The sequence below is a fragment of the Salvelinus fontinalis genome, chromosome 6 (assembly GCF_029448725.1).
Source record: "Salvelinus fontinalis isolate EN_2023a chromosome 6, ASM2944872v1, whole genome shotgun sequence".
Lineage (NCBI taxonomy): Eukaryota > Metazoa > Chordata > Actinopteri > Salmoniformes > Salmonidae > Salvelinus > Salvelinus fontinalis.
In genome coordinates, this window is record NC_074670.1 from 20,010,615 (window position 1) to 20,082,244 (window position 71,630).

The window sequence follows — 71,630 nt, forward strand, 5'->3', positions numbered from 1 at the left end:
GCAGCGTCCTAATTAGAATTACACAACGCAGAACGAACCACGCTACACACACATAAAACTTGAATAAGCCATACATGCACATCAATAAAATAATCGAAGATAACACACAATAAAGTCTGGGACTTATTTCCATTGTGGTCCTCTTGAGACAAGATGGCTAGACGATCGAACACAGTATGGCAGTGAAATAATAAAACAAGAACAGAGAAGAAGAACATCTATCTCATCATTCCAGTTACATCATAGGGGTTATTCATATGGGCACAGAAGACATCAAACATATTTTACTTGATTTTTAAAGCTGCCCAGAGAGGATGTTGTTTTTATGGGCAGAGGCAACTCATTCCATTCTGAGGCTCCAGTTAACAAGAAAGTACATTTCCCAGCATTACTCCTGAACCTGTATAAGCACACATCAGCAACACCTGACCTGGTGCTGTGATTGTGTGCATCCCTAACACGAGGAAAGTGATCACTTAGATATCTGGGCACAGGACCATAAATACTCCTGTACACCAAACCTAGTCTAATCTGGGACACCGTAGCCTCAACAGGCAGCCAGTTTTGTTCCTGAAAGCAGCTCCTGCCTATGTGAGTATGTGGACTCACCTTCAATACTAACCTGATCAGCTTATGCTGGGCTATCTGGAGCTTCCCCTTCATAAATTTAGATAAGCCCCCAATCCAGGAAGTACTAGCATAGTCAAAATGGCATTAAATGAGGGCAGTAGTCCTTATCAAGCAGCTTGGACTTTCTAGCCAAAAACTTAGTCCTGGCATTAACCTTCCCTAGCACTTTATTGGCCATGCTCACACCTCCCAAGCTTCCATCAAGGATACATCCCAAGTAGCTAACAGAGGTTTTAGTAGTCAGCACCTCACCCCCTAACTCCACTCTGATTTCAGACAACCTACACAATTTAAGTCTGGATCCGAAAATAATTGCTTCAGTATTTCCTAAGTGCAGAGATGGCTTATTATCTCCAAGCCATTTGCTAATGTTAGTAAGCTCTGTGCTAAGTATGCTCTCCAACATAGTTTTACTTTTGTGAGACACCAGCAGTGTAGAATCATCCGCATAAAGAAAAAGAGGGCAAGAACAAGCATCTTTCATATCGTTAATATACAATAAAAACAGCAGAGGCCCAAGCACGCTCCCCTGCGGAATGCCACAACTCATTGGTTTTGCTTGAGACAGTGAACCATTAACCTCTACTACTTGCTCTCTTCCTGATAAATAGGACTTTACCCAGCCTAGAGGGATACCGCTTAACCCCAGTGCCTCGAGTTTGGAGATTAGGAGACAGTGGTAAACTGCATCAAAGGCCTTCTGTAGGTTAAGCAGTACCATTCCACACAGATTTCCCTCATCAATCTCTTTCCTGATGAAGTCAGTCAAGTAAAGTAGACATGAATCAGTGGAGTATGTTTTTCTAAAACCCGACTGAAAATCATAAATTAGACCCTGTTTGTTAACATATTCATACATTTGCTCATGTACAACTCTCTCCAGGATCTTTAATGTTACACAGAGAATAGATACAGGCCTATAATTCCCAGGGTCAGACTTTATCCCCTTCTTATACAGAGGTATAACTTTAGCTTGTTTCATGTCCCTGGGAAAGGTACCTTGTTCAAGAGAGAGATTAACAATATGCGTCATACAAGGGCCAATTTGCTCAGCAGAAAACGTTATATGTATTCCATTCCAGCATTACAATGAGCCCGTCCTCCAATAGTTCCTCCCACCAGCTTCCTCTGGTGTGTAGCCCTTAAAAGTCACGAGAGCCCTTTGACGTCTGTCCCAATTTCCTGAAGGTGTCTCCTCACATCCGGGGTTTCTGTTATGAATGTGTGTGTGTGCACAGTGTACAGTATGTGAGTGGTGGTATTTGTGTTTTTATTATCTAAACCAGTTGCAGTTCTGGCTCCAAAACAACACCCCATTGGTTGTCTGGCCATTGTTTGTTTACCAGTAGGAGAGGAGGACAAAGAAGGAAACCGTGGCTGGTCTACACTTTGGGGATTGGCTTCATGTGGCATCCATAAAACATGTTTGAGGAGTGTGCCTTGACTAGCCATTGAGACTAATGGTATTTGACTTATTTATCAAGTAAGATCTGGACCCAAGATAATTCAGCTAAACATATTTATTATTGTATATATTTGTCTTCTCTGTCAACGCTAGTTCATATTCCTTTTCACCTAAAAGGATAGTGGTTTTGGTAGCTAGCTGCATTGCCAAATGTCACTGTACTTCTCTGAATCAAGGGATGAACATGACAAGAAGGAGGAGTGAGAAAAGAAGAGAGGAGAGGAGGGAATAAAGATAATCACAGCTGGGATCGCCACTTTTACCCTGTTGTGTGCCAACTTTCATAAAGAGCACGCTCCCCTATAATGAGAGAAAATGAGAGGCTGTTGATAATCGCTGTGATGGGTGGCCCTGATGGAAGGGCTGGGTCTCCAATGGCTGAGTGGACCACGGTCTGGAGCCTGCGATTGATTCACTATCAGCATCGAGGTGCTGGGAAGGGCTGGCTGGCACTGGGGCCCCATGGCTGATATGATGATATGGCTTCAGAGGTGTGGCGGCCTGGTTGAGAACACTGGAGTGATACTGAGCTCCTACTGGGTGGCGGGCCAGATAAAAGGAGGGTGACGATGCTGTTGGAGTGTGTGTGTGTGTGTGTGTGTGTGTGTGTGTGTGTGTGTGTGTGTGTGTGTGTGTGTGTGTGTGTGTGTGTGTGTGTGTGTGTGTGTGTGTGTGTGTGTGTGTGTGTGTGTGTGTGTGTGTGTGTGTGTGTGTGTGTGTGTGTGTGTGTGAAGCTCAGATGTTGGTTGCTAACTGTGATTACATCACCTACCACATTTTTGTAGATAGCTGTCATGCCAGAGTGACAGGCCAATGCTTTAACCTATATGAGTATGTGAGTGTGCACCTTAAATAGACATGTCTTGTACCAAGACGGAGAGCACGTAGGTGTCCTGCTTGGCTTGAAACTGAACTGTGTTTCATAGGATTCTGTGGAAAAATACTTAATTTGCGTCCCAAATGACCTTCATGCTCATTTTACGATAAACACCATGCCCTAGTTTCCAGGATGTTCACAATCAAAGGGGAAGATGCGGTGCAAGATTTATACTGGAAATGTGTGTACATAATCTCCTTTTAACTCTACATTTGAAGTGAATGATCCCACTGGGCACAGACATCAGTTCAAAGTCTAGTTTTAATTTACATTTGTTTGATTTGTTAACTAACGTGAATTCAACGTGAAATCAGCAAGCAATGTCACCATGTCATTGGATTTAAGTTAAAAGTTAGGTGAAAAAAATCTGAAATGCCCTCACATTGATGGCTTTTTATTTGGAAATTTAGTCGGTTTTTAAACAAATAAAAAAAATATTTAAATGTTTTTACTTCGTCATGAGTAAAAAAATATATTCTTGTAATTTTTCTGTATTGAAGGATGGGCGTCCATAGATTATACGCCACTATCAGTTGTTTGACATTCCATCAATTGTTTAACTCAGCTGTTCTGGCAGAGGACCTGGTTAACGAAGCACAGTATCTCATTGACTGGGTATGCCCCCGGAGAATATACCCTGTTAAAGACAGGTTGTCTGTCGAAATGTTGGATATTAGGTTATTAAATTATTACATCTGAGCTCCGAGAGTGTGCGGCTCTCCGTTAATTTTTCATATGTCCCTCTGAGAAACCTTATTGTTTCGCTCCCTAAAAATAGTATAAAATACGGCCTATGGTCAATTTATCACGTCTCATACTGCACCTCTCAGCTATGTCAGAATTACTGTAGTGTGAAACGAATGGTTTGTAGCGCACAAGTAACAGTTTATTTTGGAGTTGAATAATTAAATAAGTGCTCTCCATAAAATAAGTGCAATTATGTACAATCCCTGCATCTTGAATATTTTTATTCTGAGACATTATTTGTCCATTCATGGCACACTGTCATTTCAGCTACTTTGATTGTATTGTTTCCTCTTCTTAACCTAGTGTTATTTATGCTGAGAACATAAATTATCAACATTTTACATGAGCTTTCCAGAGAAATTGGAAACAAAGTGTGACATTTTCTACAAACAGCAATTATGGGAACAGAAAAATGTAGTCAAGAAACGAAAAGGATTTACTAAATCAAGAATACATGTTTTATTTGCATAGCTTCATTTCATCTCATTTTGAATTCAGATTAACTTTCTCCTTAACTAAAACTGATGGAGTCGAGTGATAAAAATATCTTCCATCTCGTCCCTGGGGGAGTGGAGAGTGCGGAGTTCCTTTTATACGGTGTTTTGGAGGGGAGGCAGGGGCCTGCGGTGGCGCCTGATAGGGTAGGGAAGGCTACTTTCGAGCATTCATTTTCCCCGGTGGATGATCTGAATCAAAAATGTTAAGGGGTGTGGATAGGCAGCAGGGGAGGGGGGCGTGCAGAGATTTAAGAGATTGTGGGGTAACTGTGTCTCCCTGGTTCTCACCTCTTGCCTATAAAGGCATGAAACACATGTTTCCACCACTGTTGTATTTGGCGCGCACTTGCATGCAGCAGGTGTCAAGGACTACATCGATCCATTCATTGAGGACAGTGACAACGTTGAGGTAGAAATGGCTGAATCGATGCTCATCTTGAGAATGTGTTCCATAATGCTGGTCCTTGGCTTTTCAGGTAAGAATACAAGATCCTAAACACTTCTTCAAGGTTTGAATATTTCTATAAATAATCATATTAATTAGGCCTACTTTTATATTTGTTGGGAGTGGGACTATTTTTTGTTTTTAATTGTATTTATTCAATATTTATTTGTTTATTAGTTGTCTATACGGATTTGCCTACAGTTTAAATAATGTAGACATATATAGACAACAAATGTTACTGTTGGAGTTCATTTCTTTGAATATGTGGTATTTATACTTCAGTGTAATGACTTTTCATTAAAACCCTTGGCAGCAATTGAATTTATCCATATCCAATATATTAATATATAGATATAAAAAAAAATGTATATCAGAGCTGGTATAGCCTATATCTGATGATTGTATCACTGCTACAAATGTAGGATTTTAATTTTGTAACGGCTGTCCTCCTCCTCAACTGAGGAGGAGTAGTAACAAGGATCGGAGGACCAATGCACAGCGTTGTATGTGTCCATAATATATTTTAATGATACAAACTAACACAGAACCAAAACAATAAACGATACGTGAAATACAAACCGAAACAGTTCCGTGTGGGACAAACACTGACACGGAAAATAACCACCCACGAAACCCAGGTGGAAAAAGGCTACCTAAGTATGATTCTCAATCAGAGACAACTAACGACACCTGCCTCTGATTGAGAATCATACCAGGCCAAATGAAAAAACCAACATAGAAAAATGAACATAGATAACCCACCCAACTCACGCCCTGACCATACTAAAACAAAGAAATAACAAAAGAACTAAGGTCAGAACGTAATAAATTTGATCAACCTGTTGCAGGAGAACTTTCCTCTGATGTAGGACATTTAAAACTTGGTGTGTTTAAAAAGGCTTCTGAAGTTTGTAATTTCCACTTTGAAATTTCAGACTTGATTTTCCCTTAAGATACATTTATCAACCCCTACAAAAATGTAAATTCATTATAATCCACATAATAATGCACATTTCCTGTTGCTGCAGGATTATTTTCCTGCTGTATCAAACTGGCTCAAATTAAAATCTCCTCACAGGGAACATGGTTCACACTTTGTGTTCTGTCATGAGATGCACTGAACTTGATTGTCTTACTTGTCATTGACATGTTTTTTAATCTTACCTAAGGGATTCCGAGCTAACTGAAGTGAACATTTTCCTTGCCAATTTTCCCTACATGTACAATATATAGTTCTTTCAACACATTCCTCATGAATGTGGTGCTACAACTATACAGCATCCCGAATGCTAGGACATCGGAGAGAATACCGAGTTTGGTTATCTCATATGTTAAAAAAATTGATTTTTATTCTCTCTCTTTATTCTATCTCTACTGAGTTTCATCAGTGTCAGGTGTACCCAGAGCAATGTCCAAGCTCATCTGTTCCAGAGGCTGAATTGTAATAGGAGATGCTTTCTGAATCCACCCCAGCCCATAATGTGGCAGTAATCTTTAAAATGCCAAAAAAGAGATGCCAACTAACTACTTTTATTATAATTCCACCACATCTAAACTCGTCCTAATTAACCCAGCCATGATTGTTAAGGCTATATCTTCCCTCTGCTGTAATTTGGTTTTGGCTCCAAGAGCCCCCTGACCTTGTTTTCCACTCAAATTGGTTATAGGAGAAAGGAAAGCACAAGGTTGGAAATCTATCCAACCATTTCACTTTTCAGTGGCCAACAGACAAAGGACAGAAATAAAGTAAGCTATGAGCTGAAGGAGATGTGGCCATATAAGAGAATTGGGGCGCAGACATAGAGCCTGTCTCATCCACAGCCACAGAGCTATTCTCAGCCACAGCCATGTAGCCTGTCTCAGCCTCAATACAGGAAGGAATAGCGTCCTGCTCAGGAAGTCCACCACTGCCAAGTTCCTTGCTTGTCTTTTCCTGGTCGCCTGTCAGCGTGCTGCAATTAGTTCCTAGGAGCCTATTTATAGGCCTAACTTACTATCTCCAGTAAAACAGTAGGACAATACGGTACACACATGCTCTGTCTGATGGCAATCTGCAGGGCTTCAGCGTTGACAGGAGCAATTGAGACCTCTCTCCTTCTGCAGGTTTCCCAGGTCAAATCAATCAACTGATCTCTCTTGTAAATGTATAGTGTTGATGAGTGCATCGTCACAGTCTAGTAGAGATACAGTGTAGAACATACACGACAGGTGTGATTTGGTGGTATTTGATTAATCACACTAATGTATTCTTAGTCAATTCGATAGGCAGGCCCAAATGTTTGGCTCTAGGTTCTCCATTTCAATAGTTATTCCAGAATATAGAAGTTTCAAGTGGTGTTACTGTTAGGTGTCTGAAAGGTTGTTCTAATATTGCTCTTATTCCTCACTGTGTCAGAAGCCAAAATGGAAATCATCACCAGCAAACCAGATGTGTTGCTGGGTGAGAATGCCATGCTCCTCTGCAAAGGTTGGTACAATGTTCTGGCATTTCCATAAGAGCAGCATCTTACCATGGTTGAACAAATACAATATAAGGCAGAAAATGTAAAGGGTAGAGTGTCTTCTGCATATTGAAGTACACTGGCATATGCAGTTTATGAATATATGATACACACAATTACACATAACCCCTCTTAGCTGGTGGGGAAGGAGACATCACCTGGCAGAAAGATGGAGAGGATGCTGAAGATGACCAGGTTGAGAAAGTGGATGAGACATCGTCAAAACTGTTAATCAGGAATGCCAAGATAGAGGATACAGGACGGTACACATGCCTCTGTGAATTTGAGACAGGCCACAGAGAGGATGTATCTTATACCATCTTTGTCTACGGTAAGATGTTTAAAGTAAAACTTTTCACCTGGCTAATATAACCAAGAGTCAGTGTTGAAGGGTATTTCTCGTATTGTTTGAGTATTGAGCTAATTAGTGTTGTCTTGCAAGATCAAAGATGCCACATAGCTCATATCCCTGTCACACACACACACACGTTTGTTTAAGTATCCTTGTTTTCTCTGACCCCTAACCTTAACCCCAACCCCAACCTTAACACCAAACTCTCAACTCAATTCCTAACCCTAAACCCTAACCCTAATTCTAACCCTCACCCTAAACCTGACCCCTAAGCCTAAAATAGCCTTTTTCCTTGTGGGGAACGGTGAAATGTTCCTTAATCCTAACCTTAACCCCAAACCTCAAACCCCCAACCCAACTCCTAACCCTAACCCATAACCCTTTTCCATAACCCTAAACCCTAAGCCTGAAATATCCATTTTCCTTGTGGGGACCGGTGAAATTATCCTTGAGGATAGGAAAACCAAACACACACACAGAATGACACTTTCGCACTCTCCATCCCTCTCTCAACTCACCCAGAGCCGCCATCCTTCGGGCAAACACCAGCCTATCATGAGTTCCTGGAGGGTCAAGATGTGGTCATCACCTGCATGGTCACTGGCAAGCCGGTGGTGGAAGTCAACTGGGAGAGGGACCATCAGAAATTGCACTCTGACGGTAGGAGGGGTACCCTCGCTTCTGATTGTTCATGTGATATAGTCTCTTAGCTTCCTAGCTCCTCACACTAACTGCTGCCTGCCTGTGACCAATGGAGAGGTGGCGATGGTGGACAGGCTGTTGAGGGGCAGAAGGGGTCACGTAGCTCATAGACTAATCCGATTTGCCGTCAAATTGAGGGATGTTTTCCGGACTCTTCCCCGGGAAATATCTGATTCAATCTGTTTTCTTTTTCCAGAGGGACAAAACACACTGAAAATAACCGTCAGACAATCCCTGACCCTGTTTCATGTGAACGTCACCATTGACAACTTTAGAGAGCGTGATTGCTTTTTGAAGATTGGTTATATTGATGATTAAGCAGACAGAACATGTTCCTGATGCTGATCTTTCTTTTCCCTGTTGCCGTCTTTTGCTCCCAGCAGGTCGGATCACAAGACTGAAAGACAACTCTCTACAGATCAACAACATCAACAGGAACGATCGCGGATCATATATCTGTGAGGCTAAAATCAAGGACCGGCCCATTTTCAAAAAGCACGTCATCTCCATCTTCGTCAATGGTGGGGTTACTCAGAGTAAAGGAGGGAATAAAGGATATTTTAGGATCTTTATTTTGTATAAACTCTGTATAGACCAGTGGATGTGTGTTGTTGTTGACTAAAATAAATCATGTCTCCTCTGACCCTCCTGCCGTAGTTCCTCCCACAGTGAAGATCCATGAGGAGGTGAAGAGAGTCACGGCTGGACCAGAGACCAATGTCTCCCTCAGCTGCCTGGTCGAGGGAGTCCCCCAACCAAACATCATCTGGACAATGTGAGTGAGTGTGTGTGTGTGTGTGTGTGTGTGTGTGTGTGTGTGTGTGTGTGTGTGTGTGTGTGTGTGTGTGTGTGTGTGTGTGGGGGGGGGGGGGGGGGGGGGGGGGGGGGGTGCTTCCTCGCACTGATGTGCATGTGTGAAAAGCCAGAGTATCCTGCTCGAAACAGTTTTGCAGTAACACAGAGAGTGTTACGTACGCCTCTTGGAGGAGGGAACGCAACACCCTGCTACACTCAACTCCCCGTGGGGTGAAAGAGGTATGTGATTGTAGATGCGGGTAAGGATGACAGAGCCAGAGAATATTACCGTTTACAGGGAATTTATTTCCTTAACACGGTAATGTGGGGAAAAGGGGCTGGATGGAACCAAAGCTAAGAAAGTGAAAGTTAAAGAATCACCTCTCCTACCTTACCTGCCTACCTACTACTTACCTAACCTTTTAGCACCTCCTAGCGCACTAACCAAAATACAGGGGGTGGTCCGCCCAGGTCTTGCCTAGTGTGCATAGACAGTAAATACTACAGGTTATGTATGTCCGCAGGCCTCTTGCCTAAGCACTCCCAAGATGCCTTCCCCTTCCCCCCTGGGAACAAATAAAACAGAATAAGTAGTTGGTAATTAGTTGGTAAGTTGGTATTAGAAAACAGCTGTTTCAACTGTGGAGAGGGAGGGTTCAGAGCTCCAATCAACGATGGGGACGACCAATCAGCTGCTTAGAATCCAGGAAGCCATTTCCTGAAATACACACATACAAACACATACAAACCCAAAACACAGAAACTGGGGAATGTAACAGTGAGCGAGAGCGAGCAAGAGAGAGCGAGAGAGAGCGAGAGAGAGCGAGAGAGAGAAAAACTAGTGTGTATTGGAAAGTGTATGTTTGGGTGAAGGCCTCTAGTGTGTCTATATTTATGTGGTCATTTATGTCTCAGTGCACCGCTAATATGGCGTGCCATCCTGTCTGTGTGGTGGTTGACTGTGTGTCTCACTTCCTGTCAGCTTCCTTATCAGCAGTGTGCTAATGTTCTGTAGCACTAGGCCTCACTTCTGTCTGTCTGTCTGTTGGCGTTTCCCTCCTCAGCCCAGACTCTTCAGATGAGTCCCGCTACAAGTACAACTCAGACAAGAGCGAGCTGATTATCTCGTCCGTAGTCAGGAGCGACTATGGAGAGTACATCTGCACGGCCAAGAATAAGATCGCAGAGAGCAGTGCCATGATCATGCTGGATGTCTCAGGTGTGGTTTGTTAGAGAACATCAGGAAACACACTCCTCCTGGAAACAAACAGCTTTAGCTTCATAAGACCAAGCTTTCTCCAAAATAACAGTATTTGAATACTTCCTTCCAGATGTTTATGTTCCTGATATACAGAGATATCATGGAGAATTTGATTCTGTGTAAGCAGCCATTTTCTGTCAGACAGTCTAGTGAGCCTGAGCCAACAGCAGCTGTTTCGGATAACAAACCATTTGATCCCATTCAAACCCATTACCCGTGTAACATTTTCAACCAGGGAAAAGTAGAAGTTTGTGTCTCCCATCAGAGAATTTAAAAAATGTAATCTTCAGGTGTTTTCAGAAAGATTCATGAACAGAATGGGTACCTTTGAGGAAAATGGGGCAGGTTCATGCTTTTTCAATTTTAGCCAAGTTGAAGGTTTATTATTATTTTTTCAATTCTAGGTCTGGGGAGGGCCATGTAATTGGTAATTGATGAAATTCCAATATTTTTAGTGTTTTAAAATTAGTTGCTTAGAAGGCTATATATCGATGTGTGCCTGATGCCGCCCCTCATCTCTGATTCTCCACTGGTCACACAATATCAGGTGTGCCTATAGGCTGTTTAGTGTGGTCTCAATCAAATGATCCATAGCCTATAGGCTATAGGCTATGAAATGCATGCTTGCAGAAGCACAGAGCAAAGTTATATTTGTAAGATAGCTGCTGGGATGGTGTAAATTAAACTAGGCTGCATTACACACTGTAATGGATTTTCCAACCCTGAGCTCTGGCCTGCTCTGCTCTTGCTGATCAAAACCTTTTTTGTGTGCTGCCTAACCAATGGCTGTGCTGTATAGGCCTAAGGTGGCAGTTCAGGGGGAGAGTCAAAGTCTTTTTCCAAAAATCATTTTTGAGTAGGCCTTGCGTGCAGTCCAGCCTATAGACTACGTCAAAATAAGCCATATTTGAGTAACTTACGTTGTGGTGCTAAAACTTGATGCAGGAGCTGCGGTACAATCGGAAATTGACAGCTCATGGTGCTGAAAGTAGGCAAATTCAAGTAGTCACGGTCTTCATTTTAATTAGACTTTACTAACAACAAGAGGGCTTTGTGTTGGAGCATATTTCTTCCTATTTAAGAAATAAGAGGTAGACTTACCTGTTTGAAAGACAGAATAGGCTGTTATATCCATAGATGTGTCAGTCAATTCCTCCATCCACCATGTACTCTTTAAACAGCCTACCTCCATGTCAGTGTAGGGCTGTTAAGTTAAAACCAAGATTCAAATTGAGGGGGTATGAGAGAGTATGCCATAAGCCTACCTTTTATTTTTTTAAATGGCAAAAATCACAGGCCCACCACTTGTTAGCTTAAGATTTTGAAGAAAATGAAACAGATCCTATTATGTAAAATGATCTACACTAAATGTACAAAACACCTGCTTTTTTGATGACATAGACTGACCAGGTTAATCCAGCTGAACACTATGATCCCTTATTGATGTCACCTGTTATTCAATCAGTGTAGATGAAGGGGAGAAGACAGGTTAAAGAAGGATTTTTAAGCCTTGAGACAATTGAGACATGGATTATGTGTACCATTCAGAACTTTAATGGGCAAGACAAAAGATTTAAGTGCCTTTGAACGGGGTATTGTAGTAGGTGCCAGGTGCACCGGTATGAGTCTGTCAAGGACTGCAATGCTGCTGGGTTTTTCACGCTCAACAGTTTCCCATGTGTATCAAGAATGGTCCACCAACCAAATGACATCCAGCCAACTTGACACAACTGTGGGAAGCATTGGAGTTCGACACCTTGTAGTCCATGCCCCGAAGAATTAAGGACAAAAGGTGGTGCAACTCAGTATTAGGAAAGCGTTATAACAACGCAATGGTCCGTGATGCTTTATGCTAGAAACAAGCTGTGCAATACCTGGGAAAGACGTGACCCAGATGCATGTAGGGATATCATTGTTTAGTTTCTTTGATATTCAGAGGCTGAGCTACAACCTTCTATAGCCAAGGACAAAAACCTGACTTTGCTTGGGAAGTAATCTAAATGCAACATGTAAAGTGTTGGTTCCATTTTTCATTAGCTGAAATAGAAGATCCCAGAAATGTTCCATTCACACAGAAAGCTTATTTCTCTTAAATGTTGTGCACAAATTTGTTTGCATCCCTGTTAATGAGCATTTCTCCTTTAACAAAATAATCCATCCACTTGACAGGTGTGGCATATCAAGAAGCTGATTAAACAGCATAATCATTAAACAGGTGCAACTTGTGCTGGGGACAATAAAGACAACTCTAAAATGTGCAGTTGCCACCAGAGACTCTGGGTTCGCGCCCAGGCTCTGTCGCAGCCGGCCGCGACCGGGAGGTCCGTGGGGCAACGCATTGGCCTAGCATCGTCCGGATTGGGGAGGGTTTGGCCGGTAGGGATATCCTTGTCTCATCGCGCACCAGCGACTCCTGTGGCGGGCTGGGCGCAGTGCGCGCTAACCGAGGGGGCCAGGTGCACGGTGTTTCCTCCGACACATTGGTGCGGCTGGTTTCCGGGTTGGAGGCGCACTGTGTTAAGAAGCAGTGTGGCTTGGTTGGGTTGTGCTTCGGAGGATGCATGGCTTTCGACCTTCGTCTCTCCCGAGCCCGTACGGGAGTTGTAGCGATGAGACAAAATAGTAATTACTAGCGATTGGATACCATGAAAATTGGGGAGAAAAGGGGGTATTTTTTTTTAAAGAAAAAATAAAATGTGCAGTTTTGTCACACAACACAATGCCACAGATGTTTCAAGTTTTGAGGGAGTGTACAATTGGCATGCTGACTGCAGGAATGTCCAACAGAGCTGTTGCTAGAGAATTGAATGTTCAGTTCTCTACCATAAGCCGCCTCCAATGTCATTTTAAAGAATTTGGCAGTACATCCAACCGGCCTCACAACCGCACACCATGTGTAACCACGCCAGCCCAGGACCTCCACATCCGGCTTCTTCACCTGCGAGATAGTCTGAGGAGGTAAAGGGTTGGTGCTGAGGAGTATTTCTGTCTTTAATAAAGCCATTTTGTGGGGATAAACTAATTCTGATTTAGTGGGCCTAGCTCCCCAGTGGGTGGACCTGGCTCCCAAGTGGGTGGGCCTATTCCCTCCCAGGCCAACCCATGGCTGCTCCCCTGCCAAGTCATGTGAAATCCATAGATTAGGGCCTAATTAATTTCCTTTTATGAACTGTAACTCAGTAAAATTGTTGCATGTTGCGATTATATTTTTGTTCACATACTTCTATCACTATCAATTTATTAATCTATTCACGTTTTGTGCCATAGAAGATGTTTAAACCCGGACAGCTTTTAGGGAAACACTTCTGTTCTCTCGTTGGGTTAAGCCATGTAAGAAGAGTAACCAGCAGTTAAAGCTTACATTTTTCTGTGTCGGTAGGCCTACTCTGTCTGTGCTGCAAAAGTAGGCCTAACTTCAAGATTCCTCATGACGTAGAGGATTTAATTATTTGCAAACAGGGACAGTTTCATTTAAACAAGACACACTGATTTGGCATTAGAGAAATATGATAAGATGAACACATAGGGACAACTCTCTGTCCATTCTTAGCCTGTCATTTTGGTAGTTTGTGTGTTATTAAAAAATATACTACTAATATGTAAAATTACTTAGAATTGCATGAAAGGTTTATAGAAGGCTATTTTGTTCTCGGACCTGCAAATATGATTATAGATTTATTTAATGCTTTTACTATAAAGGAAATCTTTCCACTTTTACTCTTGTCCACGGTGGTCTGTGAACCCACAAACTTCTGGCCATGGCCACAGCCCTGTGCGCGATCAAAATTAATGTGCTGCCATGTATTGCTTACAGGACAAATAACAGTTTCTAAAACTTCATATCTAAGGCTCTGGTCTGTCCAAGAAATGAGGGTAGATGGAAGACATGTTCTCTGCTATCCACTTTATGTTTTTATTATTATTTTGGGTATAGGGGAGGGTCACTTGTTTGTTTTTCAAGCGTTCAGGTCGGGTTTAGGTAAAACATTCCAAGACAGTCGTGAAGAGGGCACGACAACCCCCCCCCCCCCCCCCCAGGAGATTGAAAAGATTTGGCATGGGTCCCCAGATCCTCAAAAGGTATCAAGGCACAAGGCGAGACCGAGATGCAGACACAGGAGGAAGATGGTTAGAGTCTTACAATGTTTAATAATCCAAAGGGGTAGGCAAGAGAATGGTCTTGGACAGGAAAAAACGTCAAAACCAGATCAGAGTCCAGTGGTACAGAGTGGCAGACAGGCTCGTGGTCAAGGTAGGCAGAATGGTCAGGCAGGCGGGTGCAGAGTCCAGAAACAGGCAAGGGTCAAAACCGGGAGGACTAGAAAAAGGGGAATAGCAAAGGAGTATGGGAAAAACACACTGGTTGACTTGACTAAACATACAAGATGAACTGGCACAGAGAGACAGGAAAAACAGGGATAAATACACTGGGGAAAATAAGCGACACCTGGAGGGGGTGAAGACAATCACAAGGACAGGTGAAACAGATCAGGGCGTGAAAGTACCCCCCCCGGACAGCAGTGGAACTCAGGACTCTGGAGATGGGAAAAGGACCAATGAACCAGGGAGACAGCTTGCGAAACTCTACCCGAAGGAGCAGATCCCGAGTGGAAAGCCATACCCTCTGCGGTAGTAGGGAGCTGGGGCCCGGCGACGGTCCACTTGTCAATACCTGGAGATGGTCTTGACAATAGCCGCCCTGGCTCTTCTCCAGGTACGTCGACAGCGGTGGACAAACATCTGGGCTGATAGCCCATGGAGCACTCGAAAGGGGAGAGTCCCGTGGCAGAACTGGGAAGAGTGTTCCGGGCATACTCCACCCAGATGGGTTAGGCGAGACCCAGATGCATGTGAGCATTTGGGGCATGTGACAAAGACAATTTGATTTGAAATGTATTTGCTTAAGGGAGGCCCATCCATTTTCATTTCAGAGAGGTCCGTTTTTCTCCATGTAACCCTTATTATAAATAACTTTCACTCCCTAACCAGATACAATGCCAATATCTTGCTGGCTTAACCATACATAATACCAATATCTTGCTGGTCTTCGAAGCCATTTGAACACACAACTCACAATCATTTTTCCTATTTAACAGAAGATGCACATATAATGTTAATAATTTACACATTTTTATCTATTATAATTTGTTTATTGTTACACAAAGCACTCAGTTTGTCCTGTCTCATGTTCTGTACGTGTTTACAGAGCATCCTGTAGCAGTGCTGAGCCAGGAGAAGATGAAGGTGGAGCCAGGCCAGACTCTCTCAGTGTCCTGTAACGTCTCAGGACACCCTATGCCCGCGCTGCAGTGGGTCAGGAAGACCAACAATGACCACCTGCTAACAGTGGTAAGACAGATCATACATTCACACAGTGGCATTAATTTCAAAAAATATTGGGGGAGAATCAGGCAGAGAATTTTATTGTTATATTTCTCTCCTCTGAGTTCCTGTCTGGTTGTGTTTGTGTGGATACAGGACACTGGTGGAGGTCGAGTGAGAATAGAGGATGGCTATGTCCTGGTAGTTGACAATGTGACGCCCTCAGATGGAGGGCTGTACAGCTGCATTGCTATCAGTCCTGCTGGCAACGCCTCCACAGACTTCAGCCTGCAGAGTAAGGCCACTCTTGACCTTCCTACTCTGTTATGATAATACTTAGCGATAACACAACATTCCACTGGACACAGACGTCAGCTCAACGTGAATTCAACGTGAAATCATCCAAAAATGTCACCAAGTCATTGGATTTAGGTTAAAAGTCTGGTAAAAAAAATATGAAATTCACTTAAATTGATACATTTTTTCAAATCCAATCAGTTTCCCACGTTGATTCAATGTCATCGCATACATTTTTGGGGGTTTAAATGACATGGAAATAACGTTGATTCAATCGGTTTTTACCTTTCTATAAAGGGACAAGCAGCCACAAACCACTATAAAATTCTAAAACAACTGAAAACATTGGGAGATTTTAGCTGAAGTGTAGGTACTCTATTTACATTTGCAGTGTTCACCGTTTTTTGTTTCTAACGGCAATGTTCTTATTCTTTCATGTCTGACATGCTCATTCCCTCTTCACCTCCATCCTTTCTTCCTATTTCCCTCTCCTTCCTCCCTCTCGTTCTCCATCTTTCTCTCATTTCTCCTCCCCCAGCCTGGCCAGGTAAAGCATCACAGGTAAGTGGCACCCCAGGGCCCACGTCGGTCCACTTCACCCTGGGGGCTTCCCTGGTGGACGGGGGCTCTCCCATCACCCACTTCACCCTCCAGTGGAAGACAGGACATGAGAACAATTGGCAGGAGAGAGTCATCCAGTCCACAGGTAAAAACCTGGCTCTCAGTGACCAATCTATTTCATGAAATACTGTAGATGATGTTTGAGACAGTTAAGATGAAGCCAATGAATACACTGAGAACTAGAAGTCTTATCTGAACACCGATTTCCCTAAAACCAGGGGAGGCCTCTGATGACCATTTTAGTGATATGACTAGTTATGAGTAGTTTTATTAGTTGAAGTATATATATATATATATATATATATATATATATATATATATATATATATATATATATATATATATATAAATAAAAGTGATATGTGTGTGTTCATGCACTCTGTTGTTTGTGTGCAGACCCCCTGGTGATCACAGATCTGATTCCCTACACCTCCTACTCTGTCCGGTTTGCCCCTCGGAACCACCTGGGTCAGGGTGGCTTCTCAGACGAGCTCACCGTCCGCACACAGGGCATACGTGAGTGTCACCCTCCTCTTCCTCCTCTCTCCCAATCTCATCATATCTAGGCAAATGCAGTATAATTATTATTAAATGTCACCAACTATCATTGTTCAAACTTGTGTTAACAAGCTATATCCATATTGCCTACTGTTTTGAGTGTCTGTCTATATTGGCTGGAAGAAATGTTCATCTGCCATCATTCAATCATTCCACTGTCACATGATCATCCACATGACATCCTCACCTGCTCGCTGACGGCTATTCATGCTCCATTATTTCCCCGCTCCTGATGACATCATCCCATTCCATCGGCATTCGGCCCCGCAGGAGGTAAAGTACTGGCACGTGTCGAGAAACTCTGAAAAGTCAGTTTTTCATAGATAACCAGCCTCTCTAACATGACAGTAGATTTTACTACAACAGTTTCACACACTGTTTAGTTATAAGCTGGCTGATGCATGAACACCCCTGACCTCTGTACCTACTGTACCAACACACTGCCTCTCCCTCCCTCCCTCCCTCCTTCCCTCCCTCCCTCCATCCCCAGGGGAACCAGACAGCCCGGTCCTGGTGGCCAGCAAGGGGAAGGTTGAGGGCAATATGTTCTCAATCCCTTTAACACAGTTGGACAGCGGAGGCTCCCCCATTATCCACTACATTGTCCGTTACAGAGTGGTGAGTATGCATGCGTTTTTGTTCTTCAGTGAAGACAAAAGATCAAGACATTACAGAGTGTGCAAGACATTACACCCCCCCCCCCCCCTCTCTTTCTCTTAGAATAAGGTGGACGAGGACTGGAGGGTGAAGGACCTGCCGTCCAACTCGACAGTGATCAACCTCCATGACCTGCAGTATAAATCAGACTACCACATGGAGGTGCTAGCCGTCAACTCCTACGGCTCCTCCAGCCCAGCCAAGCTGAACTTCAACGTCCCACAGCCTGGTAAGCTGCTACAACATACTGTAGTAGTGAATTAAAGCTTGAGACCTTCCGAGAGGTGGGACAAATTCTGGATTTAGCTGAGTAGCGTGGTGCTGCCACCACCTTTTGATTAACCGGTTTGTCTGAGTGAAGGATACACCAGAACTCAACAACAATATAGCAAACAATTATATACTTTATTAAACATTTAATTTCATAAGACAGCGTGGATTACCTCAGAGACGCCCTACTATACTTCTGCTGTCTATGCAACTGAGCCTGAGTAAGAAGAAGACTGTGGTGTAAGGCACACATAGGCTATGAGCTTAATTACACACTAGGAGGTGACACTGCACACAAAGGTGGGAACATGCAGTTACACGGCAAACTGGATATCAAATACTCTTAAAGCATGCGACTTCACTGCAGCCATGTGCATGGACCAATACAAACAGCCAAAAGACCCACATGATAGTGATGAAGGCACATATTGTTATGCTGGTGAATGAGGACCCAAAAGCGACGTAATAGAAACAGAGTCTTTATTCCAGTCTTAAACAAACAATGATTCTCCTGGATATTATCAAAGGTAAATCCAAAACAGGAAACTGAAATCCTCTCGTCAGCAGAGAGGAACGACTGGAGACGCGACCACAGACTGCAGGTCGCTTCAGGAAGGCACAGACCGTAGCTGACATAGACACCTGCTCACACGCAGCATCTGAAGAAGGCAAAAACACGACAGGGTGGAACAAGGACACAGAACAGCAAACATCAAACAAGAATCCGACAAGGACAGAAGCGGAAAACAGAGGGAGAAATAGGGACTCTAATCAGAGGGCAAAATAGGGGACAGGTGTGAAAGAGTAAATGAGGTCGTTAGGAGAATGAGAAACAGCTGGGAGCAGGAACGGAACGATAGAGAGAGAGAGCGGAAGAGGGAGAGAGGGAGGAGGAGAGAGAGGGATAGAAAGAGGGAAAGAACCTAATAAGACCAGCAGAGGGAAGCACAGGGACAAGACATGATGATCAAAGACAAAACATGACACATATAGGACCCAGCCCTCTTAAGCTACAATAACTGTTCTGTCCTCCCATCATAACCCACACTGTAATTTAAAAAGTTACTCCTAACAACTAAACACATTTAGTAGGACTCGGCCAAATGAATAGGACACGGACATGACACTAAACATTTAAAACATTTAAAAACATTTAGCTTGTCTAGCTGACGAGACGCTCCCGTGGGGTCTGAGCGTGTGCACCCTTTCTGCACTCTCACCTTATAATAGTTTTTCCAGAGTCCCGGGCAGAGCTGGTAAACAGGCACAGGTGCTAGCATTTAGTTCATTATTTGATGATGTCATTCCTTATGAGCTGTTTCACAGCTTTACCACAGTCACATTCTGGAAAACAGACCATTGCCCAATAGAGAGGAAAATACCTCTGAAATAAAACAGTTACAGAACAGAGCAGCCAGCGCAGGATAAATTGTTTTACTGAGTTTAAATATGATTATCTCTCCCTCTCTCTGTCTCTCTCTCCTTCTCTCCCTCCCTTTCATCCCCTCCCTTCTTCCCCTTCCGTAGCCAAGATGAACAAGGGTGGGATGGGGAAAGGGGCTGTGGCAGGCATTGTCATGCTCCTCTTTTTGGTGCTACTGATTGCTGTGGACGCCACCTGTTGCTATACCAACCGCTGCGGCATGCTGATGTTCCTGGCTGTCAAGCTGTTTGGGCAGAAGGTCCCTGGGAAGAAGACTGTGGAGGAGGGTGACGGCACCTGTAATGGGTAACGCTATTCTCTAGCCTACTGTTTGCCTGTTCCTCAATGTAACATATTCAGAGGGTTGTAGTGTGGTTATGTGTGTTTCTCTATATGAATCCTCCTGAGCCTCAGTTTATGTGTGTCCTTCAATGCAGAGACTTGAAGTTGAATAGGCTTGGCATACCGAGGGATAGCATCCCAAAACTGCAGACACAAAATGGAGCAAATCATGGGTTGCAGGCGGAGGTCACGTGCGACAAAGCACCCCTCACCAAATTCGAGTAGGTGGCCGATGACGATGTCAGAGGAGTGGACACAGCCCACCATCACCCTAAACGGGCTGTGATCCATAAAAAATGGCAAAAAGAGGCACCTCCACACTTACAAGTCAGCAAGTGTGTTTGATCACTGACTAATTAAATTATAACTAATATACCCATGTGCAAAGTGACACCCTTAGCCATTTTTTAATACCCATTTTAATTGTTAGGTAGCCACCACCCACTTGCCACTGCTAGAGTCTTTCATGACTTGAGCTGACGAACACGGGAATACCCTCTCAGAATGAATAGGCTTATTAGTCTTATTTTCCTTTATTTGCATGTGCATATTTAGTTACTGAGCTAATGACTCATTAAATATTTCCATGGCTAGTTGTATTGAGTTGTGTTTTATTTCTAACCTGACCTATGATTTCTTATCAGGAAAATGTCCCCCATTGGAGATCCTGCCACAGAGGCCTGAGTTACTGAACAGGAAGTGACATCCTAGTATCTGAAGAATGGAACCTGTAAATGCCAAAGTAGAAAGGAGGAAGTATTGTGAGTTGGGGGTCTTAGTTAAATGTTTTTGGAGAGTTCCCAGGACAGTCCAAGTTGAGAAAGAATAAGGATTCGGAAAGTTATCTGTGAACTGTAATGTCTAACATCAACAGACGGTGGTAATTTCATCCAGCACTGTGTAATCTCAATCTCAAGTGTTACATTTCCTTGCTTTTATATTTCAGTACATTCTTGTTATATTTCAGTACATTAAGGCTGCTGTAATTTGTCAGGGAGACCTTCGTAGTTCATTAATTTAATCATAACTCATTATTTATTGAAGTTTATATTCACTTTAATCTGCAAACAATCTGTAAGTGACATATCATTATTTAATAAGGAATGTTTATCCTAACATATTAACAGTATACAGAATCTAGCATAATAACATTAACAAATAACGACCTGCCAAAATTACATCTCTTCAGGTGTTGAAATCATGAGAAATATACATAGCTCTTATATATTACAGAGCAATATGATATGCTTATTTTTTAATAATCTGTTGTTAAATGGCTTACCCTGTGTGTTCATGTAATCGTTTTATGTTTGTATTTGTATAATTAGCCACTTTTTTACTGTTTATTTTGTATATTGTACACTGTACATTGTTTGTACATACACATACAGTATAACAGCTATGTATTTTGCTAATTAAAAAATGTCACTTAACATGCTTTTTTTCATTCACTTTTCTTGAGTTTACCATACTGTAGGCCTTGAGGTCTAGATATCAAAGTTCTCTGACCACCTCACTGTGTTTGTAGTTGGCTGTAGATAACTGCATCGTCATCCTCTGCCGTGTTATTCAGCTGCCTCCTTTTAAAGGGAACAGGTTTTAGTGCAGATCTATATTTGTATTTACCTAGTAGTTATTACTATATTACAGATACTACGTAATGTAAGCCTGTTGTTGCATTGTTGGGTACATGTTTTTGCAAGTTATTATGCAATTGTTTTGATACACATTATTTTCCTTGTGGAATTTACTTTGAACATCTCACTCACTCTGTGGTTATTTACCTGTGTGAAGGAGCAGGCCTGATATTGAGCTCTGCGTAATTCATGTCATCAGGATCAGTGATCGGCTTGGCTGACCGTCTCATGTTTTCATAGATGTCCTCTGGTCTAGAAACGGTTGCTTTCTGTAACTAACAGTCAGAATACAGTCAAAATACTGAGCACTGGCCCCTGACATAGAATGACTCTCTTTCTACTCATTGGCATATTTTAATTAACTCAAAGTTCAATGGGATTGATTTAAACATTTACCATTCAACTTTCATACGAGCTGTTTTTTTAATTAAGAAAAACAGAAAAAAAAGTCAATGTGTAAGGTTTGTTTTGCAATGACAACCTAGCCCATTCGCAATGACAACCACATTTGCAATGACAACCACAGTAAGGCCACTGTTCGTACTTTACTTTCCTCTGATCACCTACCTGGGGGACTGGTTTGGTTGAAAGCTTCTTCTCTGCCGTGTTCCACTTCCGTCTGTGGAGGATAAAACAAAGAGAGAATTCAGCCATAAAGGTAAACTAAATAGCCTGTCATGCTTCTCAGTAACTTTCCACTGTGGGCCAACCAAACCAACAGTTGGTGGTTGTCGATGCCAGTATGGTATCTCTTTTGAAAGAACATTTGGAAATAAAGAAGTTGTGTAAGTCTCAGTTGTGACATAATTACGACATCAAGCCTGTAGACAGTGTATTTTCATTTGTATACACAGTTAAAGACGGAGAGGAATGGGGCAAATATAATTGTGTACATTTCTAAAGAAGATAGGGGAGAGAGGGCCCTTCGGTGCATATAATATATGTTTAGTTCTTTATAAGACATTTTCAAACCACTCACCTTTTTATGTAAATGTAGAGCACCACAATCCCTGCTGTGACAAGGAAGAGAGCCCCAAATGCTGCCAGGACCACCATTAAATAGGCTGATTCTGAAACACAAGAGGAAATACACTATTAAACCTGATCAGATCATATACTGTAACTTCATATCCCTGTCGGCATGCCTTTGTTTTTTTGAGATACACAGGGCAGATATCACAACAGCGTGACATACAAGAAGTGCAGAAGTGTTGCAGTACCTTTAACTTTCAACTCCAGTTCTGTAGAGTTCTGTGATCCGAGGGCATTCTGGGCCATACAGAAGTACAGTCCACTGTCATCAGAATCTATTTCTTTGAAGGTGTGTTCTTTCCCCATCCCTAATCTTAGTGAAGTTAGCGTTCCTGTCCTCTGAAACCAGGTGTAGGTCTCTGCTGCAGGGTTGGCGTTATTGTTGCAGGTCAGAGTCAGGCGACTGCCTTTCACTACCTCGGGGCTCGGGCTGACCTGAACAGAAACGTTCCTTGGAGCATCTGGAAGCATACGTACAGAAAACAACATTGTATTGTGTGTATTAATTTGACTGTAAAGTCACCCCCCTTGGCGTTTTTCCTATTTTGTTGCATTACAACCTGTAATTTAAATGGATTTTTATTTGGATTTCACGTAATGGACGTACACAAAATAGTCCAAATTGGTGAAGTGAAATTAAAAATATTACTTGTTTATAAAAATTAAAAAAAAATGAAAAACAGAAAAGTGGTGTGTGCATATGTATTCACCCCCTTTGCTATGAAGCCCCTAAATAAGATCTGGTGCAACCAATTACCTTCAGAAGTCACATAATTAGTTAGATAAAGTCCACCTGTGTGCAATCTAAGTGTCACATGATCTGTCACATGATCTCAGTATACAGTTGAAGTCGGAAGTTTACATACACTTAGGTTGGAGTCATTAAAACTCGTTTTTCAACCACTCCACAATTTTCTTGTTAACAAACTATCGTTTTGGCAAGTCGGTTAGGACATCTACTTTGTGCATGACACAAGTAATTTTTCCAACAATTGTTTACAGACAGATTATTTCACTTATAATTCACTGTATCATAATTCCAATGGGTCAGAAGTTTACATACAATAAGTTGACTGTGCCTTTAAACAGCTTGGAAAATTCCAGAAAATTTTGTCATGGCATTAGAAGATTCTGATAGGCTAATTGACATCATTTGAGTCAATTGGAGGTGTACCTGTGGATGTATTTCAAGGCCTACCTTCAAAATCAGAGCCTCTTTGCTTGTCATCATGGGAAAATCAAAAGAAATCAGCCAAGACCTCAGAAAAAAATTGTAGACCTCCACAAGTCTGGTTCATCCTTGTGGGCAATTTCCAAATGCCTGAAGGTACCACTTTCATCCGTACAAACAATAGTACACAAGTATAAACACCATGGGACCACGCAGCTGTTATACCGCTCAGGAAGGAGATGCGTTGTGTCTCCTAGAGACGAACGTACTTTGGTGCGAAATATGCAAATCAATCCCAGAACAACAGCAAAGGCCCTTGTGAAGATGCTGGAGGAAACAGGTACAAAAGTGTCTATATCCACAGGAAAACAAGTCCTATATTGACATACCCTGAACGGAAGGAAGGAAGAAGCCACTGCTCCAAAACCACCATAAAAAAGCCAGACTATGGTTTGCAACTGCACATGGAGAGAAAGATCGTGCTTTTTGGAAAAATGTCCTCTGGTCTGATGAAACAAAAATAGAACTGTTTGGCCATAATGACCATTGTTATGTTGGGAGGAAAAAGGTGGGGCTTGCAAGCTGAAGAACACCATCCCAACTGTGAAGCCAGGGGGTGGCAGCATCATGTTGTAGGGGAGCTTTGCTGCAGGAGGGACTGGTGCACTTCACAAAATAGATGGCATCATGAGGAAGGAAAATGATGGGAATATATTGAAGCAACATCTCAAGACATCAGTCAGGAAGTTAAAGCTTGTTCGCAAATGGGTCTTCCGAATGGACAATGACCTCAAGAATACTTCCAAAGTTGTGGCAAAATGGCTTTAAGGACAACAAAGTCAAGGTATTGGAGTGGTCATCACAAAGCCTTGACCTCAATCCTATCGAAAATGTGTGGGTAGAACTGAAAAAGCGTGTGCAAGCAAGGAGGCCTACAAACATGACTTAGTTACACCAGCTTTGTCAGGAGGAATGGGCCAAAATTCACCCAACTTATTGTGGGAAGCTTGTGGAAGGCTACCCGAAATGTTTGACCCAAGTTAAACAATTTAAAGGCCATGCTACCAAATACTAATTGAGTGTATGTAAACTTCTGACCCATTGGGAATATGATGAAAGAAATAAAAGCTGAAATAAATCATTCTCTCTACTATTATTCTGACATTTCACATTCTTAACTTCTTGCGACTATAGGGGGTGCTGTTTCAAATTAGCATAATTGTCTCTACAGATGAAACGGCTTCCTACTCAATTCTTGATCGTACAATATGCATATTATTGTTATTATTGGATAGAAAACACTATCTAGTTTCTATAGCCGTTTGAATTATGTCTCTGAGTGGAACAGAACTTTTTATACAGCGAAATCCATGACAGGTTTTGCGAAGGTCTGAGAGCGAAGCTCTGATCTCAGTTCAGTTTAAAGGGGTGTGTATATCCTATGGAACGACACGAACTGCACCCGCCTTCCCCTGGATGTCAGTAACCAATGAGAAGTGGAATGGGCTTCCTAGGTATCTCTCAGAGGTTATAAAACACCAAGGAGTCAGGTACGCCATCTTTTCGACGTTGGAACTTTACGCAGAGAGAGACCTGGGCATGCCATTTTCGAGCGCTCAGTAATGACCTTTAGATATATCAGTCTGTAATTTAATTTGATATAGGTGTTAGAAACATCATAACGAAGCTATTTGAAACCGAGTTATATCAGATTATGCGAGTATATTGCTATTTTTCGGAATTTCCACAGTATTGCGTATTGAGGATTTGGACACGTTAGCTAATGTTAGCAATTGTTAGCTATAGTTAGCTGCTATATCAGAAGTTGAATGCAACGTTTTACAACCAAGCAACGATTATTTTGGACAAAAGTACCACTTGGCCAAGATTCCGATGGAAGCTCGTCGAAAAGTAAGAGCTATTTATGATGTTATTCCATTTTTATGTGGAAAAATGTAAACTCAATAACGGTAATTGGTGACGCAGTTATTGCGGCACTAGTCTGTCTGTAACGCACACTGTATGTCTAGTAACGTTAATTTTAAAAATCTAACTTAGCGGTTGCATTAATAACTAATGCATCTTTCATTTCATGGCCAACCTGTATTTTTTTTGTCAAGTTTATGAATAGTTTTCGATAAAAATAGTTGTATTATCATGATGCTGCCGGGCAGATTGCTTGAGTAGTTGGACAGTATTTCCATTGTGTAAGCACGATTTGTGCCGCTAAATATGCACATTTTCGATCAAACTCTATATGGATTGTGTAATGTGATGTTACAGGAGTGTCATCGGAAGAATTCTGAGAAGGTTAGTGAAAGAATTAATATATTTTGGCAATGTTGACGTTATCGCTCTCTTTGGCTAGAATCTATGCTCTGGTAATGTTTGAACATGTGGTATGCTAATATAATGATTTATTGTGTTTTCGCTGTAAGACACTTAGAAAATCTGAAATATTGTCTGTATTCACAGGATCTGTGTCTTTCGATTAGTGTATGCTGTGTATTTTTACGAAATGTTTGATGATTCGTAAGTTGGTAAACACGTTGCTCTATGTAGTTATTCTAGTCCATTTGTGACGGTGGGTGCAATTGTAACCTATGACATCTACCTGAAATATGCACATTTTTCTAACAAAACCTATCCTATACCATAAATATGTTATCAGACTGTCATCTGAGGAGGTTTTTCTTGGTTAGTGGCTATCAATATCTTAGTTTAGCCGAATTGGTGATAGCTACTGGTGTTGAGAGAAAATGGTGGACAAGAAAAATGTTGATTTTTGCTAACGTGTTTAGCTAATAGATTTACATATTGTGTCTTCCCTGTAAAACATTTTAAAAATCTGAAATGGTGGCTTTATTCACAGGATCTGTATCTTTCATTAGGTGTCTTGGACTTGTGATTTAATGATATTTAGATGCTACTATTTAATTGTGACGCTATGCTAGCGATGCTAATCAGTGTGGGGGGGGGATGGGGGGTGCTCCCGGACCCGGGGTAGGTGCTCGGTAGAGGTTAATAGAAAGTGGTGATCCTAACATACGTAAGACAGGACATTTTTACTAGGATTAAATGTCAGGAATTGTGAAAAACTGATTTTAATTGTATTTGGCTAAGGTGTAATTAAACTTCAACTGTATATACTGTACAGCTGTTCTGAAAGGCCCCAGAGTCTGCAACACCACTAAGCAAGGGGCAAAACTAAGCAAGCGACACAATGAAGACCAAGGAGCTCTCCAAACTGGTCAGGGACAAAGTTGTGGAGAAGTACAGATCAGGGTTGGGTTATAAAAAGATATCTGAAACTTTGAACATCCCACGGAGCACCATTAAATCCATTATTAAAAAATGGAAAGAATATGGCACCACAATAAACCTGCTAAGAGAGGGCCACCCACCAAAACTCACAGACCAGGCAAGGAGGGCATTAATAACAGAGGCAAAAAAGCGACCAAAGATAACCCTGAATGAGCTGCAAAGCTCCACTGCGGAGATTGAAGTATGTGTCCATAGGACCACTTTAAGCCATACACTCCACAGAGCTGGGCTTTACGGAAGAGTGTCCAGAAAAGATAGGTGGCAGCATTTTCACGTTTGGATGAAAAGCATACCCAAATTCAACTGCCAGCTACTCATCCCCAGAAGATAAAATATGCATATTGTTAGTAGATTTGGATAGAAAACATTCTGAAGTTTCTAAAACTGTTTGAATCATGTCTGTGGGTATAACAGAACTTATTTAGCAGGCAAAACCCCGAGGACAAACCATTCAGATTTTGTTTTGTTTCGAGGTCACTCTCTTTTCAATGGATTTTTATTGGGAATACAGATTTCTAATTGACCTTCTTGCAGTTCCTACCGCTTCCACTGGATGTCAATAGTCTGTAGAAATTAGTTGAGGGCTTTTCCTTTGTGTAATGAAGAAGTACGGCCATTTTGAATCAGGGTCACTTGAAGTGTCCTGTTAGATAGATGCGCGTGACCAGAAAGCATGCTACAGATTGTTTTAATCCTGTATTAAACACAGATCACCCCATCTTCAATTTTATTGATTAGTTACGTTAAAAAATACCTAAAGTTGTATTACAAAACTAGTTTGAAATGTTTTGGCAAAGTTTACAGGTAACTTTTGAGATATTTTGTAGTCATGTTTCACGAGTTGGAACCAGTGTTTTTCTGGATCAAACACGCCAAATAAATTGACATTTTGGATATATACCGACGGAATTAATCGAACAAAAGGACCATTTGTGATGTTTATGGGACATATTGGAGTGCCAACAACAGAAGCTCGTCAAAGGTAAGGCATTAATTATATTTTTATTTCTGCGTTTTGTGTCGCGCCTGCAGGGTTGAAATATGCTTATCTCTCTTTGTTTACAATGGTGCTAACTCAGATAATAGCATCTTTTGCTTTCACCGAAAAGTCTATTTGAATTCTGACATGTTGGCTGGATTCACAACCAGTGTAGCTTTAATTTGGTATCTTCCATGTGTGATTTAATGAAAGTTTGATTTTTATAGTAATTTTTATAGTAATTAATTTGAATTTGGCGCTCTGCATTTTCTCTGGCTTTTTGCCAAGTGAGACAGTAGCGTCCCGCCTAAACTCCGATTTTTGGATATAAATACGAACTTCACAGAACAAAAAATACATCTATTGTGTAACATGAAGTCCTATGAGTGTCATCTGATGAAGATCATCAAAGGTTAGTGATTAATTTTATCTCTATTTCTGCTTTTTGTTACTCCTCTCTTTGGCTGGAAAAATGGCTGTGTTTTTCTGTGGCTATATACTGACCTAACAATCGTTTGGTGTGCTTTCCCCGTAAATCCTTTTTGAAATCAGACATGTTGGCTGGATTCACAACAAGTGAAGCTTTAATTTGGTGTCTTTCATGTGTGATTTCATGAAAGTTTGCTTTTTATAGTAATATATTTGAATTTGGCGCTCTGCATTTTTACTGGCTTTTGGCCAAGTGGGAAGTTAGCATCCCACATATCCCAGAGAAGTTAAAGAGAAAAATAAGCAAACATGGTTGGTGTTCACCAAAAGGCATGTGGGAGACTCCCCAAACAAGAAGGTACTATGGTCAGATGAGACTAAAATTGAGCTTTTTGGCCATCAAGGAAAACGCTATGTTTGGCGCAAACTCAACACCTCTCATCACCCCAAGAATACCATCCCCATGGTGGTGGCAGCATCATACTGTGGGGATGTTTTTCAGTGGCAGGGTCTGGGAAACTGGACAGAATTGAAAGAATGACGGATGGCGCTAAATACAGGGAAATTCTTGAGGGAAACTTGTTTCAGTCTTCCCGAGATTTGAGACTGGGACGGAGGTTCACCTTCCAACAGTACAATGACGCTAAGCATACTGCTAAAGTAACACTCAAGTGATTTAAGGGGAAACATTTAAATGTCTTGGAATGGCCTAGTCAAAGCCCAGACCTCAATCGAATTGAAAATCTATGGTATGACTTAAAGATTTCTGTACACCAGCGGAACCCATCCAACTTGAAGGAGCTGGAGCAGTTTTGCCTTGAAGAATGGGCAAAAATCCCAGTGGCTAGATGTGCCACGCTTATGGAGACATACCCCAAGAGACTTGCAGCTGTAATTGCTGCAAAAGGTGACTCTACAAAGTATTGACTTGTTTGTTTCACAAAAAAGTGGTAGGCATGTTGTCAAAGTGGTAGGCATGTTGTGTAAATCAAATGATACAAACCCCCCAAAAATCTATTTTTATTCCAAGTTGTAAGGCAGCAAAATAGGAAAAATGCCAATTGGGGTGAATACTTTTGCAAGCCACTGTTTGTTTGTAGTACTGCATTTATACATTAATACAGACAATGAATCAACAAATCCATCTCAGATGTACATTGGCCACTGAGAAGAGAAAACAACAACTTGAAGATAGCTGACTACTGAAAAATATTGCTGACTTACATCTCACATCCAGCAGTATTGGTGTAGACATGCCTTGCCCCAGACCACAGGAGTAGCTCCCAGTGTCATTAGGGGAAAGTGGACCTAGGGGATACTGCCCATCGGGGACACCAGATACACCAGGAAGTGGGCAGCCATCTTTAAACCAGAGGAACTCCATTTGAGGAAGGTTACAGGTGGAGGTGCAGGCCAAGGTGACGTGGTCTCTCTCCTTAACGGGACCATTTTCATTTAACTTTAGGGATAAGACTGACATAAAGAAGATACATGTACGTATAACCAAATATAAGACATGTTGAAGGGTTAATGACTGACCATCCTAGGTTATGTAATACCTTAATTGTTTAGTGTGATGACATGTACACAAATCTAGATTTACCTGATATTGTTAGGTCCACACCCAATGGTCCTGTATATCCCTGAGGGGCCTGCTTACGTTTATTTGCCTCAAATCTGAAGAAGAATCTGCCACTGTCATCTTCAGTCACATTGTTGAGTTTCAGTGTGCAGTTATTGCCGTGGTCATAAAACTCTGTTCTTCCACTGTATCTTGTTTTATTAGTCAGTCCAGATGTGTTAAACACTACATCTCCTTGCTGTGAGCCGTCTAGTTTTGTATTGCCTCTCGGAGTGAACCATATCTTTCTTCCAACGTTCGTCGCAGCTGGGTAGCTGTATATACAGGCAAATACCACTGATGAGCCTTTTGATGCACAGATAACGGTAGTCCTGTCCCTGTCACGGTACCAAACAGACCAGGTCTGGGCCAGTGTGCCTGAAAACAGCGATTGAAAGATCAATACATTGATTTATTCATTTTCCACTGATGGATATAATTAACTGAAACAAAGATAAAACGTACCTGGCAGGGAGAGTAGAGTTAACAGAGATAACTGTAGAATGTATTGACAGTGCATAGCGGCTTTAGCCCTGTAGGAAAGAGAGTTGTATTCCAGAAAATATATAATCAATACAATCTTTGATCCAAGAACGTAGTACAAACTGCTCTGCTGTGTGTTATCTGACCAGCAGTGGCCAGACAAATTATTTTTATTGAAGACTGGGGGGTTGTGGAGAAGTACTAATGTCAACATAAAACATCTATTTCGCTGAAATTACTGTCATACTTCTGCTTTTTGGAGAGAAAAAAATTCCAACAGTCACAACAATACCACAGCCAAACCACCAAACTGATTTGTGTTATTTTGCAATAACACCCACTGGGCAAAAACTGGTTGAATCAGCATTGTTTCCATGTCATTTCAATGTTATGACATTGAGTCAACGTGAAAAACTTATCTGATTTGCAAAAAGTCATCAATGTAAGGGCATTGTCTTTATTTCGCCAAACTTTTAACCTAAATTCTATGACACGGTGAAATGTGTTGTTGATTTAACGATCAATTCACAATAGTTGACAACTCAATACCTCACATGTAATAATTCAAAACAAAATGTTGAACTGACATCTGTTCCCACTGGGCAGAGGCAGTATATAATATGGCATGGCATATACGTCAAGATTAATATACTCAACAGTTTTGTTTGAATTATTTACTTGAGAAGTTTTGAGTTATCTGATTAAATCAAAACTTTTAAAGGTGTAAAGGATAGACAGAGATACACGCATACAGAGATGATCTGAGTTTTAGTAATACACAATTCTGGGATTATATTTGGATTATAATGAATACAGAGTTCAATAACCATTCCATGCATGAGTACTCATAATCCCTCACAACATTATATAGTTCAGAATATGTTATCACATACAGAAGGTAATTTTAAGGTACTTTTACAATTTTATGTCGAAATGCTCTAGCCTACAACCTGGACATGAAAGGAACGTTTTTAAAGGATATTTTGGAGCCATGAGAGTTTATTTGAAAAGAAAAATGCTCTTGCCTCCAAACTTGATATGTAAAGGTTTTCCATATTTGTTAAGGAGTTTTTCAATCAGCCACACCCTGACTCCTTGACGACACAGTGTTCACCACTGAGCACGTAACTCTTGTTGCACTGGCAGCCCTCCACACAGCAGACTTTGGAACAGATCTCGGGGACATTGGGAATGGCACAGGTAGCAGGGCAGGCAGTGCCACATAGCTCATAGTGACTGTGGTATGGGCAAGCCAGGGCTGTTCGAGTTGAGAAAAAACAAACATCACAAATGTAGTTCTAATACACTCTGCAAGTGCACAAGCGATTACATCGTGTCATTATACACATTTAAGAATGTCTGAGTCCCGAAATGTGATGTTTTGTTATAGCTGAGTACTAAGGGCATTTGGAGGCCTTTCTCCACAGCCGTGAGACTACAGCCCCAACCTGATGACATTCGGCCACGTAATTAGCCAAGGCCTCACACAACACGTCCTGTCGACCCTCATTCAGACACACATCATAGAGGCAGTCTGAGTCAAACTCCTCCACCGGCACTTTCTTATGACACTGGTGAAATGGGCCCCCTCCGTCTGTCATCAGACGTAAAGTGCCCGGTCTGTATCTGAGCACGTGGCGCAGTTGCCGTTACAGACGTGCAAGCAGAATGGGTCACAGTCGGCAATGCTCCAGGATGCCACCCACGCCGTGGTATTTACCTAAAGCACACCTGTGGGAGTGGTGAAGTCATCTGCTTTGTTACCATTGTAGATGCCACAGATGAAACGATGTTGTCGTAGTAACAGCTGCTGATGGTCACCATGAAGAAGGCGGTCCAATCAAAAGTGATCTTCAGGCCAACATCTGTCTGGATGGTCCCTTGGATACCAGACTCTGTGATTTGGATGTTGCCAGACTCCAAACTCACAGGGAGGTCAGACCTAATCAATCTGAGACAAGAGAGAGAGAAGAGGATTTAAAGAGGACTTAAAGTGGATGGAGAGCACAGAGGATTCTTACATTAAACTTCATCATGAAAAATCTGTATCAAATATAACTGGAAGCCACCCACCTCCACTGTCCCTCTTTGGCCAGTGAGAATGGTGATCCTGTGACCACTCAGGTCTATGTTGGCTGATTTGAGGAAGGAGCCTTTGGAGTTGACTCGCAGTTCGTTCTTGGTCTGGATGCTGAACTGAGGCAGGGAGGGATCTTTGCCCGTCGTATTCACCAGAATGTAGGAGCAGGTACCCATGAAGGAGAAGGGCTGGCCATCGAACGTGCTGTAGTGAGGGTCACCGAACAACCAGCAGGTGGCCTTGGACTGGGCCACACATATCGCCTTATTGTTCATCACCACAGAGTTCACTTTCTCACGGTGTCCTCACAGGGGTCTGACAACATGTGCATTAGAGATCTTAAAATATCTTTGTCACGCTCTGACCTTAGAGAGCCTTTTTATGTCTCCATTTTGGTTTGGTCAGGGTGTGATTTGGGTGGGCATTCTATGTTCTTTATTTCTAGGTTTTGTATTTATTTGTTTCTGGCCGAGTGTGGTTCCCAATCAGAGGCAGCTGTCTATCGTTGTCTCTGATTAGGGATCATACTTAGGCAGCCCTTTTCCCTCCTTCTGTGTGGGATCTTGTTCTTTGTTTGTGTGAAGGTAGTTTGCACATCGAAGCTGTTCGCTCGTTGTATTCTTTATTGTTTTGTCCTTTCTAAGTTTCACTTCATTATTAAATTATGTGGAACTCAAAGAACGCTGCGCCTTGGTCTCTTCATTCCGACGACAACCGTTACAGAAGATACCACCACAAAAAAGACCAAGCAGCATTTCTTGGAGGAGTGGACATGGGAGGAGATAATGGAAGGCAAGGGACCCTGGGCACAGGCGGGCGAATATCGCCGTCCTAAGGAGGAGCTGGAAGCAGCTAAGGCGGAACGGCGACGCTATGAGGAGTTGGCTCAACGAGGCATGCATGAGAGGCAGCCCCAGAAATGTTTTTTGGGGGGGGCACACGGGGTGATTGGCGTCAGGTTATAGACCTGAGCCAACTCCCCGTGCTTGCCGTGGGGAGAGAGTGACCGGGCAGGCACCGTGTTATGCGGTAAAGCGCACGGTGTCTCCAGTGCCCACTCATAGCCTGGTGCGCTATATTCCAGTTCCCGCATCGGCCGGGCTAGAGTGGGCATCCAGCCAGGACGGATGGTGCCGGCTCAGCGCTCCTGGCCTCCAGTGCGTCTCTTCGGCCCAGGTTATCCTGCGCCAGCTCTACACACGGTGTCCCCGGTTCGCCAGCACAGCCCAGTGCGGCCTGTTCCAGCTCCCCGCACTTGCCGGGCTACAGGGGGTATCCAGCCAGGACGAGTTGTGCTAGCTTTGCGCTCCAGACCTCCGCTGCGACTCCACGGTCCAGTGTATCCTGCACCGGCTCTGCGCAAGGTGTCTCCAATCCGCCTGCACAGCCCAGTGCATCCTGTGTCAGCGCCTTGAACGTACCGGGCTGAAGTGGGTATCCAGCCAGGACGGGTTGTGCCTGCTCCACGAACCAGGCCTCCTGTGTGTCTCTACAGTCCTTTGATGATCCATGGCACGAAGCCTCCAGTGATGATCCATGGCACGAAGCCTCCAGTGATGATCCATGGCACGAAGCCTTCAGTGAAATTCCATGGCACGAAGCCTCCAGTGATGATCCATAGCACGAAGCCTCCACTGATGATCCATGGCACGAAGCCTTCAGTGATGAGTCATGGCACGAAGCCGCCAACGACGGTCCCCAGTCCGGAGCCTCCAGCGACAGTCCCCAGTCCGGAGCCTCCAGCGACGGCCTCTAGTCCGGAGCCTCCAGCGACAGTCCCCAGTCCGGAGCCTCCAGCGACGGCCTCTAGTCCGGAGCCTCCAGCGACGGTCCCCAGTCCGGAGCCTCCAGCGACGGTCTCCAGTCCGGAGCCTCCAGCAACGGCCTCCAGTCCGGAGCCTCCAGCGACGGTCCCCATTCCGGAGCCTCCAGCGCCTCCAGCGATGCCCACCCAGACACTCCCCCATAGGTTCAGGTTTTGTGGCCGGAGTCCGCACCTTTGGGGGGGGGGGGGGGGGGGGGGTACTGTCACGCCCTGACCTTAGAGAGCCTTTTATGTCTCTATTTTGGTTTGGTCAGGGTGTGATTTTGGTGGGCATTCTATGTTCTTTATTTCTAGGTTTTGTATTTCTTTGTTTCTGGCCGAGTGTGGTTCCCAATCAGAGGCAGCTGTCTATCGTTGTCTCTGATTGGGGATCATACTTAGGCAGCCCTTTCCCTCCTTCTGTGTGGGATCTTGTTCTTTGTTTGTGTGCAGGTAGTTTGCACATCGAAGCTGTTCGGTCATTGTATTCTTAATTGTTTTGTAATTTCTAAGTTTCACTTCGTTATTAAATTATGTGGAACTCAAAGAACGCTGCGCCTTGATCTCTTCCTTAAGACGACAACCGATACAATCTTGCTCATAGTAATATCAAAATAAGAACATCAACAAGGTACATAATTCCACATCCAAATTTACGAAACACATAGCTGTTTGTTTTTTATTATTACCTTTACTGTAGCAGTCCATGACTCCATTCTTCATCCCACATGTCTTGAACTCTTTGCACTGGGAGTTCTTGCAGGTGAACACTCCTGCTGCACAGCTGCAGGTCTCAGAACACTTGCCCAGCATCACAGACTGGCCAGACTGAAAACCAGCAAGACATGTAAATGATTGTAAACAATAAATATGAACCTAGCATTGTGATATTTTATATGAATTGCATATTATACTTGCATTTAGAGTAGAACAGATATAGCCCTATAATTGTGATAATCACTTTAGGATACCATTGCATTTTTGAGATTTGAAATGGCAATTTATTTGTCAATACACAATAAACCAGTAATCACCTTGTAATAGTGTCCATCAACCACACAGCCACAGTTCTCCAGTAGGACACACTTGCCACCATCAAACACAAATCCGTTGTCACACTGGCAGCCCTCCTGGCATAGTGGGCATTTTGGAGACTCACTGAGAGAGTCACAGGTAGAAGAACAGGTGTCGGCACACAACTCATAGTGACTGTTAGCTGGACACGTCAGAGCTAGAGGACAGATGGAAATGGGAGGAGATGCATGTTATCAAAAAACTGAAATCAGCTTCAGCTTCAATAGTTTTTCAGCAGAGCATTAGGTCAGAGAAATATTGCACACTAAGATAAACCAGGATAAGGTAAATTAACTTTAAATATCAAAATTCACTCACGACAAAACTGGTCAGATCTCCAGCTGCTGACAAGTCCACCGGATACCTGACAGACAGTCACATATGTCTGTAAATGGCGGCACAGGGCATCCCCACCCTCTCCCTCAACGTGCTCTTGTGGTGGCACAACAGCATGGCATTGGGCAAATGGACCATTGTTTGACTTTATGATGATACAACCCGGCGGGGATCCACTGGTGGGAGGACACCTTCAACTTCCTGAACCACCAACCACCCTGCTGCAAAGTTCTCCACAGACGGCCACCGGTAACACCTTTGTAAGTGGATGGAAGATGTATGATGGCGCCAGCAACTGTGTCGTAGGTCACCATCAAGCCAAAGTCTGTTACCACGACGATGTTAATGTCGTTCTGGTAGGCCCTGACCTTTCCATCTCCGAGTGACAGTGGGAGATTTGCTGTTATGTCATCCACCTGTGAAAGGAAAAAAGATTGAAAACATCAGTTTTTCTAATCAAGTGTTGCTTTTTAATACTGAAATGTATAGATCAAGACAGAAAACTACCATTATTTCCCATATAACTTTGGGAGACATAGATATCTTGTATTTGTATGCCTGTATTTCAAACCTCCTGGTGACCATTGCATCATCCATCTTGGTCAACTGCTGCACTGACACAACAAATGGAGCAATCGATCCGTCTTCACCACAACCTCCAACATTTTGTACACACAGTCCCCATGTAGGCTGAAGCAGCTGCCATTGAAAAAATGGAATCTCCTTGCCCCGCTCAAATGCAGGTGCCCGTGCTCATGGGTACACAGGCCTGCACCCCGTCTTGGACCTGGCACTTCTCATTGGGACCGCAGGCAAATTTTACATTACACTCCACATCTCCATCCTTGTTACACACACAGCGCTCATTGCACTGGCCGTTGGGGAAGGACACCTGGCCCATCTGGTAGTACTGGCCTTGGTGAACGCAACCACATTCAGCCAGCAGCACACACACTCTGTCACTCAACATGAAGTCGTTGTAACAGACACAGCTCTCAGTGCACAGGGAGTTCCCACAGCTCTCAGGCTCATCGAGGCCGCTGCAGGTCTGGGGGCAGCCTGAGGCACACACCTCATAGTGGCTGTTGGCCTTACAAGAAGACGCTACAACATATTAGGTCAAACATGATAGAATTTAATGTTGGAACCAGGAGCTGTTAGCTAGACAAACCACTTCTGACTTATTGTAATGATCAATATTGTTACAGTAGTTGTTTTGAAATACACATCTGATGAGGTGTGTCTGTGCACTACTTACGACAGAAGTTGTCTGACCTCCACTGTTCCACCTTGGCAGGGGCATCCTGGCAGGCAGTGGTGTAGGTGCTGAGGGTGTTACAGAGGGCAGAGGCATGGCCACGGTACAGACACATATCAAACACACAGTCCTCATAGTACTCTCTGGGGTCCACCTTGGCGTGGCAGTCCTTGAACGGACCGTTTTTGTCTGTGATCCTGCCGCAATATTTCCCTGTTTGGTAATCAAGCATCAGGCTGTGGTCACAGGTGGGGCACTTCTTGCCGTCGCAGTCGCTTGAGCAGCCAGGGTCGTTCCCCACTTTCCAGCTGTCCCCGAATACTGTCGGGGTGTTAGCAGGGCTCTTGTCTGGTTTGAGGAGATCGTCATTCCGTTGGCCATTCCAGTTTCCGCAGAGCCCTCCGATGAGGTCTGAGTAGGAGCTGGGGAGGGTTAGGGAGACGTGGCTGTTCCAGTTGAACTTCAGTGTCAGGCCAAATTTGGTCTTCACCACCCCGAAATACCCACTGCGGAAGATGGACAGTTGACCATCTTCTACATCAAATGGCAAGTTCACATACTGGTTGTTGATCTGGGAAGAGAGAAATAAACTTGAATGAAACATGAAGGATAATACTGTCTTGATATTTCTTCTTACATTAAGTAGTATAATCATAAAAGCTCATTGACCAAGTAAACCTAGAATGCAATTATGTCATTCATTTGGAATGGATAACATTTTAAGGTAGCTTACCAATACTTTGCCAGGGTTGTCCCTACTCACAGTGATGATGTTTTTGAAGACAGTGATGGTGACTGTCTTTGTGTAAGACACTGCCGTGTTCCTCCTCCTATTCTGATTCTTTACAAGCACCTCAAAATGTGTCAGAGATCTGTCGTCTTTGCTGACCAATTTGGAGAGAACGTAAGTACACGTTCCCTGGAAGTCGAACCTCTTGCCATCAAACGTGCGGTAGTGGGGGTCGCCTGAACCTTGGCAGGTGGCTTTGCATTCAACCTTGGCTGTTCCTGGATTGCATTCACACTGCTTTGTGCATTTGTCATCTTCCCAGAACTTCATTCCTGACGGGTAGTATTGTCCTTCATAAGAGTAGCCACAGCTCTCCTTGGATATGCATTTGTCTCCACTGAGGACAAAGCCCTTGTTGCATTGACAGGTCACCACACAGGGTTCCTTGCACTTTGCTTCGGCATCTAAAACTGAACAAGAGGCAGGGCAAGATGTGCCACACGCCTTGTAGTAGTTGTTTGACGGACACTCCAGTGCTGCAAATGTGAAATTAGAAAATATATTTAAATAATACCGTAAAGTGCAATCTAAAAATCTTGATGAAATGTCTGGAAAGAAAAAAACTCATAGCATCCAATTATTGTCCTCCACTCAGGGCTAATTTTGACCCCCTCGTGCCAAGCAGGCATCATTGTGGCTTTTCATGTTCTCAGTGAGGAACTGGTAGATGCCTTTATTGATGCAGACGTCATACACACAGTTGTCCATGAACATGCCTGGGTCCAGGACCTTGTGGCAGCTTGCGAATGGGCCATCTTTTTTGGCCAAGAGACCACATAACTTCTCTCCCTTGTATTTCTGTTGGAGAGGCGGAGTGCAGCTAGGACATTCCCCTTGGCAGTCATCATGACAGATCAAGTCGATGTCTTCAGTTCTCCAGCTCTGGGCAAACTTGTTACCTTTGGGGTTAGTGAACTCGTCGTTGTGATCCCTGTTGTAGTTCCCACAGAGCCCACACATAACCTTCAGGCCAAAGTTTGTCTTCAGAACAGCATAGCTGCCACTATACACCACCGTTAGGTTTCCTCCGGCTAGGGTCACAGGCAGGTAGACATTCTCACCATTCACCTAAGAAAGATCAATAAGCATATGGAAAAAACACTCAGTTCACCTCCTGGATTGGCCAAATTTACCATGGAACTGACCCCAACTCTGATCATTTCCCTCTGGTCTCTTACTTATCTCAACCTTTCCATGTATGTGTGCTGATCACAACAGTCAGCCCATAGACCATGACAGAGAAATACCTTACCAAAGACACCCTCTTTTTCCCTACAGTATGGGGTTGTTATTGGTCAGGACAGTGAACAAGATTCAGATTTAACAACCGTGGCCATGACGTAAGAGCAGGTGCCCTGGAAGTCACGACCCTGCAACTTGCTTTGGAGATGTGGACACAAACCCCCTTTGTACATTCCTCCTTTTCTCTGCATTTGACATTCTCAAAGGGGTCTACTGGTGGAGTGGGTGGGGCAGTGCCTGAGGGAGTACAGAAGCAACGTTCAAGACTAATTCTAGTTTTCATGCAGTGCATTTGTTGTGTTGTGTTGCGTTTTGTTTTGTTTTATTGTGTTGCGTTGCATTGTGTTGTTTAATAGTTGTCCTATTTAATGAGGGGGGTGTTGAGGGGCAGTTAATAGGCCAGTTAAGTGGATGTGTCACTTAAACAGCGTACCTTTGGAACATACTCCTGTTGTAGCGTAGCCGTCTCTTGGCATGCCACCATAAACGTAAACAGCCATGACGGAGTCGCCTTTGATGGAGAAATCCTGTTGCTGCTCTCCCAATGGAATATTTGCCCACATGTACTTAGGGTCTGAGTTGAATGATGTCCATTGGAGAGATTTCACACAATTATTTTTCTCACAGACTTTAACGGTTTTGATCCCTTCCCCCTCGGAGACAATGACCAATGTGCTCTCGAATTTGCTCTGCGTGTCCACCGACCACTCGTTGGCTAGATCAGACGTTGGGAGGATGTTGGTGAGGAACGGATCGTAGGGCTTGTTGTTGCTGAAGTACATCACCATGACTTTCTTATCACTTCTGATGATCAGCGGAAATTTGGGTTGGACATCAACCACATATGCCTGCCCCGCATTCAGCTCTTTAGCAGTGGATACCTTTCCCTCAAAGATCTTCACTAGAGTGTTGTCCTCTGAGGCCACAATGTTGACAAAGTCTGTTGATTGGGTCATGTGCATGGAAGGAACCAGGTAATTGGTGGAGAGGCTCTGTACTAGTAGCAGATGTTCATAGACGTGATTGCGTGTGTCCCCAGGACCGCCACAGGGTGCTTGGTTTTGACCCTGGTCCCAATGAAAGTGGTGTACTTTTGGTAGAGTTAGACCTGGTATGGTTCCATGGTAACAATCATCGCCTTTCTTTGCTTCCAGGAATCCACACCACTGATGTCACTGATGTCAGTGGCGTGGATTCCTGGAAGCAAAGAAAAGGATGTGTTGGAGACTTGGATCATTGTGATCTTGTTGTGCTCTTTTCCATTGACGATAGACATAAGCTTGTGCATGTTGCTTGGACCCTCCTCAGGGGTGAAGACCACATAGTCAGTACCCAGCTGGTCAGTTGGAAAGACCACACTGCTGTCCCCGGTCGAGAACTTGTAGTTGAAGGCCACCACCGAGATGTCAGAGTTGGAGATGACCTGCACTGTTTTGGTGGAAGCCCCTGGACCCTCAATTTCAGCGTTACCAGGTATGGCGATCCATTTGGTGTTCTGTTTCTCTATTTTCACTGAGGTGGAGAAGCCGATTGCATTGACCTGAATTTGAACAACGGCTGGATAATCCTGTGTGGTTATGGCCAGTTGAAGACTCTGATCATCATGGTAGCTCAGCAAATAGTTAGGCATAAAGGCAGTAATGAACTCCCGCCCCACTGGGCATGATCCACTGACCACTAAAACATAAAGGAAGAAAGACAATTTTACAGATGAGCACCTGCATTCTTTTTGCAACCATTTGACTAATGTAATATCAGTATAATAATGAATCTTATACTATAGCTTAATCCAATACAATTGTCTTGCTCCGACTGCTCTTGTTGAATTCACTGACTGTCAAGTGTCAATTTAGTAAGTCACAAAATAATTTGTTTTGCTTGAATGACATGATCGTATACAAATGTTTGTATACATAACAGTACAGATGCTGTCGCTTCCCCCTGCATAGCTTTCTAACCAGTATTACATGTCTATAATATAGTGTTCCCTGCAGAACAAACAACATTAATGTACTATCTAATTAGAGGAGGCTAGACAGATTTCATTTGCCAAGCTACAGTACTGTATTTATGTTTCCCCATAATGTTAGATAATAATAAATTATCAACTTGTTAAATTCTGGTAATGATTGCATGACATGGAATATCGAAAGGTAATCTATGATTCCTACCTATGAATAGGCTGACAGCCACACAATCACGAAAGTTGGTCCTATGGCTGGAAACCAAAATGCACAGTTAACAAATTATATGGAAAATATGAAACATGGATGTAAAAACAAAATCAGTTTTGTTTTAGATTAGATTAGATTATACAGTAGCTATAATTCATTTGAAAGGCATTTACTTTAATTTATTAATATCCATCAATAAATTACATCCACCAAAAAAATGTAATACTATGCATTAATAAATAGTACATGTATCTATAAAGATAGAAAATAGTTTCTTTCAATTCACTTTCAGCTCCTTAATAATTTGGTCATCACCGTGTTTTCTAATGCAAAAAAACTGATTTGATGTCCGTACTTTACCTGTTGGTGGGAACATGAAGGATATAACAGACAGGGAGGGATGAGAGGGTGTCTTATGTTGTAAAGAGCATGGTTAAAAAATAACACATCCTTGCCAAAATATTTAATTACAGTACTTATTAAGTCAACATAGCATATATATGACTGTAATGCATATATTGACAACTTTTTGTCTGAAGTTTCCATCTAACCAAAACATTTACATAGGCTTTGTCATGTCTACTCCTATTCCTCCCCTCCGGCGTTCGAAGTCGCCAGTATACTAACCACTGGTCCTGGGATCCTTCATTACACACACCTGGCGCCATCATTATGCGCACCTGAAGGTCATATGGATACTCACCTGGACTCCATTACCTTCCTGATTACCTCCCCTGTATCTGTCACTCCCTCAGGTTCCTTCCTCAGTTGGTATTGTTCCTGTGTTCATGCCTTACTCATTTCATGTTTGTTATTTTATTAAATGTTTCAACTGCACCTGCTTCTCGACTGACAGCGTCTCCATTACAGGCTTTTTCCATATAAACAATACTATTAAAAGAAATTAGAAATAAACATCTGATTCATACAAATTTACCTCAATCTACCTCAATATATATAAAATAAAAACATTTTAATTTATATATTTAACCAGGTTTGTCACAATTAGATTTTGTAAGAGAGACCTGGTAAATAATATATGCCAAACATAACGGTAATATAGCAGCATAATGTAACTAGTGTGGGTAGTTGTTACATAGTACTATCAACTATTATACCTCTTATAAGGCATGTAAACCACGTAATTATTATATAGTTTTTAGCATCACTGTGTAGTGATGTAAATAATGATTTGTTCTTAATTGACTTAGCCGGTTAAATAAAGGTAAAATAAAATACAAATTGGGACCATATAAAATAACAATGTACTTTCAAATTATTCAAAATATCATACGTTTTTAATTTATTGTTTTATGGCATTATTTAAACATGGATTAGAAGAAGTGCTCATCACTTACACATTCATGTTTTAAGTGTATGTCAACAGAACATGGCTTAAGTGTATGTCAATAGGAGACGGCGAGGAGAGCTTACACAAACAAAGCCAACCATGGATACCATTACAGAAACATTGATCTTGAAAAAGCATATGAGAGCCACATCCCAGTTAACAAAGAAAACAATCTTTATTTACTGTCAGCTCAATCGACAATAGGGTGACAGAGGTCTGAACAAGAATTGACTATGGACCCTTATGAGGATTTTGGGGGTGTGACGAGAGGGGTGAGGTGTGGATTTATTTATCTTAAATACACTTTGTCATGGGCATGTTTGTATAGTTTAGGGGGGAGGTGAGTATGTGAAATGCATTACAGAGCTGCCAACATACTTATAACCAATGTGGCACTGCAGCTTACAAACAAAACACTTCCTCCTGTTTAGTTTCTTTGACACTTTAACATGATGAGCACAGGCGGGCCTCATCCCCATCATCAATATAAGTAAAGGGCAAATGATTAATATGCATGTATGGTTTCACAGTCTAGCTCTGAGGGTGACGTGTCAGAGGGCACCTTTTTGAACTGCTATCACTAGGGTTGTATGTCATTCTTTATCTAAGTGACTGTCACGCCCTGACCTTAGAGATCCTTTTTATGTCTCTATTTTGGTTTGGTCAGGGTGTGATTTGGGGTGGGCATTCTATGTTTTGTTCTATGTTGTCCTTTTCTATGTGTTTGGCCTGGTATGGTTCCCAATCAGAGGCAGCTGTCAATCGTTGTCTCTGATTGAGAACCATACTTAGGTATCCTGTTCCCACATGTGTTTGTGGGTAGTTGTTTACTGTTTGTGTGTCTTCACCTTACATAACTGTTTCGTTTCGTCCACTCTCTTTGTTTTTTTGTTTTGTTATTGCAGTGTTCAGTTTATTTATTAAAATTAACATGGACACTAACCACGCTGCGTTTTGGTCCGATCCTTCCTATTCCTCATCAGACGAAGAGGAGGAGCGTTACAGAACTACCCACCAAAAGAGGACCAAGCAGTGTGGAATGGACTCCTGGACATGGGAGGAAATCTTGGACGGCAAGGGACCCTGGGCACAGCCGGGAGAGTATCGCCGTCCGAAAGAGGAGTTGGAGGCAGCTAGAGCGGAGCCATGATCCCCAACATCTTGACAGAGCTTGAAGAATTTTGAAAAGAATAATGGGGAAATATTGCAGAAACCAGGTGTGCAAAACTCTTAGAGATTCACCCAAGAAGGCTCACTGCTGTAATCACTGCCAAAGGCGTTTCTTACATGTATTGACTCAGGGGGTCTGTTAGTGTTTTATTTTTCATTCATTTAAAAAAACATTTTTTTAATTTCTTCCACTTTGACATTAGAGCGTTTTGTGTAGATCGTTGACAAAGAAATTATAATGAAATCCATTTTAATCCCACTTTGTAACACAATACAATTAGAAGAAATCCAAGGGGGTGAATACTCATATTTTCCCTGTTTTCCATATCTGACTAACAAGAAGTAGTTATGTAAAAAAAACTAAGTAGGCTGGATTACATAGGCTTGCAGAGATAGTAGCAAAGTCTACTGCTAGCAGTATAATACTTTATCAAGAGGGAGTGGAAGTATTTCAGAAGGCATCAACACACACATCTAGATTTGTGACATTGAAACGCACTATAGGCCTGATGCGTGGTGCCGGAACTGGAGGTACCGGGCTGAGGGCACCCACCTCAGGGCGAGTGCGGGGAGGATGAACAGGGCTCTGGCGATGCACTGGAAGCCTGGTGCGTGGTGTAGGCACTGGTGGTACTGGGCTGGGGCGGGAAGGTGGCGCCGGATATACCGGACCGTGAAGGAGGACAGGCGCTCTTGAGCACCGAGCCTCTCCAACCTTACCAGGTTGAATGGTCCCCGTAGCCCTGCCAGTGCGGCGAGGTGGAACAACCCGCACTGGGCTATGCAGGCGAACCGGGGACACCACCTGTAAGGCTGGTGCCATGTACGAGGAGACGTACTGGAGGCCAGATACGTTGGGCCGGCTTCATGACATCCAGCTCGATGCCCAACCTAGCCCTCCCAGTGCGGCAAGGTGGAATAGCCCGCACTGGGCTAAGCACGCGTACTGGGGACACCGTGCGCTTTACCGCATAACACGGTGTCTGACCAGTACGACGCCCTCTCACTCCACGGTAAGCCCGGGGAGTTGGCCCCCCCCCCCAATAAATTTTTGGGTGAGCCTCTCGGGCTTCCAGCCTCTCTTACGTGCTGCCTCCTCAATCCACCGCTCCTGGGCTGTGGCTGCCTCCTTGTCCTCCCGAGAGCGGCGATTCTCTCCCACCTTTGCCCAGGGTCCTTTTCCGTTTATGATTTCCTCCCATGACCATTCCTCCTGGTACCGCTGCTGCTGTTGCTGCTGCCCGTTGCCACGCTGCTTGGTCCGGGTTTGGTGGGTGTTTCTGTACCGGCTTTCTTCCATAGGTGAAGGTGAGGACCAAAGTGCAGCGCGGCTAGTGTTCAACATGTTTAATACAAGAACAAGTGAAACACTACAAACAACATACAAAATAACAAATGTGCAAAACCGATACAGACCTATCTGGTGCAGAACACAAACACAGAGACAGGTAACAACCACCCACAAAATCCCAACACAAAACAAGCCTCCTATATATGAGTCTCAATCAGAGACAACGACTACCATCTGCCTCTGATTGAGAACCCACACTAGGCTGACATAGAAACAGACAAACTAGACACACAATATAGAATTCCCACCCAGCTCACGTCCTGACCAACTAAACACATACAAAACAACAGAAAACAGGTCAGGAACGTGACAACACCCACAAACCAACAGTGAAAACAGGATACCTAAATATGGTTCCCAATCAGAGACAATGAAAAACACCTGCCTCTGATTGAGAACCATATCAGGCCAAATGACAAACCTAAACATAGAAACACAGAACATAGAATATACCCACCCAGCTCACGTCCTGACCAACTAAATAAAGACTGAACAAAGGAAATAAGGTCAGGAACGTGACATTCAAGTTATATTTCAGTACTTTACGGTTGCTGTAAATTGTCAGGGAGACCTTCGTAGTTTATTCATTGAATCATAACTCATTATTTATTGAAGTCTATATTCACTTTAATTTGCAAAGAAATCTGTAAATGACATACCATTATTTGATAAGGACAGTATATCCTAACATATTAACATATTTCCACATTGAATATACAGCATAATCTCATTAAGAAATAACGACGTGTCAAAATTATATCTCTTCAAGTGTTGAAACCATGAGAAATATACACAGCTCTTTTACATTACAGAGCAATATGATATGCTTATTTTTTTTATAATCTGTTAAATGGCATACCCTGTGTGCTCATGTAATCATTTTATGTTTGTATTTGTATAATTATCCACTTTTTTACTATTTATTTATATATTGTACACTGTACATCTATATTTGTATTTACCTAGTAGTTATTACTATATTACAGATACTACATAATGTAAGCCTGTTGTTGCATTGTTGGGTACATGTTATTATGCAATTGTTTTGATACACATTATTTTCCTTGTGGAATTTACTTTGAACATCTCACTCACTCTGTGGTTATTTACCTGTGTGAAGGAGCAGGCCTTATATTGAGCTCTGCGTAATTCATGTCATCAGGATCAGTGATCGGCTTGGCTGACCGTCTCATGTTTTCATAGATGTCCTCTGATCTAGAAACGGTTGCTTTCTGTAACTAACAGTCAGAATACAGTCAAAATACTGAGCACTGGCCCCTGACATAGAATGACTCTCTTTCTACTCATTGGCATACTTTAACTAACTCAAAGTTGAATGGGATTGATTTTCACGTTTACCATTCACTTTTATATGAGCTGGGTTTAATTTTCTAAGAAAAACAGAACAATAAATGCCATGTGTAAGGTTTGTTTCACAATGACAATATAGCCCATTGCATCACTTTAAAGTGACACAAGCAGACAACCACAGTAAGGCCACTGTTAGTTCTTTACTTTCCTCTGATCACCTACCTGGGGGACTGGTTTGGTCGGAAGCTTCATCTCGGCCCTGTTCCACTTCCGTCTGTGGATGATAAAGCAAAGTGAGAATTCAGCCATAAAGGTCAACTAAATAGCCTGTCATGCTTCTCAGTAACTTTCCACTGTGGGCCAACCAAACCAACAGTTGGTGGTTGTCGATGCCAGTATGGTATCTCTTTTGAAAGAACATTTGGAAATAAAGAAGTTGTGTAAGTGTAGTGTAGTGTAAGTGTTAGTGTAGTGTTGGCTGGCTACACAGTTGTCTTTGCTATCTTTGATTTGTTTGATCTTAGCTAGCTACTTAGCTGGCTACATAGCCGTCTTTGTATCAAAGATAATTGTGTAGTTATCGAGGTTCGCTGAGGTTCGCTAGCCAGGTATTCTCGTCCTAACGTAACGTAACGTAACGTAGTCAACCCTGCTAGCTAGCCAGCTAGCCACCGATTAGCAGCACTGTAGAAACGATTACATTACAACGGAACGACTTGATTTGTGTAGTGTTAGCTAGCTACATAGTTTTCTTTGCTATCTTTGTATCTAAGATAATTGTGTAGCTTTGAGTAATTATCGGTTAGCTAGCCAGCTATTTTCGCCTGCCGCGCTGCCGTCCTCCTACCTAGCCAACACTGCTAGCTAACACTGCTAGCTAGCCAACTTCTACCGAATAGCAGCACTGTAGAAACTTACATTACAACGGAACGACTTGATTAGCGTAGTGTTAGCTAGTTGTCTTTGCTGTCCTTGTATCCATGATAATTGTGTAGTTTAGAGAAATTTAGAGAAATTGTCGAGGTCACCTAGCCAGCTTCACTTTCAACAACGCAGAAACTGCTAGCCAGGCTACTTCACCAGCCAGCAGTACTATATCATTTTAGTCAATCAGATCTTTTATTTTACTTTTATTTTTTGCAACGTAAGCTTAACTTTCTGAACATTCGAGACGTGTAGCCCACTTGTCATTCTAATCTCCTTTGCTTTAGCGTAGCCTCTTCTGTAGCCTGTCAACTATGTGTCTGTCTATCCCTGTTCTCTCCTCTCTGCACAGACCATACAAACGCTTCACACCGCGTGGCCGCGCCCACCCTAACCTGGTGGTCCCAGCCCGCACGACCCACGTGGAGTTCCAGGTCTCCGGTAGCCTCTGGAACTGCCGATCCGCGGCCAACAAGGCAGAGCTCATCTCAGCCTATGCGTCCCTCCAGTCCCTCGACTTCTTGGCACTGACGGAAACATGGCTCACCACAGATAACACTGCTACTCCTACTGCTCTCTCTTCGTCTGCCCACGTGTTCTCGCACACCCCGAGAGCTTCTGGTCAGCGGGGTGGTGGCACCGGGATCCTCATCTCTCCCAAGTGGTCATTCTCTCTTTCTCCCCTTACCCATCTGTCTATCGCCTCCTTTGAATTCCATGCTGTCACAGTTACCAGCCCTTTCAAGCTTAACATCCTCATCATTTATCGCCCTCCAGGTTCCCTTGGAGAGTTCATCAATGAGCTTGATGCCTTGATAAGCTCCTTTCCTGAGGACGGCTCACCTCTCACAGTTCTGGGTGACTTTAACCTCCCCACGTCTACCTTTGACTCATTCCTCTCTGCCTCCTTCTTTCCACTCCTCTCCTCTTTTGACCTCACCCTCTCACCTTCCCCCCCTACTCACAAGGCAGGCAATACGCTTGACCTCATCTTTACTAGATGCTGTTCTTCCACTAACCTCATTGCAACTCCCTTCCAAGTCTCCGACCACTACCTTGTATCCTTTTCCCTCTCGCTCTCATCCAACACTTCCCACACTGCCCCTACTCGGATGGTATCGCGCCGTCCCAACCTTCGCTCTCTCTCCCCCGCTACTCTCTCCTCTTCCATCCTATCATCTCTTCCCTCTGCCCAAACCTTCTCCAACCTATCTCCTGATTCTGCCTCCTCAACCCTCCTCTCCTCCCTTTCTGCATCCTTTGACTCTCTATGTCCCCTATCCTCCAGGCCGGCTCGGTCCTACCCTCCCGCTCCGTGGCTCGACGACTCAGTGCGAGCTCACAGAACAGGGCTCCGGGCAGCCGAGCGGAAATGAAGGAAAACTCGCCTCCCTGCGGACCTGGCATCCTTTCACTCCCTCCTCTCTACATTTTCCTCTTCTGTCTCTGCTGCTAAAGCCACTTTCTACCACTCTAAATTCCAAGCATCTGCCTCTAACCCTAGGAAGCTCTTTGCCACCTTCTCCTCCCTCCTGAATCCTCCTCCCCCTCCCCCCCCTCCTCCCTCTCTGCAGACGACTTCGTCAACCATTTTGAAAAGAAGGTCGACGACATCCGATCCTCGTTTGCTAAGTCAAACGACACCGCTGGTTCTGCTCACACTGCCCTACCCTGTGCTTTGACCTCTTTCTCCCCTCTCTCTCCAGATGAAATCTCGCGTCTTGTGACGGCCGGCCGCCCAACAACCTGCCCGCTTGACCCTATCCCCTCCTCTCTTCTCCAGACCATTTCCGGAGACCTTCTCCCTTACCTCACCTCGCTCATCAACTCATCCTTGACCGCTGGCTACGTCCCTTCCGTCTTCAAGAGAGCGAGAGTTGCACCCCTTCTGAAAAAACCTACACTCGATCCCTCCGATGTCAACAACTACAGACCAGTATCCCTTCTTTCTTTTCTCTCCAAAACTCTTGAACGTGCCGTCCTTGGCCAGCTCTCCTGCTATCTCTCTCAGAATGACCTTCTTGATCCAAATCAGTCAGGTTTCAAGACTAGTCACTCAACTGAGACTGCTCTTCTCTGTATCACGGAGGCGCTCCGCACTGCTAAAGCTAACTCTCTCTCCTCTGCTCTCATCCTTCTAGACCTATCGGCTGCCTTCGATACTGTGAACCATCAGATCCTCCTCTCCACCCTCTCCGAGTTGGGCATCTCCGGCGCGGCCCACGCTTGGATTGCGTCCTACCTGACAGGTCGCTCCTACCAGGTGGCGTGGCGAGAATCTGTCTCCTCACCACGCGCTCTCACCACTGGTGTCCCCCAGGGCTCTGTTCTAGGCCCTCTCCTATTCTCGCTATACACCAAGTCACTTGGCTCTGTCATAACCTCACATGGTCTCTCCTATCACTGCTATGCAGACGACACACAATTAATCTTCTCCTTTCCCCCTTCTGGTGACCAGGTGGCGAATCGCATCTCTGCATGTCTGGCAGACATATCAGTGTGGATGACGGATCACCACCTCAAGCTGAACCTCGGCAAGACGGAGCTGCTCTTCCTCCCGGGGAAGGACTGCCCGTTCCATGATCTCGCCATCACGGTTGACAACTCCATTGTGTCCTCCTCCCAGAGCGCTAAGAACCTTGGCGTGATCCTGGACAACACCCTGTCGTTCTCAACTAACATCAAGGCGGTGGCCCGTTCCTGTAGGTTCATGCTCTACAACATCCGCAGAGTACGACCCTGCCTCACACAGGAAGCGGCGCAGGTCCTAATCCAGGCACTTGTCATCTCCCGTCTGGATTACTGCAACTCGCTGTTGGCTGGGCTCCCTGCCTGTGCCATCAAACCCCTACAACTCATCCAGAACGCCGCAGCCCGTCTGGTGTTCAACCTTCCCAAGTTCTCTCACGTCACCCCGCTCCTCCGCTCTCTCCACTGGCTTCCAGTTGAAGCTCGCATCCGCTACAAGACCATGGTGCTTGCCTACGGAGCTGTGAGGGGAACGGCACCTCAGTACCTTCAGGCTCTGATCAGGCCCTACACCCAAACAAGGGCACTGCGTTCATCCACCTCTGGCCTGCTCGCCTCCCTACCACTGAGGAAGTACAGTTCCCGCTCAGCCCAGTCAAAACTGTTCGCTGCTCTGGCACCCCAATGGTTGAACAAACTCCCTCACGACGCCAGGACAGCGGAGTCAATCACCACCTTCCGGAGACACCTGAAACCCCACCTCTTCAAGGAATACCTAGGATAAAGCAATCCTTCTGCCCCCCCCCCCCTTAAAAGATTTAGATGCACTATAGTAAAGTGGCTGTTCCACTGGATGTCATTAGGTGAATGCACCAGTTTGTAAGTCGCTCTGGATAAGAGCGTCTGCTAAATGACTTAAATGTTAAATGTAATGTAAGTCTCAGTTGTGACATGATTATGACATCAAGCCTGTAGAAAGTGTATTTTCATTTGTATACACAGCTAAAGACGGAGAGGAATGGGGCAAATATAATTCTGTACATTTCTAAATAAGATAGGGGAGAGAGGGCCCTTCGGTGCATATAATATATGTTTAGTTCTTTATAAGACATTTTCAAACCACTCACCTTTTTATGTAAGTGTAGAGCACCACAATCCCTGCTGTGACAAGGAAGAGAGCCCCAAATGCTGCCAGGACCACCATTAAATAGGCAGATTCTGGAAAACAAGAGAAAGAGAAAATACACAATTAAAACTGATCAGACCATGGTTTTGAATATAAAATATTTACTCCAAAATATTCCACAGATAACATGCAACATCATATACTGTAACTTCATATCCCTGTCTGCCATTGTTTTGTTGAGATACACAGGGCAGACATCACAACAGCGTGACATACAAGAAGTGCAGAAGTGTTGCAGTACCTTTAACTTTCAACTCCAGTTCTGTAAAGTTCTGTAATCCAAGGGCATTCTGGGCCAAACAGAAGTACAGTCCACTGTCATCAGAATCTATTTCTTTGAAGGTGTGTTCTTTCCCCATCCCTAATCTTAGTGAAGTTAGCGTTCCTGTCCTCTGAAACCAGGTGTAGGTCTCTGCTGCAGGGTTGGCGTTATTGTTGCAGGTCAGAGTCAGACGACTGCCTTTCACTACCTCGGGGCTCGGGCTGACCTGAACAGAAAAGTCCGTTGGAGCATCTGGTAGCAGACGTACAGAAAACAACATTGGTCTGTGTGTATTAATTTGATTGTATGTTAGTAGTACTGCATGTATACATTAATACAGACAATGAATCAACAAATCCATCTCAGATGTACATTGGCCACTGAGAAGAGAAAACAACAACTTGAAGATAGCTGACTACTGAAAAATATTGCTGACTTACATCTCACATCCAGCAGTATTGGTGTAGACATGCCTTGCCCCAGACCACAGGAGTAGCACCCAGTGTCATTAGAGGAAAGTGGACCTAGGGGATACTGCCCACCAGGGAGTGGGTGGCCATCTTTAAACCAGGGATGCAAACTAGTCACTTTTTGGCGAAATTTGCCGTTTTGAATCCAAAATAGGTGACCTATGTGATTCGTGTAGATTCGATGAGAAAAGTTTGGGGGGGTTGGATCACTACTGGCTGTAAGCAAACGAGTGACGCACATTTGGAGCAATACTGGCTGTATCCAAGGCTCAGTCAATCGTTTACATAACAACAGAATGCAGCATGTGACTGAAGAAAGAAGAGACAACCAATGTACTAGTTACAGCATCAACGCGCGCTCTGCTTGCCAGTAACAGCAGCGTGTCCCCTGAACGATAACGAAGAGGTAACGTTAGGTGAAAAGCCTGACCACGGAGAAGGGGGTGAGAAGGTGATGAAGCGTACTTCATGAGCTGTAGCTGAAAAACTACTGGCATTTGCAAAGTTTGTGGTGAGGGAGAAAGTGTGGTGGAACAAATATTAGCACTGTTAAGTATCTTGCTAGCTGGATTGAATTCTCCGTAAGCTAGACAGAGAAATGTTGAGCAACATTAGCCAACTTCTCAGATCAAATAATTGAGTTTATGGTGTGACAATTAGCTTGCTAATGAAGTCAGACAGCTAACGTTAGCTAGCTAACGATACAACATCAGATGAGACAACATTAGTAACCTAATCAATTCGCTATACTATTAACTGGTAAACGACTCCATGTCGTTCCGTAAATTATAACACATGAGTTTGCTTACGGGACCCTGGCAATCTGTGTGAAATGTTAACTAGCTAATGAACTAACTACTATCTGTTAACTAATGTTTTCCCTCTACAGTATGTGGTACATTTTTAGAATAAGAGAATTAGGTGAAAATGAGGCATTGCTTGTTAAACAAGTGGATTTAGGGATCAAGTGGAGCTGGAGCTGGGCCTGGCTTAAACTGGATGCCAATATAAAGGTGAAAGGAACACCACATACTTTCCCTCTTTCTCACTTTACTGGCACATTGTAGAACAGATGTCCACAGGCAGAACGTGTACAATGTAATAATGTGCAGTGTAGCCCAAAGATATTGTTTTTGTTGTGTTTAACTTGACAGTAACACGTGTGTGTGTGTGTGTGTGTGTGTGTGTGTGTGTGTGTGTGTGTGTGTGTGTGTGTGTGTGTGTGTGTGTGTGTGTGTGTGTGTGTGTGTGTGTGTGTGTGTGTGTGTGTGTGTGTGTGTGTGTGTGTGTGTGTGTGTGTGTGTGTGAGGGGTTATTTTTGCACACATGTAGCCTTGTGCACTTGATCGATGTCTATAGTGGCCACTATAATAGAGCAAAAATAGAATGCATGTTTGTTTCATTCTATTTCTACTTTAACTTCTTATGGCTGCAGGGGCAGTATTGAGTAACTTGGATGAAAGGTGCCCAGAGTAAACGGCCTGCTCCTCAGTCATAGTTGCTAATATATGCATATTATTATTAGTATTGGATAGAAAACACTCTGAAGTTTATAAAACTGTTTGAATTATGTCTGTGAGTATAACAGAACTCATATGGCAGGCAAAACCTGAGAAGAAATCCAACCAGGAAGTGAAAAATCTGAGGTTAGTCGATTTTCAACTCATCGCCAATTGAAAACAATGTAGGATATGGATCTGTTTGCACTTCCTATGGCTTCCACTAGATGTCAACAGTCTGTAGAACGTTGAATTAAGCTTCTACTGTGATGTTGAGCCGGATGGGAGCTGTTTGAGTCAGTGGTCTGACAGAGAGCCAGGTCCTGGTCACACGCATTCCACATGATATCGACTTGCGTTCCATTACTTCTATAGACACAAAGGAATTCTCCGGTTGGAACGTTATTGAATATTTATGATAACAACATCCTAAAGATTGATTCTATACTTAGTTTGACAAGTTTATTCGACCTGTAATATAACTTTTGGAAGTTTTCGTTCGACGTTCTCCCGTACCTGCACAAGCGTTTGGATATGTGTACTAAACGCGCTGACAAAAGTAGCTACTTGGACGTAAATGATGGACATTACCAAACAAAACAAACATTTCTTGTGGAAGTGGGAGTGCATTCCGACGAAGATCAGCAAAGGTAAGTGAAGATTTAAAATGCTTTTTATGAGTTTTGTTGACTGCACAATTTGGCGGGTAACGGTATGGCTTACTTTTGTGGCTGAATGCTGTTCTCAGATTATTGAATATTGTGCTTTTGCCATATTTTTTTTTTACATTTGACACAGCGGTTGCATTAAGAACAAGTGTATCTTTAATTCTACGTAAAACATGTATCTTTAATCAAAGTTTATGATGAGTATTTATGTTATTTGACGTGGCTCTCTGCAATTTCTCAGGATATTTTGGAGGCATTTCTGAACATGGCGTCAATTTAAACGGAGGTTTTTGGATGTAAATATGAATTTAATCGAACAGAAAATATATGTATTGTGTAACATGAAGTCCTATGAGTGTCATCTGATGAAGATCATCAAAGGTTAGTGATTCATTTTATCTCTATTTCTGCTTTTTGTGACTCCTGTCTTTGGCTGGAAAAATGGCTGTGATTTTGTGGTGACCTAACATAATCCTTTGTGGTGCTTTCGCTGTAAAGCTTATTTGAAATCGGACACGTTGGTGGGATTAACAACAAGATTACCTTTAAAATGGTATAAGATACATGTATGTTTGAGGAATTTTAATTATGATACTTCTGTTGTTTGAATTTGGCGCCCTGCACTTTCACTGGCTGTTGTCATATCATCCCATTAACGGGATTGCAGCCATAAGAAGTTTTAAGATGTTTTTTTTCCAAGTGCAATATTTATGTGTGTGATCACAAGCATTCTATTATAAAGGCTGTCATGTCTAACTGCAATATTAGTGTATTGTTTTTTTTTCAAGACTTGAGTGTCATTTGCAGTAAAGTCTAGGCAACAAAATAACATTGGATTGCTTTCTTAACATTTTTTAGCTGTGTTAGGTTCACATTAACCATTTTTTATTTTACACACAGAGACTGGTCATGCAGATCATATTCTTTGTTGTTTAATTAGTTAAAACCTGCATTTCCCCCTAGCAGGGATGTTTTGCGTGTTTCAGTGAAGGAAAAAAAAGTGTCACCTTTTTGGGCCCTCAGCAGTTTTCATCCCTGTTTTAAACCAGAGGAACTCCATTTGAGGAGGTTTATAGGTGGAGATACAGGCCAGGGAGACGTTGTCTCTCTCTTTATCAGGTCCATTTTCATTTAACTTTAGGGATAAGACTGACATGAAGAAGAAACATGTATGACAAATATGGGACATGTTGAAGGGTTAATAACTGGCCACCCTACAATAGGTAATACCTTAATTGTTTGGTATGATGGCATGTACATAAAATCTAGATTTACCTGATATTTTCAGGTCCACACCCAATGATCCTGTAAATCTCTGAGGAGCGTGATTACTTGTATTTGACTCAAATCTGGAGAAAATCTGCCACTGTCATCTTCAGAGTTTCAGTGTGCAGTTATTGTCTTGGTCATAAAACTCTGTATCTTGTCTTAATCAGTCCAGATGTGTTATACACTCCATCTCCTTGCTGTGAGCCGTCTAGTTTTGTATCGCCTCTCGGAGTGAACCATATCTTTCTTCTAACTAGCTGGGTAGCTGGGTAGCTGTATATACAGTCCAATACCACTGATGAGCCTTTTGATGCACAGATAACGGTAGTCCTGTCCCTGTCACGGTACCAAACAGACCAGGTCTGGGCCAGTGTGCCTGAAAACAGCGATTGAAAACATCATTGTCCTTGTGATGAGAAAAAACACATATAATTAACTGAAAAAAAGATAAAACATACATGGCAGGGAGAGTAGCGTTAACTGTAGAATGTATTGACAGTGCTGTGGTGGCTTATTTCTGCTTTACCACATGAGGAGAGTTACAAACTTCACACACCAGTCAGAGTTATACTTAAACTACATCTTTAATAATAAGAGCTTTGCAAAAGCAATTTGACTTTCAATGATGGACCATTTCTATTGAACCATTGGAAGTGACTACAGAAAATTACAAAGATCTTTTATCGCCAAGATACACCCCTCTCAACCTACATGACGAACCACAGATCTTAGGAATTCTTCACAAAGGGACTTTATAATTGAGAAAGGAGTATCCCTTAGCCAGATAACATTCACTATAAATGATCGCTCAGTTTGGTCCATAAAACGAGGTTCTAATCTCGTTCCTGGTACTTCATAGCACAGAACCATTACCTCATCCAATCTGGAATGCTCTTTAGGTTTTATCACCTAAAGACATCGTAAATATCCTCTGTCAGTGCTATCTCATAGAGGCCCATCCTCAGTGGAACACACACACACACAATAGTTAACAGAATACTCTATTCTGTCGAATAAAACAACCATTATAATGTAATACAAGCATTATAACATAATCTTACAAGCATTATAACATAATCTTGAAATTTTCCACAACAGTGCATGGCAGCTTTAGCCCTGTAGGAAAGAGAGTTGTATTCCAGAAAATATATAATCAATACAATCTTTGATCCAAGAACATAACACACAGCAGAGCAGTTTGTACTATCTGACCAGCAGTGTCCGTTTGTGGAGGAGTACTAATGTCAACATAAAACATCTATTTAGCTGAAATTACTGTCCAACTTCTGCTGTTTGGAGAGAAAGAAATTCCAATAGCCACAACAATACCATAGCCAAACCACCAAACTGATTTGTGTTATTTTGCAATAACACCCACTGGGCAAAAACTGGTTGAATCAACGTTGTGTCCAAGTAATTTCAACCCCCAAAAATCTATATTATGACATTGAATCAATGTGAAAATTGGATTTGCAAAAAAGTCATCAATGTAAGGTCATTGTTTTTTTTTCACCAAACTTTTAACCGAAAATCCAATAACATGGTGACACGTGTTGCTGATTTCACGTTGAATTCACATCAGTTGACAACTCAATACCTCACAAGTAATAATTCAAAACTAGACGTTGAACTGACATCTGTGCCCAGTGGGCAGAGGCAGTATATAATATGGCATGGCATAGACAAGATTAATATACTCAACAGTTTTGTTTGAATTAATTACTTGAGAGGTTTTGAGTTATCTGATTAAACCAAAACTGTAGTAATTCCACCATTACTACTAAATGCTGGATAAACAGATGACACAGACACATTTTGCTGCTATATGTTTATTATTAGACTTTTGAAAGTAGTAAAGGATAGACAGAGATACACGCATACAGAGATAGTCTGATCACAATTATGGGATTATATTTGGATTATAACGAATACAGAGTTCAATAAACATTCCATGCATGAATACTCATAATCCCTCACAACATTATATGGTTGGGAATATGTTTTCACATACAGAAGGTAATTTGAAGGTAATTTTACTATTTTATGTTGAAATGCTTTAGCCTAGAACCTGGACATGAAAGGAAAGTTTTTAAAGGATATTTTGGATCCATGAGATCTTATTTGAAAATTAAAATGTTCTAGCCTCCAAACTTGATATGTACAGGTCTTCCATATTTGTTAAGGATTTTTTCAATCCATGACTGGTTGTTTGAATCTTTGCTACTGATAATGTAACAGCCCCTGACCCCCTTCACCACCGCACACGTGGTCTTTGGACCGCAGGGCGCCACCTCACAGGCCATCTCGCCGGAGTTACAGCTGCAGCGGTGGTGGCAGTTCTCCTTATAGAAGACCTCGCCGTTCACAAAGTAGCGACCCTTGTGGTGACAGCCACAGTTCTTCACGTGGACACACTTGTCATCACTCATCAGGAAACCAGGTTTGCATTGACAGCCCTCCCCTGAAGGAGTGGTGCATCCTGGGGCGGAGGTCATTGAGTAGCATGTGGCCGGGCACCCGGAGGCCGAGAGGCTGTAGACACTGTTCTCTGGACAGGGGAGGTCTGAAAACACACAGGGAGAAAGAAAGGTCTGTGGAATCATTTACAATTTTACAGTTTCAGGATTTCATTTAAAATGTAGGGTTTCGAATTTGCAGTCTTATTTTACTGTCCGATTCCTGTTTAAAGAATTTATAAATTGCGACTCATCATAAACCTGAAGAGTAGTGTTAGAAAACCAGAGGACTTACGGCAGAAGTCTTTACTCCTCCAGGCCTCAATTTTCCCTCCTTTCTCCTGACACTCTTCCACATAGTTGGTGATGATGTCACAGGCTGCCGTCAGTAGGCCGTTGTTGAGGATCATGTCATAGATGCAGTCTTCTTTGTACTCATCAGAGTCCACTCTACCATTGCAGTCTCTGAGGGGACCACTCTTATCCACAATGACATCACAGGCGCTGACATATTTGGGCTTTATAAGGGGGATGTCTACAACGGCACAATCTTTGCACTCGTGGGAGCAGCCCGGTACGTCAGCTACCCAGTAACTGTTTCCAAACTCCTTGGGACTCATGGGCTTTTTCCCATTGGGCAGAAGCAGGTCGTCATCAGGGTTGTCATTGAGGTTGCCACAGAGACCACAGATGGCGTTGTGGTAGGTGCTCGGGACCTTCACCCTCACCTCGCTGGACCAGTCGCAGGAGACCGTGAGACCGAAATGAGTCTCCAGAACAGCAAAACGTCTGTTTCTGTAGATCTGAACCTCAGTGTTGTTGGAGTAGTATGGCAGAGACGTCAGGACATCGTTCACCTAAAATACAGTCCAGTAAAAATAGAGAGTGGAATGGATACTATTCCGTAAGAGTGTTTTTTTTCTCTTCAAAACAGTATATTATACAAAATAGATAGGACCTTTAATACTCACCAGAACTTTGCCGTGATAATCACCTGTGATGGTGTAACTACTTCCCAACACAATGACAGTCACCACCTTGGCGTAAGAGACTCTGGTGCTGCCCCTGTTGTTGTTCTCCAGAGTCACCTCAAAGCTCTCCAGATCGGGATCTTTGGAGCAGACCCCCGCCAGCTTGTAGATACAGTTTCCCTGGAAGTCGAAGCGCTTCCCATCAAAGGTGCGGAAGTGGGGGTCCCCCTGTGCTGAGCAGGTCTTGTAGCTGAGAGGGTAGCAGTCCTGAACCCCGTTGACCACTGCACAGTGCTCACTAGCCTTGCACTTCCTAGGCATACACACCAACTGCTGTGTGGCTCCGTTGCACAAACACTTACTCTGACATGTATTGCCCTCCCAGAAGGTTTCTTCAGGCAGGTAGTAGTGGTCATTGTGTGTACAGCCACACCCTGACTCCTTGACGACACAGTGTTCACCACTGAGCACGTAACCCTTGTCGCACTGGCAGCCCTCCACACAGACTTTGGAACAGATCTCGGGGACATTGGGAATGGCACAGGTAGCAGGGCAGGCAGTGCCACATAGCTCATAGTGGCTGTGGTATGGGCAAGCCAGGGCTGTTCGAGTTGAGAAAAAACAAACATTACAAATGTAGTCCTAAAACATTCTGCAAATTCATTATACACATTTAGGAATGTCTGAGTTCATAAATGTGATGTTTTGTTTTAGCTGAGTACTTACGGCAGTTGGAGGCCTTTCTCCACAGCGGTGAGACTACAACCCCAGCCTGCTGACATTCGGCCACGTAGTTAGCCAAGGCCTCACACAACACCTCCTGACGACCCTCATTCAGACACACATCATAGAGGCAGTCTGAGGCAAACTTCTTCACCGGCACTTTCTTATGACACTGGTGAAATGGGCCCCCTCCATCTGTCATCAAACCACAGTACTGTGGTCCAGTGTAAAGTGCCCGGTCTGCATCTGAGCACGTGGGGCAGTTGCCGTTACAGACATGCCAGCAGAATGGATCACCGTCAGCAATGCTCCAGGATGCCACCCACGCCGTGGTATTTGCCGAAAGCACACCTGTGGGAGTGGTGAAGTCATCTGTTTTGTTACCATTGTAGTTGCCACAAATGCCACCGAGGTTGTCGTAGTAACTGCTGCTGATGGTCACCATGAAGAAGGCGGTCCAGTCAAAAGTGATCTTCAGGCCAACATCTGTCTGGATGGTCCCTTGGATACCAGACTCTGTGATTTGGATGTTGCCAGACTCCAAACTCACAGGGAGGTCAGACCTAATGCCATCAATCTGAGACAAGAGAGAGAGAAGAGGATTTAAAGAGGATTAAGAGCATAGAAGATTCTTACATTCAACCTCATCATGGAAAATCTGTATCAAATATAACTGGAAGCCACCCACCTCCACTGTCCCTCTTTGGCCTGTGAGAATGGTGATCCTGTGACCACTCAGGTCTATGTTGGCTGATTTGAGGAAGGAGCCTTTGGAGTTGACTCGCAGTTCGTTCTTAGTCTGGATGCTGAACTGAGGCAGGGAGGGATCTTTGCCCGTCGTATTCACCAGAATGTAGGAGCAGGTACCCATGAAGGAGAAGGGCTGGCCATCGAACGTGCTGTAGTGAGGGTCACCGAACAACCAGCAGTAGGCCTTGGACTGGGCCACACATATCGCCTTATTGTTCATCACCACACAGTTCTCTTTCTCACGGCACTCGGTGTCCTCACAGGGGTCTGACAACATGTGCATTAGAAATGTTAACATATCTTGCTCATAGTAATATCAAAATAGAACATCAACAAAGTCCATCATTCTACATCCAAATGTACTAACACAAAGCCATATCTGTTTGGTTTAATTATTATTTATGTATTTTTTTACCTGTGCTGTAGCAGTCCATGACTCCATTCTTCACCCCACATTTCTGGCCCTCTTTGCACTGGGAGTTCTTGCAGGTGAACACTCCTGCTGCACAGCTGCAGGTCTCAGAACAGTTGCCCAGCATCACATACTGGCCAGACTGAAAACCAGCAAGACATCTGTTGGATTCTGGGTTAATCTTGGAAAATTGCTATCCTAGAGACTTGTTTTTACATCAGAAGGTAATTGTTATCTGTAGGAGCGAGAGGGCTTTGGAATGTGTCAGGTGTACGGGAGGAAGTCACAGGATTGCTATAGGGGATACGGATGGACATCTGTAGATTAGGCAAATGAGGGATTGAGGTCAGGTCAGATCCCCTTCAGGGAGAAATTATGGTTTATTACCCCATTACTTCCTCTTCTTGTCGAACAATAATCGATGTAAGGATTGGAGAGAAGGAGGAGTGCCTATATTGGAGTTTGTAGACTTGCGGTGGTTGAAACAACTTTTGTCTAATGCAGCTTGATATGATCCTCTGGGCAAAATAAACTTGGTTATTAAGCATTCATAGTGTCCGTAGAGTTTTTTTACTCTGGGAATTAGAACCTAACACATGTAAATGATATCATGGAGTTTACACTATGGTGGAAACCATAGGATGATTGTAAACAATAAATATTTACCAAGGATAGGGACTGATAATATTATCTGCATTTAGTGTAGAAAAGATATAGGCCTATAAATGTAATAATCACTTTAGGATACCTTAGCTTTGTTTATATATGATATGGCAATGTATTTGTCAATACACAATAAACCAGTAATCACCTTGTAATAGTGTCCATCAACCACACAGCCACAGTTCTCCAGTAGGACACACTTGCCACCATCAAACACAAATCCGTTGTCACACTGGCAGCCCTCCTGGCATAGTGGGCATTTTGGAGACTCACTGAGAGAGTCACAGGTAGAAGAACAGGTGTCGGCACACAACTCATAGTGACTGTTAGCTGGACACGTCAGAGCTAGAGGACAGATGGAAATGGGAGGAGATGCATGTTATCAAAAAACTGAAATCAGCTTCAGCTTCAATTGTTTTTCAGCAGAGCATTAGGTCAGAGAAATATTGCACACTAAGATAAACCAGGATAAGGTAAATTAACTTTAAATATCAAAATTCACTCACGACAAAACTGGTCGGATCTCCAGCTGCTGACAATGCCACCGGATTCCTGACAGAAAGTCACATATGTCTGTAAGTGGCGGCACAGGGCATCCCCACCCTCTCCCTCCTTCATGCACTCCTCAAAGTGCTCTTGTGGTGGCACCACAGCATGGCATTGGGCAAATGGACCCTTGGTTGACTTTATGATGCTACAAGCCGGTGGGGGTCCACTGGTGGGAGGACACTTCAAGCCACCGTCACATCCTGTCTGACATTTGACCCCTTCCTGAACCACCAACCACCCTGCTGCAAACTTCTCCACAGACGGCTCCTGCAGCCCACTGGGCAGCAGGAAGTCATCCTCCTTCTTGTCATTATAGTTCCCACAGAGACCACCGGTAACACCTTTGTAAGTGGATGGAAGATGTATGATGGCGCCAGCAACTGTGTCGTAGGTCACCATCAAGCCAAAGTCTGTTACCACGACGATGTTAATGCCGTTCTGGTAGGCCCTGACCTTTCCATCTCCGAGTGACAGTGGGAGATTTGCTGTAACGTCATCCACCTGTGAAAGGAGAAAAGATTGAAAACATCAGTTTTCTAATCAAGTGTTGCTTTTTAATACTGAAAGGAATAGATCAAGACAGAAAACTACCATTATTTCCCATATAACTTTGGGAGACATAGATATCTTGTATTTGTAGGCCTGTATGTCAACCCTCCTGGTGACCGTTGCATCATCCATTTTGGTCAACTGCTGCACAGACACAACAAATGGAGCCATCGATCCGTCTTTCTCCACAACCTCCGACATTTTGTACACACAGTCCCCGTGTAGGCTGAAGCAGCTGCCATCGAACGAGTGGAATCTCCTGGCCCCGCTCACATGGCAGGTGCCCGTGCTAATGGATACACAGGCCTGCACCCCGTCTTGGACCTGGCACTTCTCATTGGGACCGCAGGCAAATTTTACATTACACTCCACATCTCCATTCTTGTTACACACACAGCGCTCTTTGCACTGGCCGTTGGGGAAGAACACCTGGCCCATCTGGTAGTACTGGCCTTGGTGAACGCAGCCACATTCAGCCAGCAGCACACACTCGCTGTCGCTCAGTATGAACCCTTCGTCACAGACACATCCCTCAGTGCACAGGGAGTTCTCACAGCTCTCAGGCTCATCGAGGCCGCTGCAGGTCTGGGGGCAGCCTGAGGCACACACCTCATAGTGGCTGTTGGCCTTACAGGAAGATGCTACAACACATTAGGTCAAACATGATAGAATTTAATGTTGGAACCAGAAGCTGTTCGCTAGACAAATCACTTCTGACTTATAGTAATGATCAAAATTGTTACAGTAGTTGTTTTGAAATATACATCTGATGAGGTGTGTCTGTGCACTACTTACGACAGAAGCTGTCCGACCTCCACTGTTCCACCTTGGCAGGGGCATCCTGGCAGGCAGTGGTGTAGGTGCTGAGGGCGTTACAGAGGGCAGAGGCATGGCCACGGTACAGACACATATCAAACACACAGTCCTCATAGTACTCTCTGGGGTCCACCTTGGCGTGGCAGTCCTTGAACGGACCGTTTTTGTCTGTGATCCTGCCGCAATATTTCCCTGTTTGGTAATCAAGCATCAGGCTGTGGTCACAGGTGGGGCACTTTTTGCCGTCGCAGTCGCTGGAGCAGCCAGGGTCGTTCCCCACTTTCCAGCTGTCCCCGAATACTGTCGGGGTGTTAGCAGGGCTCTTGTCTGGTTTGAGGAGATTGTCGTTCCGTTGGCCATTCCAGTTTCCGCAGAGCCCTCCGATGAGGTCTGAGTAGGAGCTGGGGAGGGTTAGGGAGACGTGGCTGTTCCAGTTGAACTTCAGTGTCAGGCCAAATTTGGTCTTCACCACCCCGAAATACCCACTGCGGAAGATGGACAGTTGACCATCTTCTACATCAAATGGCAAGTTCACATACTGGTTGTTGACCTGGGAAGAGAGAAAGAAACTTGAATGAAACATGAAGGATGATAATGTCCTGATATTTCTTCTTACATTAAGTAGTATAATCATAAAAGCTCATTGACAAAATAAACCCAGAAGGCAATTATGTCATTCATTTGGAATGGATAACATTTTAAGGTAGCTTACCAATACTTTGCCAGGGTTGTCCCTACTCATGATGATGATGTTTTTGAAGACAGTGATGGTGACTGTCTTTGTGTAAGACACTGCCGTGTTCCTCCCCCTATTCTGATTGTTTACAAGCACCTCAAAATGAGTCAGAGATCTGTCGTCTTTGCTGACCAATTTGGAGAGAACGTAAGTACACGTTCCCTGGAAGTCAAACCTCTTGCCATCAAACGTGCGGTAGTGGGGGTCGCCTGAACCTTGGCAGGTGGCATACGATGTTGGGTAGCAATCTCTCTTACCACTCTGCAGGCCACACACCTCTGATTTCTTGCATGCTGTTGCTTTGCATTCAACCTTGGCTGTTCCTGGATTGCATTCACACTGCTTTGTGCATTTGTCATCTTCCCAGAACTTCATTCCAGACGGGTAGTATCGTCCTTCATAAGACCAGCCACAGCTCTCCTTGGAGATGCATTTGTCTCCACTGAGGACAAAGCCCTTGTTGCATTGACAGGTCTCCACACAGGGTTCCTTGCACTTTGCTTCGGCATCTAGATCTGAACAAGAGGCAGGGCAAGCTGTGCCACACGCCTCGTAATAGCTGTTTGACGGACATTCCAGTGCTGCAAATGTGAAATTAGAAAATATATGTAAATAATAGTGAAAAGTGCAATCTAAAAATCTTTATGAAATGTCTGGAAAGAAAGAAACTCACGGCATCCAGTGATTGTCCTCCACTCAGGGCTAATTTTGACCCCCTCAGCCAAGCAGGCATCATTGTAGCTTTTGATGTTCTCACAGAGGAACTGGTAGATGCCTTTATTGATGCAGACGTCATACACACAGTTGTCCATGAACACGCCTGGGTCCAGGACCTTGTGGCAGCTTGCAAATGGGCCATCTTTTTTGGCCAAGAGACCACATAACTTCTCTCCCTTGTATTTCTGTTGGAGAGCCGGAGTGCAGCTAGGACATTCCCCTTGGCAGTCATCATGACAGAACAAGTCGCCATCTTCAGTTCTCCAGCTCTGGGCAAACTTCACCACTGTGGGTTCCTTGTTACCTTTGGGGTTAGTGAACTCGTCGTTGTGATCCCCGTTGTAGTTCCCACAGAGCCCACCCAGGGTGCGGAAGTAGCTGCTGGGGACAGTGATGTAGAACTTCATGTTCCAGTCGTACATAACCTTCAGGCCAAAGTTTGTCTTCAGAACAGCATAGCTGCCACTATACACCACCGTTAGGTTTCCCCCGGCTAGGGTCACAGGCAGGTAGACATTCTCACCATTCACCTAAGAAAAGATCAATAAGCATATGGAAAAACCACTCAGTTCACCTCCTGGATTGACCAAATTTACCATGGAACCGACCCCAACTCTGATCATTTCCCTCTGGTCTCTTGTTACTTACCTCAACCTTCCCTTTATGCGTGCTGATCACAACAGTCAGCCCATAGACCGTGACTGAGACTTTCCTCACGAAAGACACCCTCTTGTTCCCTCTGTGGTTGTTCTTGGTCAGGACAGTGAACGGGGTGAGACCAGGTTCAGATTTAACAACCGTGGCCATGACGTAAGAGCAGGTGCCCTGGAAGTCAAACCGCTCCCCATCAAAGGTGAGGTAGTGGGGATCCCCCACAGCCCTGCAGGTGGCCTTGGACTGGGCCACACATACCGCCTTATTGTTCATCACCACACAGTTTTCTTTCTCACGGCACTCAGTGTCCTCACAGGGGTCTGACAAAATGTGCATTAGAGATGTGAACATATCTTGCTCATAGTAATATCAAAATAGAACATCAACAAAGTCCATAATTCTACATCCAAATGTACTAACACAAAGCCATATCTGTTTGGTTTAATTATTATTTATGTATTTTTTTACCTGTGCTGTAGCAGTCCATGACTCCATTCTTCACCCCACATTTCTGGCCCTCTTTGCACTGGGAGTTCTTGCAGGTGAACACTCCTGCGGCACAGCTGCAGGTCTCAGAACAGTTGCCCAGGACCACAGACTGGCCAGACTGAAAACCAGCAAAACATGTCAATGATATCATTGAGTGTTTATACTATGGTGGTAACCATTGGATGATTGTAAACAATAGATATTTACCAAGGATAGTGATTGATTATATTATTTCCACCTTATATTTGCATTTTGCGTAGAACAGATATAGGACTATATTTGTAATAATCACTTTAGGATAACATAGATTTGTTTATATATGATATGGCAATGTATCTGTCAATACACAATAAACCAGTAATCACCTTGTAATAGTGTCCATCAACCACACAGCCACAGTTCTCCAGTAGGACACACTTGCCACCATCAAACACAAATCCGTTGTCACACTGGCAGCCCTCCTGGCATAGTGGGCATTTTGGAGACTCACTGAGAGAGTCACAGGTAGAAGAACAGGTGTCGGCACACAACTCATAGTGACTGTTAGCTGGACACGTCAGAGCTAGAGGACAGATGGAAATGGGAGGAGATGCATGTTATCAAAAAACTGAAATCAGCTTCAGCTTCAATTGTTTTTCAGCAGAGCATTAGGTCAGAGAAATATTGCACACTAAGATAAACCAGGATAAGGTAAATTAACTTTAAATATCAAAATTCACTCACGACAAAACTGGTCGGATCTCCAGCTGCTGACAATGCCACCGGATTCCTGACAGAAAGTCACATATGTCTGTAAGTGGCGGCACAGGGCATCCCCACCCTCTCCCTCCTTCATGCACTCCTCAAAGTGCTCTTGTGGTGGCACCACAGCATGGCATTGGGCAAATGGACCCTTGGTTGACTTTATGATGCTACAAGCCGGTGGGGGTCCACTGGTGGGAGGACACTTCAAGCCACCGTCACATCCTGTCTGACATTTGACCCCTTCCTGAACCACCAACCACCCTGCTGCAAACTTCTCCACAGACGGCTCCTGCAGCCCACTGGGCAGCAGGAAGTCATCCTCCTTCTTGTCATTATAGTTCCCACAGAGACCACCGGTAACACCTTTGTAAGTGGATGGAAGATGTATGATGGCGCCAGCAACTGTGTCGTAGGTCACCATCAAGCCAAAGTCTGTTACCACGACGATGTTAATGCCGTTCTGGTAGGCCCTGACCTTTCCATCTCCGAGTGACAGTGGGAGATTTGCTGTAACGTCATCCACCTGTGAAAGGAGAAAAGATTGAAAACATCAGTTTTCTAATCAAGTGTTGCTTTTTAATACTGAAAGGAATAGATCAAGACAGAAAACTACCATTATTTCCCATATAACTTTGGGAGACATAGATATCTTGTATTTGTAGGCCTGTATGTCAACCCTCCTGGTGACCGTTGCATCATCCATTTTGGTCAACTGCTGCACAGACACAACAAATGGAGCCATCGATCCGTCTTTCTCCACAACCTCCGACATTTTGTACACACAGTCCCCGTGTAGGCTGAAGCAGCTGCCATCGAACGAGTGGAATCTCCTGGCCCCGCTCACATGGCAGGTGCCCGTGCTAATGGATACACAGGCCTGCACCCCGTCTTGGACCTGGCACTTCTCATTGGGACCGCAGGCAAATTTTACATTACACTCCACATCTCCATTCTTGTTACACACACAGCGCTCTTTGCACTGGCCGTTGGGGAAGAACACCTGGCCCATCTGGTAGTACTGGCCTTGGTGAACGCAGCCACATTCAGCCAGCAGCACACACTCGCTGTCGCTCAGTATGAACCCTTCGTCACAGACACATCCCTCAGTGCACAGGGAGTTCTCACAGCTCTCAGGCTCATCGAGGCCGCTGCAGGTCTGGGGGCAGCCTGAGGCACACACCTCATAGTGGCTGTTGGCCTTACAGGAAGATGCTACAACACATTAGGTCAAACATGATAGAATTTAATGTTGGAACCAGAAGCTGTTCGCTAGACAAATCACTTCTGACTTATAGTAATGATCAAAATTGTTACAGTAGTTGTTTTGAAATATACATCTGATGAGGTGTGTCTGTGCACTACTTACGACAGAAGCTGTCCGACCTCCACTGTTCCACCTTGGCAGGGGCATCCTGGCAGGCAGTGGTGTAGGTGCTGAGGGCGTTACAGAGGGCAGAGGCATGGCCACGGTACAGACACATATCAAACACACAGTCCTCATAGTACTCTCTGGGGTCCACCTTGGCGTGGCAGTCCTTGAACGGACCGTTTTTGTCTGTGATCCTGCCGCAATATTTCCCTGTTTGGTAATCAAGCATCAGGCTGTGGTCACAGGTGGGGCACTTTTTGCCGTCGCAGTCGCTGGAGCAGCCAGGGTCGTTCCCCACTTTCCAGCTGTCCCCGAATACTGTCGGGGTGTTAGCAGGGCTCTTGTCTGGTTTGAGGAGATTGTCGTTCCGTTGGCCATTCCAGTTTCCGCAGAGCCCTCCGATGAGGTCTGAGTAGGAGCTGGGGAGGGTTAGGGAGACGTGGCTGTTCCAGTTGAACTTCAGTGTCAGGCCAAATTTGGTCTTCACCACCCCGAAATACCCACTGCGGAAGATGGACAGTTGACCATCTTCTACATCAAATGGCAAGTTCACATACTGGTTGTTGACCTGGGAAGAGAGAAAGAAACTTGAATGAAACATGAAGGATGATAATGTCCTGATATTTCTTCTTACATTAAGTAGTATAATCATAAAAGCTCATTGACAAAATAAACCCAGAAGGCAATTATGTCATTCATTTGGAATGGATAACATTTTAAGGTAGCTTACCAATACTTTGCCAGGGTTGTCCCTACTCATGATGATGATGTTTTTGAAGACAGTGATGGTGACTGTCTTTGTGTAAGACACTGCCGTGTTCCTCCCCCTATTCTGATTGTTTACAAGCACCTCAAAATGAGTCAGAGATCTGTCGTCTTTGCTGACCAATTTGGAGAGAACGTAAGTACACGTTCCCTGGAAGTCAAACCTCTTGCCATCAAACGTGCGGTAGTGGGGGTCGCCTGAACCTTGGCAGGTGGCATACGATGTTGGGTAGCAATCTCTCTTACCACTCTGCAGGCCACACACCTCTGATTTCTTGCATGCTGTTGCTTTGCATTCAACCTTGGCTGTTCCTGGATTGCATTCACACTGCTTTGTGCATTTGTCATCTTCCCAGAACTTCATTCCAGACGGGTAGTATCGTCCTTCATAAGAGCAGCCACAGCTCTCCTTGGAGATGCATTTGTCTCCACTGAGGACAAAGCCCTTGTTGCATTGACAGGTCTCCACACAGGGTTCCTTGCACTTTGCTTCGGCATCTAGATCTGAACAAGAGGCAGGGCAAGCTGTGCCACACGCCTCGTAATAGCTGTTTGACGGACATTCCAGTGCTGCAAATGTGAAATTAGAAAATATATGTAAATAATAGTGAAAAGTGCAATCTAAAAATCTTTATGAAATGTCTGGAAAGAAAGAAACTCACGGCATCCAGTGATTGTCCTCCACTCAGGGCTAATTTTGACCCCCTCAGCCAAGCAGGCATCATTGTAGCTTTTGATGTTCTCACAGAGGAACTGGTAGATGCCTTTATTGATGCAGACGTCATACACACAGTTGTCCATGAACACGCCTGGGTCCAGGACCTTGTGGCAGCTTGCAAATGGGCCATCTTTTTTGGCCAAGAGACCACATAACTTCTCTCCCTTGTATTTCTGTTGGAGAGCCGGAGTGCAGCTAGGACATTCCCCTTGGCAGTCATCATGACAGAACAAGTCGCCATCTTCAGTTCTCCAGCTCTGGGCAAACTTCACCACTGTGGGTTCCTTGTTACCTTTGGGGTTAGTGAACTCGTCGTTGTGATCCCCGTTGTAGTTCCCACAGAGCCCACCCAGGGTGCGGAAGTAGCTGCTGGGGACAGTGATGTAGAACTTCATGTTCCAGTCGTACATAACCTTCAGGCCAAAGTTTGTCTTCAGAACAGCATAGCTGCCACTATACACCACCGTTAGGTTTCCCCCGGCTAGGGTCACAGGCAGGTAGACATTCTCACCATTCACCTAAGAAAAGATCAATAAGCATATGGAAAAACCACTCAGTTCACCTCCTGGATTGACCAAATTTACCATGGAACCGACCCCAACTCTGATCATTTCCCTCTGGTCTCTTGTTACTTACCTCAACCTTCCCTTTATGCGTGCTGATCACAACAGTCAGCCCATAGACCGTGACTGAGACTTTCCTCACGAAAGACACCCTCTTGTTCCCTCTGTGGTTGTTCTTGGTCAGGACAGTGAACGGGGTGAGACCAGGTTCAGATTTAACAACCGTGGCCATGACGTAAGAGCAGGTGCCCTGGAAGTCAAACCGCTCCCCATCAAAGGTGAGGTAGTGGGGATCCCCCACAGCCCTGCAGGTGGCCTTGGACTGGGCCACACATACCGCCTTATTGTTCATCACCACACAGTTTTCTTTCTCACGGCACTCAGTGTCCTCACAGGGGTCTGACAAAATGTGCATTAGAGATGTGAACATATCTTGCTCATAGTAATATCAAAATAGAACATCAACAAAGTCCATAATTCTACATCCAAATGTACTAACACAAAGCCATATCTGTTTGGTTTAATTATTATTTATGTATTTTTTTACCTGTGCTGTAGCAGTCCATGACTCCATTCTTCACCCCACATTTCTGGCCCTCTTTGCACTGGGAGTTCTTGCAGGTGAACACTCCTGCGGCACAGCTGCAGGTCTCAGAACAGTTGCCCAGGACCACAGACTGGCCAGACTGAAAACCAGCAAAACATGTCAATGATATCATTGAGTGTTTATACTATGGTGGTAACCATTGGATGATTGTAAACAATAGATATTTACCAAGGATAGTGATTGATTATATTATTTCCACCTTATATTTGCATTTTGCGTAGAACAGATATAGGACTATATTTGTAATAATCACTTTAGGATAACATAGATTTGTTTATATATGATATGGCAATGTATCTGTCAATACACAATAAACCAGTAATCACCTTGTAATAGTGTCCATCAACCACACAGCCACAGTTCTCCAGTAGGACACACTTGCCACCATCAAACACAAATCCGTTGTCACACTGGCAGCCCTCCTGGCATAGTGGGCATTTTGGAGACTCACTGAGAGAGTCACAGGTAGAAGAACAGGTGTCGGCACACAACTCATAGTGACTGTTAGCTGGACACGTCAGAGCTAGAGGACAGATGGAAATGGGAGGAGATGCATGTTATCAAAAAACTGAAATCAGCTTCAGCTTCAATTGTTTTTCAGCAGAGCATTAGGTCAGAGAAATATTGCACACTAAGATAAACCAGGATAAGGTAAATTAACTTTAAATATCAAAATTCACTCACGACAAAACTGGTCGGATCTCCAGCTGCTGACAATGCCACCGGATTCCTGACAGAAAGTCACATATGTCTGTAAGTGGCGGCACAGGGCATCCCCACCCTCTCCCTCCTTCATGCACTCCTCAAAGTGCTCTTGTGGTGGCACCACAGCATGGCATTGGGCAAATGGACCCTTGGTTGACTTTATGATGCTACAAGCCGGTGGGGGTCCACTGGTGGGAGGACACTTCAAGCCACCGTCACATCCTGTCTGACATTTGACCCCTTCCTGAACCACCAACCACCCTGCTGCAAACTTCTCCACAGACGGCTCCTGCAGCCCACTGGGCAGCAGGAAGTCATCCTCCTTCTTGTCATTATAGTTCCCACAGAGACCACCGGTAACACCTTTGTAAGTGGATGGAAGATGTATGATGGCGCCAGCAACTGTGTCGTAGGTCACCATCAAGCCAAAGTCTGTTACCACGACGATGTTAATGCCGTTCTGGTAGGCCCTGACCTTTCCATCTCCGAGTGACAGTGGGAGATTTGCTGTAACGTCATCCACCTGTGAAAGGAGAAAAGATTGAAAA

The 71,630-nt window shown here is 43.8% G+C and overlaps 3 protein-coding genes across 4 annotated transcripts in view; 1 reads left to right on the plus strand and 2 right to left on the minus strand.

Annotated features, from left to right (window-relative positions):
• The first annotated feature begins 4,561 nt into the window (after positions 1-4,561).
• LOC129857305 (neural cell adhesion molecule 1-like) lies at positions 4,562-21,162 on the plus strand. The gene is made up of 17 exons (XM_055925415.1): positions 4,562-4,692; positions 7,057-7,128; positions 7,299-7,493; positions 8,037-8,174; positions 8,600-8,737; positions 8,874-8,991; positions 10,076-10,230; positions 15,479-15,621; positions 15,751-15,889; positions 16,430-16,597; positions 16,909-17,028; positions 17,341-17,343; positions 17,561-17,688; positions 17,791-17,956; positions 19,525-19,726; positions 19,858-19,983; positions 20,407-21,162. The coding sequence occupies exons 1-17, from the start codon at positions 4,632-4,634 to the stop codon at positions 20,444-20,446; spliced, it is 2,112 nt and encodes a 703-aa protein (XP_055781390.1). The 5' UTR covers positions 4,562-4,631; the 3' UTR covers positions 20,447-21,162.
• LOC129857304 (B-cell receptor CD22-like) lies at positions 20,836-30,576 on the minus strand. Of its 2 annotated transcripts, none has more exons than XM_055925414.1 (8): positions 30,421-30,576; positions 29,938-30,333; positions 29,559-29,807; positions 22,620-22,892; positions 22,379-22,469; positions 21,967-22,018; positions 21,547-21,668; positions 20,836-21,342 (listed from the first exon to the last, which is right to left on the minus strand). In XM_055925414.1, the coding sequence occupies exons 1-8, from the start codon at positions 30,473-30,475 to the stop codon at positions 21,276-21,278; spliced, it is 1,305 nt and encodes a 434-aa protein (XP_055781389.1). In that variant the 5' UTR covers positions 30,476-30,576; the 3' UTR covers positions 20,836-21,275. The 2 variants fall into 2 exon arrangements, with proteins under 2 accessions (XP_055781389.1, XP_055781388.1); XM_055925413.1 differs by having other exon boundaries at positions 21,547-21,674; positions 30,421-30,569.
• A 26,372-nt stretch (positions 30,577-56,948) lies between these two features.
• The window catches only part of LOC129856827 (IgGFc-binding protein-like), a 36,427-nt gene continuing 21,745 nt past the window's right edge, over positions 56,949-71,630 (minus strand). The window contains exons 18-41 of the mRNA XM_055924530.1: positions 71,062-71,605; positions 70,704-70,900; positions 70,318-70,456; positions 69,844-70,169; positions 69,152-69,725; positions 68,455-69,059; positions 67,722-68,292; positions 66,969-67,567; positions 66,335-66,878; positions 65,977-66,173; positions 65,591-65,729; positions 65,117-65,442; positions 64,425-64,998; positions 63,728-64,332; positions 62,995-63,565; positions 62,242-62,840; positions 61,608-62,151; positions 61,250-61,446; positions 60,442-60,580; positions 59,965-60,293; positions 59,280-59,853; positions 58,554-59,155; positions 57,878-58,439; positions 56,949-57,689 (exon numbers count right to left, since the gene is read on the minus strand). Of these exons, the coding sequence (XP_055780505.1) occupies positions 57,265-57,689; positions 57,878-58,439; positions 58,554-59,155; positions 59,280-59,853; positions 59,965-60,293; positions 60,442-60,580; positions 61,250-61,446; positions 61,608-62,151; positions 62,242-62,840; positions 62,995-63,565; positions 63,728-64,332; positions 64,425-64,998; positions 65,117-65,442; positions 65,591-65,729; positions 65,977-66,173; positions 66,335-66,878; positions 66,969-67,567; positions 67,722-68,292; positions 68,455-69,059; positions 69,152-69,725; positions 69,844-70,169; positions 70,318-70,456; positions 70,704-70,900; positions 71,062-71,605 (10,482 nt within the window). The 3' untranslated portion in view covers positions 56,949-57,264. The remainder of the gene's footprint in view (positions 57,690-57,877; positions 58,440-58,553; positions 59,156-59,279; positions 59,854-59,964; positions 60,294-60,441; positions 60,581-61,249; positions 61,447-61,607; positions 62,152-62,241; positions 62,841-62,994; positions 63,566-63,727; positions 64,333-64,424; positions 64,999-65,116; positions 65,443-65,590; positions 65,730-65,976; positions 66,174-66,334; positions 66,879-66,968; positions 67,568-67,721; positions 68,293-68,454; positions 69,060-69,151; positions 69,726-69,843; positions 70,170-70,317; positions 70,457-70,703; positions 70,901-71,061; positions 71,606-71,630) is intronic.

Excerpts from the sequence above, each read along its gene's own strand:
- LOC129857305 (XM_055925415.1), top strand. The coding sequence starts at position 4,632 with ATGGCTGAATCGATGCTCATCTTGAGAATGTGTTCCATAATGCTGGTC. Across the intron at positions 8,738-8,873 it reads CATCTCCATCTTCGTCAATG|TTCCTCCCACAGTGAAGATC; the intron begins GTGGGGTTACTC and ends CTCCTGCCGTAG. Across the intron at positions 16,598-16,908 it reads GAGAGTCATCCAGTCCACAG|ACCCCCTGGTGATCACAGAT; the intron begins GTAAAAACCTGG and ends GTTTGTGTGCAG.
- LOC129857304 (XM_055925413.1), bottom strand. The coding sequence starts at position 30,475 with ATGCACTGTCAATACATTCTACAGTTATCTCTGTTAACTCTACTCTCC. Across the intron at positions 29,808-29,937 it reads TGTGGACCTAACAATATCAG|TCTTATCCCTAAAGTTAAAT; the intron begins GTAAATCTAGAT and ends TCTTTATGTCAG. Across the intron at positions 22,470-22,619 it reads ACTGGAGTTGAAAGTTAAAG|AATCAGCCTATTTAATGGTG; the intron begins GTACTGCAACAC and ends CTTGTGTTTCAG.